General features: G+C 48.5%; 5 protein-coding genes across 6 annotated transcripts; all 5 read left to right on the top strand.

Moving 5' to 3' along the window:
- The first annotated feature begins 10,748 nt into the window (after positions 1 to 10,748).
- Positions 10,749 to 11,547, top strand: LOC135907681 (beta-alanine transporter-like). Its single transcript, XM_065439385.2, has one exon. It carries the CDS (start codon positions 10,834 to 10,836, stop codon positions 11,545 to 11,547), a length of 714 nt encoding a protein of 237 aa, XP_065295457.1. The 5' UTR covers positions 10,749 to 10,833.
- A 95-nt stretch (positions 11,548 to 11,642) lies between these two features.
- Positions 11,643 to 12,587, top strand: LOC135907690 (solute carrier family 22 member 1-like). The gene has a single exon (XM_065439396.1). The coding sequence runs from the start codon at positions 11,643 to 11,645 to the stop codon at positions 12,585 to 12,587; it is 945 nt and encodes a 314-aa protein (XP_065295468.1).
- Positions 12,588 to 42,340: 29,753 nt separating this feature from the next.
- On the top strand, positions 42,341 to 44,746 carry LOC135907700 (solute carrier family 22 member 6-like). Of its 2 annotated transcripts, none has more exons than XM_070537026.1 (2): positions 42,341 to 42,511; positions 42,650 to 44,746. In XM_070537026.1, the coding sequence occupies exons 1-2, from the start codon at positions 42,429 to 42,431 to the stop codon at positions 44,178 to 44,180; spliced, it is 1,614 nt and encodes a 537-aa protein (XP_070393127.1). In that variant the 5' UTR covers positions 42,341 to 42,428; the 3' UTR covers positions 44,181 to 44,746. The 2 variants fall into 2 exon arrangements, with proteins under 2 accessions (XP_070393127.1, XP_070393123.1); XM_070537022.1 differs by having other exon boundaries at positions 42,341 to 42,535.
- A 10,215-nt stretch (positions 44,747 to 54,961) lies between these two features.
- LOC135907705 (solute carrier family 22 member 6-like) lies at positions 54,962 to 56,713 on the top strand. The gene has a single exon (XM_065439418.1). The coding sequence runs from the start codon at positions 54,962 to 54,964 to the stop codon at positions 56,711 to 56,713; it is 1,752 nt and encodes a 583-aa protein (XP_065295490.1).
- Positions 56,714 to 69,352: 12,639 nt separating this feature from the next.
- Positions 69,353 to 71,104, top strand: LOC135907711 (solute carrier family 22 member 6-like). Its single transcript, XM_065439429.2, has one exon. It carries the CDS (start codon positions 69,353 to 69,355, stop codon positions 71,102 to 71,104), a length of 1,752 nt encoding a protein of 583 aa, XP_065295501.1.
- The last annotated feature ends 449 nt before the right edge of the window (positions 71,105 to 71,553 follow it).

The following is a 71,553-nucleotide window of genomic DNA, read 5'->3' as shown; positions in this document are numbered from 1 at the left end:
ACGATGTGACGAATACGTGCATCTAACTCCTCTGACAGCAGGCCTGAGCTCAATGGGGATGGCTGCAGAGCGGGGGCAGTTTCTGGGAGAGCTGTACCACTCACCTTTAAAGGCGTAGGCTGCGTCTGTCGCTGGTTGGGTAGCGCAGGCCAGTTAGGGTCGTCACCAGCAGGCTTGGGTTTCGGTAGTTGCGGCCACGAAGGACGGCGCGGATCGTGTTGATCACTTTGTGATTTAGCTGTCTGGCTCTGTCTGAAGTCCATCTTCTGCTTGTGGGCGGGCTTCGGTTTTTGTTTGGGCCCATTCTGACTGGGCTTGCGGTTGTGACTTTGACTCTGGTTGCGACTGCGGCTACGGCTACGGCTGCAGTCGGTGTCGAGTGCCGAAAACCGGTTGCTGGTTGGCACGCTGGAGTCTTCACGAGTAGGCGGTCGTGGGAGGTGGTGGGCTGCTCGGTGATTTGGATTGATCCGCGCCGGTGGTTTGCGTCGGCGAAGTGCCTTCTCTGCAGCGCGGCGGTGTGGGCAGTTTGCGTCCGTAGCCGGGTGGTCACCCCCGCAGTTGCAGCAGCGCATATCGCACTCGTGAGGAGTAGTTGACGTGTCAGTTCCAGGGGGGGAAATGTTGCCCACAAGATCTACAGCACGAATATGTCGAGGCGTTGGGGCAGACATCAGATCTGTGTTTGAGGCTGTAACAATGCCAGCACTGAAGGCATTTCGGCTTGGGTGGGTAAAGCCGGTAGACCGCTGAAAACAGGATGGCGCTCTTTGGTATTTGAGGCCCCTCTACCGTGATGATGAGAGACGCCGTCTTGCCAAGTCGCCGAAAAGACAGGATTTTTCGGCCCGGAATAAGGAGTTCTTCCTGTACGGCATCTTCCGAAAAGGAGAGTGGTACACCGTGCAGGACGGCGCGGGCGTTCTGTGGGTCCTTGGCGCAGTACGCACTCACAGGGTGCGATTTTCCGCAGACATCCACGGACTTTAAGGCGAGCAGTTTGGTGGTGGCCGATGCACGGTACGAGTCGATGGCGATGAGGTTTTGGGTAGTTCGAATTTTCACAACTGTGTCCTGCCTCTCGAACTTGGCAAGGTGGGCCGCCCGACGAATTTGTAGGCTCAACTCGATTGGTGTTACTGTGGAGAGGTTGAAGCCGTCTGTCAGCTTCACAACTATGGTGGTGGCCTCGTCCTGCCGTGGTGCTGAAGGGGTCACGCAGGTCAATGCTCCCTGCGAAGCGTCACCAAAGGCCATGCCCTGTGGGTTCAGCGTGGTGGATTGCGCAAGCTGCGGTGCAGTCGTAGCTTTTGTGGGCGGGGGATCCGTGCCGAGCACGGCAGCGGCGGCGGCGATGCGCCTGCAGTACCGTGCGGGGTCGGGGGGCCCTGTGTTGGGGCCCGTTTTCAAAGAGAAGACGCGCGCGACCCCGTAAAGTACGCTGTTGCTGCCGGAGTAGAACGCCGCCCCCCCCCCCCTTCCCTTCCACTGCCTCCTCGCTTTCTTCCCTTGCGCGCGCGAGATTAAGCAGCAATCGTCGGTTCCCCTTGCGCGCAAAATACGCTGTTACTGGCGAACGACGCCAGCCCCCTCCTCCCTCTCTTCCCAGGCCCCCACGGCCTCTCGCGCGACGGAAGACGGCGCCTTTCCTCTCAGTTTTCTCCTTTCTTTGCGCGCCAGATTGAGTCGTGATCGTCGGCTCCCCAGGCGCGTTTTCACTCGCACGCACTGCACCCGGCACGCACGCTGTGATGGTGTTATCGCCCTTGGACTTTGTACGGAACGCCACGGTGACGGCGCCTGCAGTATAATTGACATCGCAATAATACATTTTAGAGCGTCGCTGTTGTCCCTCGCGACCGAGCGAACGACTACGGGGACGGATGAAGGCGAACGCGAAGCACAGCTGGGGATAAGACGGAGATAGTGAAACGAGCGTCAGGAGGAAAGCGAAGGAAGATGATGAAAAGCCCAATGTCGTGCAAGACGGGCTTTGCTGAGACACTGCTATGAGATGGCGCTAGAGTAGCGCGCGTCCTTTGTGTGGAAACAAAGCGCTGCATGAGCGGAGGTGTGTCTGCGGCGGCTACTGTGAATCGCACCTACGTGTCACCCACGTGCTGACTCTCGTGATCTCCCGATTAGCGAGGCATGCGGTCGCGCCACACTTCGCTCCTACGTGCCGCACGAGATAGATTTTCCACGAGGTCACGGGATCGAATCCCGGCTATGGCGGCCGCATTTCGATGGGAGCATTTCGATGGGGGCACTCCGGGATAATTTTGACCACCTGGGGCTCTTGAACGTTCAAGCAACGCATGTTACACGGGCGTTCTTGCGTTTCGCCCCCATCTCAATGTGGCCGCCGCCGCCGCGATTCGATCCGGCGACCTCGTGCGTAACAGCGCAACAAGATAGCCGCTAAGCCACCGCGGCGGGTGCTGGGGTTAAAGGGACCCTGATACGCTTTTGACGATTTTCTACAAACGTACTAAGTCATTAGACTAGGTCCTTCTGATAATTCATTGACACATCTAAGTGCTCTGTGTAAAGCGTGTAATTTATTATAACGTTTTAAAAATGCACATCGCTGCCGATCGCAGCGCACTGCTCGGCAGAATTTTAAGCCGCCCCTACCCATATGATGCAAATAACCCATATGACGTCACGTGGGTGAGCTATCTGATTGGCTGACCAGGGCGCATGGTCGATAATTTTTCCAACTGTATGGTAAAAAAATAATCTTCGTAATAGTTGGAATGTTAGTTCATTTGTTTTTATAAAAAGAAAGTAACATTAAGAGAATGCACAAGAACAATTTTTCAGTAAACTTCAGCACTTCCGGCACACAGCAAGTATCGTCTGCTTGTGTTACAACGTACTCCATTTTGACGAGAGCTCCGCGGTCAGAGTTGGTCTCAGCCTTTTCGCGAGCACTATGATTCGACTTTGTTGCCTTGTGGACTGCAAACGTAGCGACTGGCAATTTGTCGAGCTGCGACATCGTGTCCCTCTGCAAGGCAGCGTACGAGCAAACTGGCTGCGGCGCATCGGACTGCCGCTATATCCGATCCGCGCCAGGATTTGCGCACTTGTGGCTGTCACTTTATACCGGAAGATTACTAACGCAATAGCGTTTCGCGAGTCCCGTATTAGGGCAAACAGCAAGCGCAAGTGGACAGGGTCTGGCCGCGTGACTGTGCCGTAACGGGATGAGCCGAGATGAGCAGAAGGGCAAATGTGAATGGTCTGCACGGTGCAGCCACCTGGTGGCATTGAGCTCAACCATACACAGTAGCAGCGACGAAGCGTATTCTTTGCTGTTGGTGTGTATTTTTCGCAGGAGTGTAATCATCAACACGTTGTTTTTATAAATGTTTAAAATGTTTTACGCTTGGTTAGAGCAATATTAGCGCTTTGTTTGGCTGGTTAAGCGCTGCGCCAACAAGTGTCTGGACCGTGCAGACCAATCAGTCCGCTCATGTACGTCTACGCCAAAGTTCCTTCATCAGCGTGAGCTTATGCCTCCAGTCATTTGCCGAAATGACCAGCTTGCCGGTGGTTAACGGGATACCAGACACATTCGGCGCTACGACAGAATGGTCGCAACGCACGCTGCTTCGATAGCTCTCGCTTGGGGTCGACAGCCAAGCGGCTAGCGGAGAGGTGTCGCGCGGGCGGGGACGGGCTCCGAAACTGGAAATGGACGATGTGACATCGCATCGTGACGCAGGACCAGTGAAGGCGGAGCTTAGCCCCGCTCGCTCGGCGAACGAGCTGAGGAGGAAAAGCATGGCTGGGGAGGAGGGTAACTTCTAATCGCTTGTAGCTCCATTAATACGTAACGCTTCACTTAAACTGTGGCGCGAATGTTCTACTTAAGCTGTACCCTACGCGTCTACAAAATTTGTCCGAACCGTTTCAGGGGCCCTTTAAATGCAATGGGCCGCTGCACTCATTTAAGGTTTATTTCCCACTGGTCCCCCTTTGACAAAATCATGTTCTAAAGCTGAGATTTCTCGTTTGAAATAATGATGTAAGAGGTCGTACATTCACATCTCAAGAACCTCAGAAAAATTAAGAAGGTGTGACGAAGGGTAGTAATTCTTCGTATCACAAGTGATTCCCGGCCTAAATATTGGAACTACGGTCGCAACTTTGCACTGCGAAAGAAATAATGCATTCCGCAAGGACAAATAACACAAATACGTTAAAATAGGAACTATGGCGACAGCGCAGTCTTTTATAACAAAATTATGAATAGCATCAAGTCTTGTAGATTGTTTCGACCTATGTTCCCATCCCAACCCCGGATAGCTGGGAAACGCTGCTAGGAAACGGAAACCCGCAGGTTCAGCAGGCACTGATCCGTCAGGCCCGCAACATCACCATGGCCATTGGAGCCCTGGACTAAGGGCCCCACATTTTGAAGCCCAAAATGCCGATAAAATTTATATCTCTCGCTTTCTCTTCGCGACCAGAATTAAGAAGCTCTTCATCGGCTACTGTTACGTATGCTAGATGGTCAGCCTGTTCCGCAATTTTGATAATCGAAAGAACATTGTTCGCTTATATTTAATTTGTTGAATATTTTGTACGAGCTAAAGAAAATTTTAAAAAAATCATGTGATGTGTTTTCCACGGCTTCTATTGAGTTATAGCACATATAGTGTAAGTCTAGAATCCGCCTTCATCTATTTCTCGTGTTTTTACAATATCGTTGGCAGTTGTTTCTCCTTGCTATCACGGCACAGTGAGAAGCTGATACGACCTTGTAGAGGGATGAGTTCTCGTCGATGCATTGTTTAACCAGAGAAAATACGTGTTGGGATGTGTGCAGCTAGTTGACTGCGGGTCGCGCCATCTTTATTGTAGGTGGTGCTTCCGCCAATTTGCTCTGTGGTTCGCTTTATTTCCAACGTAAATTTAGGACAGTTACATATCCGTCCAACAAGTCCAATTCCTGGCAAATAAATGTTCGGTATTGAATGAAAGAAACCGAACAATGCAAGAAAGCAGATGCCCTCTTCTACCGCTGTCTTGCGTAATTGTATGCGTTGCTGTTCCCTATATTGTCACGTGGTGACGACGTTGAAGAACACAGTAGCAATACTGTGAAAGAAAAGACTAACTTTTATTGGGCGAGCCTGTGCCCACAAAAACAGACTACACTTACAGCACAACGATAGCGGCTAACACGGTCGGCGATCGTCGAAAATCTGATCAGCGAGTCAAGTGCGTTGGCTTTTATACATCAGTCGTCGAATGTTCCAGAGTAATCGCTGAAACCCGCGTGCCTTCCCCAAAGTTCTACATCATTCGCGTCGCGCACAAATGTGATCAGATTGCACAAGGTTCGGTCACAGGCAGCGGATGGAAGCATTGATAAAATTCCAGAAACTTCCTATACATGCTGGCGCGTCCTGCGCTGTACGATAACATTTGTTAGGCGGTTAAACGTGTCGCCCGATAAAGACAAACAATTACACCTGTCAATATGTTGCAACCATTGCGAGGAGCTAGTGGACGGATCGAATTCCTAGGCTGATTCAAGCGCGTAGCAATGCGAACCTGTAGGTTCCCACGAGTTGATCACCGATTTCATCCAGGTGAAATATGTAAAGCAACGTGTTGAGGTACTCGCTGGTCGGCGAGATTCCACGGAGTCGAATGTAGAGCACTAACGTCTCGACGCCTGTCAGCCAATCCAGAAGTCCGCCGCGCTGCGGACAATAGCCCAGGTAGCGATGAATCTGCGAGTCGTCGCCAGCCCAGCGGGAATTCGTCAAGGCACACGCCGCTGTAGAATCAAGTGAGGGACCGCGTTCGTCTATGGAGCAGTTTAATTTAGGCACTTAGAGATGACTCATCAAAAGCTGCAACATACCGCTGTCTCAGCCGCAGAGCAATATAGGTTTGGTAATTCCAGTTTGGCCACAATTGGTGTGGAAAGAAAAACGTAGATACGAAACGAAAACGAAAAAGCTGCAGTATAAAGGAAATGTTGGTGTTCTCTGGAAAAGATGCAACGCGCTATTTCTTATCCCAATGCTACTCCTAGAAGTACAGCGGCCGCAAAACCAGTCAGGTCTTGCGGTATCTTTGATACAGATCATGCGGCTTCTTCTAAAAAGGATTCAGCAACGTAACTGTTCAGGTACTCTGTTCCAACACCGGGGCTCTTTTGCAACACAGCTTTCCCTTCCTCTGGCAGTGTAGCTGAAAAACCCCCACAAACACAATAACCTCCATGTCCTCCCTCTTTTTCACTTCACTACCGTTTCTTTCTATAGCTCTCTGCGGACTCGCCATCTGCATCCCATCGCGCTGTCGACTGCCACACACTGAAATCACTATTTAACGTCGTATATGCAGAATATCCCTTAGAACAGTTTGCACAAAGTTCTCTGGAATTGATTCTTTATAACGTCTGTGGAACCGTATGCACCATGCTTGCAAGATGGGCTAATGAACCGGTCGCCTCCTTACCTGAGACAGGTCGCGAAATATGGAGAATCCATCAATGAAAGCGTCGCCGTCATGCGGAAGTATTTCTCCGGTCAGTATCTTAAACGTGGTAGTCTTTCCCGCCCCGTTGACGGCAAGGAGGCCGAAGCACTCGCCAGACGGCACAGTGAAGCTCAGGCCCTACATCGCCATCAGCGATAAATGATATTAGCGTCGTACGCCGTCACCTTGAGCATGCAATTCTGGATGCCCCGCGTATGGCGTAAGGTTGGACAAAAAGCAGACGGATAACACGTAAACAGCGTAGAACTTGCTTTAGAGCAGTTAAAGATGACATGATCTGAAAGTAGTGGAGCCACTGTGCCAGGATGTTGCAAATGAGGACACATTCGAGATCCGGTTCCGGGGTACGTTGTTATGACTCGCGCGCCTCACAGAGGAAAGCTTGTTGACGCCGCCGGAGTGCCAAAGACATGGTAGCTGGCCTACGCTGTACTGGGGCGTCGCACTAAGCTAGGCGAACTCACGCCGTCGTCCGTCTCAATCGCCGAGAGTTCCTTGTTGGTGAGAGCATGAGAGGGAGCTTGAAGGAAACGCATCGGTCTATTTTACATACTTACACCTCCATACTGGCTCCATGCAAATGAGAGCACACGCCCTGTAGGGGCAATTTACATGTCTGATCCCACTAAGTGTCTGGGCAGGCTACACAAAGCATCCACAATCCACTTTTTAAGCCGTCGTCTTTCCTACGTCACTAGACGAGGGAATGCGACTATACTGTTTCCCCGCCAATCAGAAGGGTCGAAGTGTTCGCAGCACTATGCTCACGATGGTGCACTAACTTAATGGACTCCACCCCTGTTGTTGCGCAATCGTCCTCGCAATGAAGCAATGACTAGGCAGTCGAGAATCAGGGATCAACGCTGTTCCCACGCCAGCCGTTGACGTCGGCTCCTTGCATAAATTAGAGGGCTCTTCGCGACAGTCAGTATGCAGCGATTTGAGGAGCCTGGCATTCACAGCTGCTACTGCTTTCAGAGAATGGCGCCGGTTGGTGTCACCCCGAAGGGAGCGTCCTTTCTTTTTAATAGTGAGCGCCGGATCCCGTCGTCGTCTAGGCGGGTGCTGGTGAAGTGCTCGCTTCGTGGGAAGCACACCAAGAATACCCTCGCCGTTTTGAGACGCAACAGTGCATATTCAGCAGCACACACAGACTGGGGTCATTTTCCGGTCCAGCGAGATGTTATGAGCTATGACTTCTATTCTTACGAGAAACAATCATATCCGTCAGAGAAAAAAAAAACCAAAGAAAAGTTCTGCCAATGCGCATTATGCTCTTTCAGATCAATACACTTACAGGTCGAAACTCCTACTTGAACCGCAAAATGCCAACCTAAAGAAATTTCTGGATGTGATAAAAAATTGATGCTACTCTTCGCAAACGCCCCAGGACAGGTTTTCCATTGTTTTCGACAGTGTTCACAAAATGGAATCGATCAGGATTGTGGCTTGGCTCGTTGGTATGTCGTCATGAAGAAGTTCTGTGCAGCGTCCCTACTACATGGACACTGAAAGAACAGGATACTCACAGTGCCACGTTTGCGTTCTGCTCTTACTCCATATGTATCCGGTGTTCGTGTAGCAGTTTGGCTAAACTGAACATCTTCGGAACGAAATGAATGAAAAGTGCGTGGCACGGCATGCTTTTCGTGTCTTTGAAAAGCGTCATTGGGCCGGTAATCACCATGGCGAACACAGCAGTCGAACAGGGTGATACGCGAAAGTGCATGCATCGTCGCGAGTATTTCACGTACTGAAGGCCACACTGGGCCGCGCGTAATGCTGGAACTTTCAAGGTACTTTCGTTTAGTATTATGTTTTAGCAGTCATAGAGTGTCCTTTAAGCGTTCTCTAAACGTTCTTCTATAACTATTCCTTGCTCTGAACACTTTTATCGTTTCTCGTTATTTTTTTGAACATCGACTGCTTGTTTTATAGTTGAGCTGAAAACTGCAGGCGCAAAAAAAAATATCATCATGTTATATATAACACGCTAGCTCTAGCTCTCTTGTACCGCATATTTATACAAGCTATTTATTTGAAGCTTAGCACTGGACGTCAAGTAAGCCGATTCCTTGCAGCTAATTTTCTACCGATGCATTGTTGTCTGTAAAATTAATATTTTTAAGGCCTTAATTCTTTAACAGCACCGACATACAGTAAACGGGTTCCTAAAGTACTATCCATGTCTTGGTAATAACGCGACCGCTGTGCTAAATTCCAGAGTACAACAAGTTACAATGATGAAGAAAACAGGCAATGAAGCCAGGAAAAGCATAAAAGAATATAATTACGTTTAATTGAAATCTAGAACAAGGACAACATATATGAAAGTAAATAAAGAGACAATTTCATAGTTACGCGTGCGGTGCTTTGCGAATGAAGCTGCAACAGAGGGCATCCTCCCCTAAACCTTCTCGCGTATTTCTGTAGTATATGTAAAGCTCAGCCCTAGGAGTGTCAGCCAGCACCCCTCACCTCATTGGCGGTGTGAGGTGCAACACCTGCTGCCATTGCATATGTGTATTTTTGTTTTAATCACCTGACTAACGAAAAAAAATCGAGTCCCTCGAATTTCCTTATCGTTCTCACTGTGTACAGAAAAGTAGCGGGAAGACTTGCCCGCAACACTACGTTGGTGTCCGTATAGCCGTACGCTTTTTGTAGGCGGCAAACCATCAAGGCTGGCTTGACGTCCTGAGGTGGTTGCTGGTGCTGGTAGATTAGACCATTCACCAGCTTGTCCTCGTTTACCGCATGGGTGTCCTCGTACTTAGCAGCCTGCGATCGTCGGAATGTTCTCATATTTTAGTGTGTATTTTCCTCGCCTCGAGTGGTTTTCATTATATGATATTCAGTCGACGAAACATTGTACTTAACTCAGGCAAACAGAGAATGCGAGCTGGCCAGTCGAGTAACAGCACGTGGAAGAAGCGTCAAAAGCGCGATACTATATGTTTTTATTTTGTCAAAAATTTCATTCTTCAATGATTACCTGCATACATGCAGTAGCTTATTTTTGCACGTGTATTTTGATGTATTTAAAGACACTACTGACACGGATCATGTTTTCACAATGATGTGCCATAACTAACAAAGGCGTTTGTTATTACGCACCTGCAGATCTTTTGTTAGAGAGACGACAGAATGATTTTTCACAGCTATGTTGACAAACTGATGTGTTAAAGTTTGTTCCGCACAAGCTACATATGCTCTTCAGTGTTCTCTTGCAGATAATTTCTTATGTTTGTTTGCATAGCATCATCGCCTCGTACGCTTTCAATGGCGCAGCGTATTTTCTTATGCAGCGTGCAACATGGATTTATGTCATGCGCTTGAAGAAGCTGATGTTAGCTCGCAGCGTTTTCACTTGGCTTGCACTCAGGAACGGCCCCTGAGGAAGCTTGGTATTAGCGTTCTTGTCATGTAGCTGTTGACACTGATTTGCTATATGAAGGCTTAGCGAATGCGTAAAAGAACAAATGGCATCAGTGTCAATCAAGCACACGGCGCTGACCAAAGTACAGTATATTGCGTCTAATTGGGTACGAGATCAACTATCGCATGACGCGTACATGATCTCCACCGAAATAAAAAAGGTCTGACGCTTCCACTTGGTAACTTTCATCATTTGTAACTCTGCGCATAGGTTTACTAGAAGTACTGATACCCCCCTCCTGTATATGCGCGATACCTGCAGCACGCGATAACACGTACTTAAACGAGTGTACTTCACCGGTTGCTGTCCCTGTGAACTAGGCTCTTATGCGACAGCCGAAACGTCTTTTATATTAATATACTCTACCTTGTTAGGCGCCGTCTGTTTTATTGACTATGAACTTCCCCGACTACTCGGGTTTCCGTAAGACCTTTCATTTTATAAAATATACCCTTTTCACAGAGAAAGGAGTCCTCAGCTGTGCAAAATGAAAACGCGTCATTTGCGGTGGTCACTTCATCTCCGCCTTTTAGCTTAAGCTCACAGGGACATTACCCCATATATTGCTCAATTTGATGCTTTGATGCTCATTTGGATGCTTTTTTGTCTGTCTCTCTTTAGTTTACGCTTGATGAAGAATATTATCGTGTGGAACGCCGTATAGGGATGTAATTTTTTTGTAGTGTAAATGCAATTATTTTGAAGTAAGTGCGGGACCTTAGCCTACAGTAGCTTTCTCATTTTTTTAATGTGCACGTACCTCGTTCATTTCGGCTGATCCATGGCACGCGCCACACGCCCTTGCTCGTGCATATTAGCTTGCGCGCATGCGGTCACAATAGAAGAAGAAGCAAGCTGCAAGGATGGCCGCACACCACGACCGACGGGCCACGACTCCACTATTTGTGTCCGGCGAATTAGCCCTGGTGAAGCCAGCGCCGAAGCGGTTAGGGAATCAGGTGCCGTATGGCTACGGCGCCTACCAAATGCTACACGTATTCGGCGCAGTCATCGTAGTCTACAGCTACGGGCTGCACTACGAGAGCTTCAGGCTAACAGCTGGCGTAATGGATCACTGGTGCAGGCGGCCCGATTCCATGAAGAACCTCAGCGTGGACGAGTGGAAACAGCTGGCCATACCGGTGGACGAGCGAGGCGAGCACAGCCACTGTACAATGCGCGACCCCCCGGACGGTGGCCATGCGGCTCGCATCGTGCCTTGCGCATCGTGGGAGTTCGACCTCGACCAATACGGCAACAACATCGTCAGCCACTGGAACCTCGTGTGCGACAGGCGCTGGCTCATCGACGTCGCGAGGCTCGTGTACGCGGCTGCCAGCATAGCCACGCTGCCTGCAGTCGGAGCGCTCGCGGACAGCGTCGGCCGCAAGGCGGTACTCTTCTTCACCGTACCTGTAGTCCTCATATCGGGCGCCGCTAGTGCCATGCCGAATGACTTCCAGTTCTTCGTGGGTGTGCGTGCCGTCGTGTCAGCCTCCACGAGTGCCCTCGTGGTACCTGTGTACGGGATGGTTTATGAATTGTCGCCGAGTGAAAAAAATATCGTGATTATATAGCCATGATCACGATATCTGCGTTGATGCTATCACCGATCACGCTGTTTACCGCTCAACTCGTGAAGGCAGGATGGGCGACGCTGCAGCTGATACTGATGGTTCCAACGTGCCTTCTCCTGCTACTTTATTACACCGTCGATGAGTCACCCAGCTGGCTTTTGGAGACCGGCAACGTCAAAGAAGCCGAGCGCATCGCTTTGCGTGCGGCAAGTATAAACAAGGTCTCCCCAGAGCACTGCCGAGATCTCATGGCAGCTCAGGCAGCGGCGATTAAGGCTCGTAGTCGGGAGGCTGGAAATAGCAGCGGTATCTGCAGCCCACAGTTCAGAGCTTGCACCATTACCATGTGCTATATGTGGGCTGCGATAAGCTACGCCTTCGACGCCTTCGTCGTTAACGACGGTGTTCCCGTCGGGGAAACCACAACAGCGTTGAGTTTCATCGTGGCCTTCAGTGTGCCCGTGGTCTCGTCGCCGTTCATTACTACCTTCGGCTACAGGAACACCGTGAGCACCTCCGCACTCGTCTTTGCCGTAACACTGACCATCCTGGCCACTGACCCACGGGAGCAGACTGCGTTGCGTGATTCGCTCGTAATTTTAATGCGCGCAACTGGAACCGCGTGCTTTGCGTTCTATCTCATCATATACGTCGTCGCGTACCAGGTCATGACCCGCTGCCTAAGTCTCTCCGTGGGTCTCGCCTTCAGCCGCTTGGGTGATACCTTGGCCCAGATGAGTCCAGCGCTGCTTGGTGGCCGCCGTACAACGTTGCAGCTTGCCATTGCTGCCGCCTTGATGTCACTTTTTGTGGTGGGCGCCGAACTTGCGCCCTGCCACATTGACGTTAGGCAGCAATACCAATTAGCGCACCGCAAGAGCTCCGGCCTCGTAACAAGCGAGGATAGGAAGCGCGCCATGCAAGAGACACTGGTGCGTATGCCAACGGAGGCCGTGAAGCACCGGGGCACCCCCATCACGAAGGACAGAGCAACATCAAGCGACATACCATTAGGAACAACTCCCGAAAAGACACACTAGAAGTTTCTGCGCGCACATCATATACATATCGCTTGCACACCACGGCATCGTTTCTGTGGCATCTAGGAGTTCAGAATTTTGCCACAGTTTGTCACACGTTCGCGTCACTAGACGTTCAAATAGAGTATTTCTTGTATATTAGCTTTGTAGAACTTTGTCTTGTTACGTTGCTGCAACTGTTTGAACTTGCAGGGACGGCCGGGTCACTTGGAGTGTCTGTTTGAATATCCAAGCCCGTTCCAGTTTTCTACGTTGTACCTCGGCCTGCCTCGCGTTCGCGACGATGCGATTCCATTGATACTGCCAGAAACCTATTTCTCCTATACTTTCTTTTTATTTTGCTTAGATTTAAATGTCCATGTAAGCGAAGCGCCAAGATTTCGCGCCGTGCTGTCACTCGGTCTCTATTCGGAGACAAGAGTGCTATGGCAAACTGAACAAGAAGCTTCGGACTTTGTGACAGCGGTGTACGTGCACTCGTGAACGCTGTTGCCGATTGGAAGAGTGTGCGTAACCTTACCCCAAATATTTATGACGTATTTATAACCCTTAAAATATACATGACTGTCTTGCAATTGTAAGCTTGATTACCCGTAAATTCTCCTTAAATCGCAGGTTTCTTTTCAAGCCCTCTCAGGATTTCTTGGCCGTTATAGGTGCAGCTGCTCCTGCAGTCCGGAAGTATAAAAAAAATGAAATTCTTGGGTATTACGTGCCACCATATTATTTTTGACCACCTCGGTTTCTTTTTGCGGCTCGAGATAGCATTTGGGCCAGGAATACACCAAGACCAGCGACGAATACATCAATCAGCAGGCATGAAGGAAAAAGGGTCTATTTTACAACATTTACGCTGGCTCCACATACGGGAGCCCACTCCATGCAGCAGCATATTAAATGTCCGAATTAACATCAGAACACGTCAGCATCTCTCACTGTACCAAAGGTCTCGTTTTAATACCTTCGTCTTCAATAGGTGACTGGCCTAGGGAATCTGATGACTGCGTCGCGGCCAACCAGAATCGACGAATTGGTAGCAATATCCCGCCCATGATCTCGTACCATTCCGCCGTGCGCTCCGCCTCCGATGTTGTACCATCGCCCCCGCATATTTAGCACCATCGGAATCCGAGGGCAAAGCTGTTCCCATGGTAGCATTCGATGTTGGTCCTTTTCACCAATTAGTTCAGGTTGTCAGGTTCAGATGGAGGGATCGTTTGTTGTCTTGTCAACAGGAGGCGTCAACGCAGCGTGGATTTCTCGATAGGCGCTGATGAATGCGTGGGTCTGCTTCTTGGTAAACGTTGAATTAATACCCATGGCCTTGATGAGACCTAACACTTTAAAACGTGCAATGCACAATACACGAGCGTTATTTTTTTTTGCATATGATTCACACCGAAAAATGGTCGCCGCGGCCAGGAGTCTCGTCCAATATATTTGTGTATAAATATATACAAAACATTGAATGCTTAACATGTATATGTTCAGTTTGGTTCTGCGACATAAAATAAAAGCTCCCTACATAAAACCTGGACATGTTGTGTTGGGTCACGGGCATATCTAAAACACACGGATCTGGAGATAGAATGGCTCATTATATTTCAACAATTCGGCAATTCACTTTTTCATGTGGTCATTCGGCATGTGCCACTGGGGGTGTGCCCATTCTTAGCGAAAGCTTCAGAACTGTCCCACCACAGCACAAGAGGTAAAACAGAATTCGTTAAAATGTTGCTTGCTACGTGTCGTACTTTTTTGTGCAAACACCTGTCATCACTAAATATATACTTTACTTAAGCTTCCCTTATCATTGATTCCAGCATGAGCGTTGGAAGTGCATTTATTTTTTACTCTTGCTGCACCAAGGACGTTAACAGTAGAAAACTGGGGCGCTATAACGTAAAACTATTCCAAAGTTTTCTATTCCATTTCTGCTATTAGCCCTCCGCGATTGGTCCAAAACGTTTTTGGCCCACCCCCACTTCAGCTGTCACGCGACGTCACCAAAATTGCGATACCTCTCCATCTAATATGATGTGTACACATTGATTATGCATGAGTTTACCGAAAAAAGAAAAGCAGGTATTTCTGATTCGACACCCTTTCGCCATTAGCCCCCGGCTGTTGGTCAAAATTGTTCGGACTGCTCCCACTTCAGGTGCCTGTCACGCGACGTCACAAAACCGCGTAAACTCACCACGTCAAAGTGACGTGTACGCATTAAAGATGCATTAATATGCCGAACAAAACTGAATTTTCTTCTGAATAGCCGCAGGCTGCCCCGTTCCGAAAGGAATAAACGATGGCCGCCATCGATCGCTCAGGCGCTGGCTACTCGCGCCTGCCGGAGTGCATGGGTTTATTTTCGTATAATAAAACTTCTTGCGTGGCCGTGTAACGTTTTCGAGCACTCTCGGCACGTTTGCGACCTCATTCTGCCAACACTTCTTTGCTGAGGATCAATTTTAGCGTCATTCTTTATCTTCAGTTGTATGCCACCGCGATTTTCGACCAGCTACCGTAATCTAAGAAAGCGAAAACGGACCAAACGCACACGCCGGCAGCACCCTCTTCATCCGGTTATCAATTTTCCTTGAGCGCTCCACTTGAGCGTTCTCTTCGTCTCTTGTCAGCCAATTAGGCATGAGAAGCCGCTCAGTGTAGGCAATGTTATTCGTTTTTCAAGCAAACAAAAGTGACCTCCTATGAAGGACGAGAGCGTTTGATTGGTCTGTACAGACAACCCTGCGCATGACCGCCTGGTGCTTGCGTCGGTGCTTACGCAAATTTGACGTCAGGAGATTGGAATAAAAACATAGTGGAATACTTTTACGTTATAGGGCCCCTGGTCATCGCCATTTACAGTGCACCAATCATGTTCCAAGTGGAAAAGAAGACGCCTTTTTCATGAGTGGGCGAGTCCGCCACCCTTGGATGTGTTCGGGTGCAATGGAACTGTTGTGATGGTGCGGCGGCGAAGAAACCACGCTGGAATTTTATTTAACTAATCTGGTTTGTACATAGCTCTTTTGAACGTCTGAACTGTAAAAAACAAAGGACTAAGGAAGACAGGCAAGGACTCTCGACAGTGACGTCCTTGTCTGTCTTCCTTAGTCCTTAGTTTTTTGTTTGCAGATATGACGTTCTAAACTCAGCTTGGCCGAGCTGGCTGCGAGCGCTAGCACTTAGGTCACCGTGGCGCATGGCCTTATATGTTGTTAGGAGCTTTATATTAGGTGGTGCTGTTATGTAATGTCGAATGAAGCAACACTCCTTTCTGTGGCTCAAATGGTTTATCTAAGTATCGGGTGGCCATAGACGTCCCTATTCTTGATTTTGCTTTCCGTCTTTTTGTCAATGTGAGTGTTTCAGCCTGAGGGTGTTATCTAAAACTACACGGGCAAGGCTTTTTTGCTAAATCTTTGGACAGCATTTATTCCCTCTCACAACCTACCTTTGCAGCTTTTGGGAAACAATGGAAAGCTGTCGCAGGGATGAGGGCTCTGCAGTTCTAAGGATTTCATTATTTGAAGGCAGTTCTGTTGAATTGTTATTACACGGTCACTTTCAAGTCATTTGATTTGACCCTTTCATTACCAAATTTTTCCTGCTTTTTCTTTATCGAAACTAAATGCATTTTTTTCTATTATCACTCGAATCTTGGTCGATCCCACATTGTGGGTAGCGCCATCAGCAAACGGAAAATAAATACTGCTGCACCTGTCTTTTGAAGGCCACTTAGACAGCGGTGATGCGCCTGCGTAATTTGCTTGGGCCCGAAGCTGCTGAAGCTGACGTGAATTCTATGCCCTCATACATGCCTGATACACAGACTGCGATTAGGCGTCGCCTTCACGCGCAAATATTTGCACATTATTGGAAGGACAGACTCTCCGGACTTTTCAGTGTGTGGCGCTGTAGAGACTATAGAACATGTGCTCGTGGTGTGCCCTGAGTATGCGCGAGAAAGACTGACATTGGCAGATACATTGAGACATTTACACAACGGACCACTGTCGGAGGACCTCTTGCTAGGCGCGTGGCCACAGAGTTGGCATACGACAGAGACAATGCGTGCACTTTCACGTTTCCTAGGTGACATGGGCCTGGATTCACGCCTGTGATACCAGTTGTGTAATGTGCCATTCACCTCGTTCTTCACATCATCCAGGCACGTACCCAGGGGGGGGGGGGGGGCCCGGGTCCCCCCCGAAATCAAGTGGCATACCCCCCCCCCCTCCCCACCCACGCCACCACTCCTCACACATTCCGAAAGCGCCGCCAGATTAATGTTGAGACTTGGCAGCTGTTCATCGGTCAGCCTTATGCTGCCCTTTCACTCCTTTTAGATGGCGGTAGTTATCGGCACCTCTTGTAAGGTGAAGGACAGTTTTCTCATAGATTCCGCACCCGCGCGATCAACTCGAGATGCGTTCAGTTGTCACCATCTATTCAACCGTCACGCGCATAGCTGTTGCTTTTGTTAGTTCAACCTTCTTTGTTTAAGCTGATCCTGGGACCAGGAGAGGGATGCGGCTGTTACACAGCTGGTCTGTACTCTCATGGAACAAGTTGCGGCCGGAGAAAACGCCAATTGCGTTTAACTTTTCCCTTTGCTTCATTATTTCCTTGAGTTATGGCTCGCCGCGACGCTGGCAGATGCCCGGAACCATATACACGTGATATGGGTTAGATAGGGTGGGAAATAAAATGATGTGAAAGAGCGTCCATCATGAAACCCTGCAAAAAATCTTAAACCCATAAGCAAGATGACTGTCGCCCGTTACCTCGTCTGTTTTTCCTTAATTGTATAGCACTTTTCCTGCAAAATTCGAAACTGGAAACAAAAATCGCAAGGAGTTGAGAAATTAAGCGATCTACTAAGGGAGAGAGCCAACGCAACAAACAAACTGCAAGCAAAAGTGAATAATAAAAATGTTAACCGTTGTTTATGCGAATATTTATGGATCAACATCTTTTTATTTAAAAAGGAAGTAGAGAAAACGCCGCCGGAAGTGGAGAATAATTACTAAATGCTTCTACAGTTATCGGTCGAACCGCCTCACGTAGCCACTTCTCTGCTGTGCTTATGTGGGTGTTTTTCTAACCTTTCTCTGTGAGCGCAGTAGGTCTAGAATCGCAGAGTCCTGGGCTCTACGTGGTTGTATGGGACTGGCGGCCGCACAGCGTTACGCAATTCGCGGAACTGTCAAAACTGATCCACAAGGCGAAAATAACTGATATTTGAAACTATAACATGAGAAAGACTGAAGAAGCCGTATAAAAATGAACGCAGCCAAAAATCAGTAAAAAAAAAACCTGGCGTAGGACAAACCATGATGTATGCACTAAAATATAAGAGGGATAATATCATAAGCAATCTCGAAGATACAGTAAAAGCAGCGCAAAAATTCTAAGCTGACCTGTATACAGTACCCAGAGGAGTCTCGATACCTCACTTTGAAACAGTAATGAACAGGATACAGAAACTCCTATAACTAGCGATGAGGTCAGAAGGGCCCTACAAGACATGAAACGATGAAGAGCGGGAGGAGAAGGTGGAATAACAGTCCATTTAATCGAAGATGGAGGAGACATAATGCTTGGAAAATTGGCGGCTCTTTATACGAAGTGTATATCGACTGCAAGGGTCACTGAAAATTGGAAGAATGCAGACATTATACTAATCCACAAAAAAGGAGACGTTAAAGAATTGAAAAATTATAGGACCATTAGCTTGCTCCCAGTATTATATAAGATATTTGCCAAAATAATCGCCAATAGAATAAGGGCAACGCTGGATTTTGTCAACCAAGGGAACAGGCTGGCTTCAGGAAGAGATACCTTACAATGGATCACATCCATGTCATCAATCAGGTTATCGCGAAATCTGCAGAGTACAATAAGCCTCTCTATGTGGCTTATATAGTTTACGAAAATGCATTTGATTCAGTAGAGATACCAGCAGTCTAGAGGCACTATGTAATCAAGGACTACAGAACGCTCACGTAAAAGGCTTGGAAAATATTGCTACATGCGTGTGGTATTTCTTTGAACGAGGTGCGTGGGCGCCATCACTCCAGAAAAGAGGGGGAAGAACGAACTGGGCTCGCGTTGTGAATCTGACCGGTCAGCGCTGCAACCGTTGTTGTAAATATAATCTGTAAATAGTTTCTCGTCCTACTGGCTCGTCCTTCGCGTAAGAATATATAGAGAGGTTCTACAGCTACCTTAATTCTACACAAGAAAACCAGGGAGATACCTATAGCGAAATGGGCCAGACAGGGAAACACAATTTCTCCAAAGCTATTCACTGCGTGCTTAGAAGAATTCAAGCTATTAAACTGGGAAGGCTTAGAAGTAAAGATCGACGACAAATATCTCAGCAACCTTCGGTTTGCCGATGACATTGTTCTAATGAACAACAATGCAAACGAGTTACAACAAATGATTGGCGACCTTAACAGAGAGAGTGTAAGAGTAGGGTTGAATATTAATATGCAGAAGATGACTATAATGATAAATAGCGGGGCAAAGGAACAAGAGATCAGGATTGCCAGTCGGCCACTAGAGACTGTGAAGGAGTACGTTTACCTAGGTCAATTATTCACAGGGAACCCTGATCATGAGAAGGAAATTCACAGAAGAATAGAAATAGGTTGGATCGCATAGGGCAGACATTGCCAGCTCCTGACTGGAAGCTTACCATTATTATTGAAAAGTAAGGTGTGCAATCAGTGCATTTTGCCAGTGCTGGCATATGGGGCAGAGTCTTGAGAATGAGTTAAGAACCGCGCAAAGAGCGATCGAACGAAGATTGCTAGGCATAACGTAAGAGAGAGAAAGAGAGCGGTCTGGATCAGAGAGCGGTCGGGATCGGAGAGCGAACGGGTATAGACGATATTCTAATTGACATCAAGAGGACAAAATGTAACTGGTCAGGTCATGTAATGCGCCGGTTAGATAACCGTAGCACCATTACGGTTACAGAATGGGTACCAAGAGAAGGAAAACGCAATCGAGGACGACAAAACACTAAGTGCAGCAATGAAATTAGGAAATTCGCGGGCGCTAGTTGGAATCGATTTGCGCAGGACAGGGGTAAATGGAGATCGCAGGGAGAGGCCTTCGTCCTGCAGTGGATAAAAAACAGGATGATGATAATAATGATGATGCTGATGATGGTGGTGGTGGTGGTGAAGGTGGTGCCCCCCCCCCCCCCCCCGAAAAAAAATCCTGGGTACGTGCCTGCCATTATCATCCTCCATTGTGACCCTTTTTCTTCCCCTCTTGCCCTTCCCTTACGTAGAGTAGCAGGCCAGATGCTCCATTATCCGGCCGACCTCTCTACATTTTCCAAACATTAAAATACTTCTTCTTCTGACATGGCTTCTTCACGTCGCCTCATCAACACCCGTCGCGGTGGCTTAGCGGCTATGGTAACGCGCCGCAAAGCACGCAGTCGCGGGATCAAATCCCGGCTACGGCGGCCGCATTTCGACGGGGGCGAAATGCGATAACGCCCGCGTCCCATGCATGGGGGCACGTTACTGATTCCCTGGCGGTCAAAATTCACCCGGAGTCCTCCACTACGGCGCGCCTCGTAATCAACTCGTGGTTTCTGAACCCGAAACTCCAGAATTCAATTCAGCTTATCAACACTGGCGACACCGGCGCGTTTCAGGCTGCTGCCAAAGATTTGTTTACAGCTGAGCGATCAAAAGGGTACCGCAGAAACCGCAAGAGTCCGAGAACTCAGTAAAGAACGCTGATGAACCCGCACACCGGCGTTCGTACTGAAATGATGCTAACACATATTGAACTCGTACGCGGTTTACTACACAGATCTCAAGTCAAATTCCAAGCGTAGAGGCGATCTTCGACTTGTGGTGCGCCTTTGCCTTGACCGCCTTAGCTGCTGCCTCGATGGCCTCTTTCCGCGTCACGCTGAGGAAGATTTGCTCCAGCGACGTGTCCGTGATGAAGAAGTCGTGCAGCTTGAAGCGCTTCTTCAACCGAGCCATGTTCGTGAACATTTCGCTCCACAGCATTTGCACGCGAGACATTCGAAACTCGAGCAGGCCCTGCACGAGTGACCAGTGTGTAGCACCGCAACAGCGGTGCCGTTATTACACAACAAAGACAGGCAGGTCAACCGCGGTTGACACCGAAATAAGACAGGGATCTATGAGCCGCATTAGTGGACCATGTTCTGTGCTGTCCCATGTTTTTCCATGTCAGCTGTAAGAGTGGGAAGAGAGGTTATACCGCCAGAATATTTTTCTTCTTTGATGTCAACCGCTGTTGAGACACCTCGACGTCACTGCTGTCACCTTAACGAGTTTTATTACGATATCAGTCTTGCATAAAGGGCTTTACTTAACGTTTACATTACTTTCTTCATATTTATAACACCGACATTGGCCAACAGTTGTTGTTGAGTAACGCTACCCTTTAAAAAGCTCGTTGGTGCTTCATTCCGAAATTCTTTCGCTAATTACGCCTTAATTATTGTGACTCGGTAGATAACATTACCATAATTTGGGGCGTATTATTAGGTACAAGCTTCATTTTGAAATTTTTGGCGATTTATCTTTATGTCTGGACTTTGGCCTCTGATTGTGAAGTCACCGCGCATTCAGCGCCGTAATTGCTTACGAATTTCTCGGAACGCAAACGCTTTGGAAGGGTCATAAAGTTCAGCTGCCCTCAAATTCTATTCTCTTCAATTAAGTACATACAAGTACATTAACTACCTATAAATTAACCCTAAATATATTAAGTAATATAAACTATATATACATAACGCAATGGCGAAATTTAAAATGGTAATTAAAAATATTTTGTCAATGCAGTACTTGCGTAGTTAGCATAGCGCTTTTGGCCTATGAAATGAAAATCCTGCAGGTGTGTGTGAACGCTGAGGAACGCGCCATGCGGTAACCGGACTCCTCTCTCACGCTTCTTTCTGGGCACACTGCGCGATCTAGTGGCACTGCCGAGATGTCTGTGCGTGGCCCCGAGATGCGAAGCATGGCGCGCCGGTGACTGCGAACGCTGAGGATTGTTCTTTCGCTTGTCGCACAGCCAGTGACACACTCTGAGCGACCCACGTTGGCGAGAGGTTCGTTGTACAAATATGTACACATTGCTGTATGCTTCTTACTCAGTGACCCAATTTGGTGCGATAGACAGTCTTGAACTTTGTTCCCTCAACACATGAACCCGATGCGCTACCGATTCCACCACGGTGACCGTGCAGGCAGGAAAAGGAATTCGATACGTATATACATAGATGTCGATAGTTGGGCTCCCGAAAATGCGTGAAGCCCCCTGAGAATGGTAATGGATCAAAATATTGGGGTATTCCAGGTTGATCTTTGTTGTTGAAAGCTATGGAATAAGGACGAGATTTTTCGTATTTTGTGTGTATGTGGTGTTTGAAGAAAACGCGTGCTTGTTTATTGAGTTGGGAAGATCGCATTTCAGCCTGGGGGCTATACATCAAGAATGTAGCTAAGACGTTGGCATGCAGTGACAGGAACACCGTCGCGAGTACGCTTTCAACCAGCAGCTATGGAAGGTCATATCCAGCTTTAGTGGAAACGTAGTGTTCCTGTATATGCTCCCGCAGGGAGCAGAGTTGCGCATAGGTCCGCCGTCGTGCTCCAGCTCTGCAGCGAAGCCCCTCCTCGCGCTCGCAGGCGCCAAATGCCGCGCGGTGTTCCGCCTTTTTGTCTAGTGGTCGCGAGCTACAAGCGCCAATTGTTCGCAGGCGCTTAGCAAAGGGCACTTCTTAATGCAGGCTACGCTCGAACGAGTCATTCGTGCAGTCGGAGGGGGTGGGCTTCCAACCAACCGAAACTTTGTATGTACCTATGTAAACACGCATATACAAACACACACACGAACGTACAAATAGGGGGTAGGACCGCCTTCGATTCCCCAAAATAATATACTCCCATGGCTCGAACAGCTCCAAAGTTCGCTCGCTCGTAAACACGCAGTACGTTGCCACAAAAGGCGGTGCAATGATTTTAAGCATGCATATAAAGTTGTCTTATTACTGTCAGAAAGCAAGAAATGTTTTAAAGAGTTTAAAACTTCACACACGTAAGGTGGACATTTAGTGCATTTTTGGCTGCCGAAACCAGCCGATTAATGACCGTCGCGAAGAGAGCTATCGTGCCTGCAGTTATGTCAGTGACCGTTAACAGAGCGTCATTTATCACTAACCATCGATCACTACAGCTGCACGTTTTTGATGCATGCGGTGCATGCACAGATAAATGCGCATTTCAAATGTTCACATGCGCACATATTAAGCAAAGCTTACTTTTACAATTCATTCATACCGCAGACTAATCAGCTATATAGTAGCAGCAAATCTGCAAGTAGAAAAAGATTCAAGATGCAAGAGCTTGTAGATCAAATTTATTTCATACAAGGGAATGCATGAACGGCTGTTGGCAGCAGGCCACGTGTGCTGGTTCTTGGAACCTTGGGGGCAGAATTCAAAGAAACTGGAACGGCAACAAGCTATTAAGAGTAACAACAGGTTATTTTTATTGCACTAATCACATCAAGATGGCAAACTTGCAGAGTAATTATTCACACAGTGCAGACTGCAATCTGACAACACATTTTTCTTGATCTCTTACCACTCAGAGAAAAGCCAGTAGTTGAAGACACTGTATCAAATCAATGAAATCATCAGTGATTTCAGGTTTTGAGCAGGTTTTGGCCAAAAAGCCAGGTTACAAAGCTTTGTGACCTATCGCATCAGAGGCAAGGAAATTTTACGTCATTGAACAGTGCATTCACTCCACTCCCGCCCACAGGAAACAGCATTCACCAAAGCACAACGTAGATTTCTAGCGTGTTTAAATGAATGACAAGTTTTTGTGCCACTGGCTGATACATTATGCTCACAAGCTAGCACAGATACAATTGCGGCTTAGCTTCGATGGCAGCAATTAGTTAACAAAATAAATAAGCCTGTGCACTTCAAGACAAGAAATTGACGAATCAATTTTACTGTTCTCAAAACTTCACACGGAGAAGGAATATATTACAATTATCACAGCTCGAGAGCTAAATATGCATATGCCAACTTAGCACCCGTTTTGTCCTTGTTCCCTTGTGTGCTTTCTGCAAAGATGCGCTAGCTCTTCAGAAATTGCGGTTGACGAGAGAGGTACATATTATTCATTCAATTTTAAACTCTGAAGGGTGCATTCAAAGTCAAGAGCCCAGACTTGTTAGCAACAACACTCTCACTATAGTATCAGTGTGCCTCCAGCTAGTTTGCTTGGCTGAAGCATTTACTCCTATGGCTGAATTCCGTGCGGTTTGTGCAGTGTGGTGCGCTGCACCCCGTCATACTGGAATACAAGTGCCAGTACGATGTGTTTCGTATCACTTCACCGAGGTCCTTGACTTCACATCGTCGAATACCGTACCTGAAACCCGCAGCTGCTCCTCTCAACGCACGATCGACGGTCCGCTGATTGCAATGGCGATGTCACTGACGGAAGCGACGAGTTCGCATGAGTCGACGATGCGCCTGTAAAGTTGGCTTCGTAGCGGCGCGGATCATTTGACGTCATTTTTCGCGCTCGGCCAATAGCGGTGCGAGCGGCGCCGGAAAAGGTATGCGCAACTCTGCTCCCTGCGGGAGCATATACAGGAACACTATGGAAACGTACCAACTAGCGCCCCAAGCGGCCCCGGCACGAAGCTAGCGCGTTTTCAATGGAACGAGCGGGTTTTTCGCGAATAACAGCGAATAAAAGTTTCCTCACTCACTCACTCACTTACTCACTCATAAAAGCGGCAGGTCGATTATCGAAAAAAGCGGGTGACAGACGTGTTCCGGAAGACAATCCCCACGAGCGAAATGCAATCATTACTCTATGGCGGGTAAGAATTTTCTTCCCACGGCGGTTAAAGATTTAGTAATGGAAGCCTATGGAAACGACGAAAATTTGTACTCGATTTTCGAGGCGAGAACGGTGCCTCTGATTACACTACTGCCTCTATCGTAATACCCCGTGCAGCGTATGTAGTCCGAAGACTCAGCTTTCGATTGATGCCTATCTCGACTCTCCACACTTGGTGTAACACTGTTCCCAAAAGCGTTTTTTTGTGACACTGTCATGAAAATTCACGTGGTATCTATAAATAAATGAGCGTACCACCGGGCGAAGCCTCGGCAGCCACGGCCGTGTGGTAGGATCGCAGCGCACCTTTAGTCTCGCTTCGCGGTGGCCGCGGTTCGATTCCTGCTTCGCACTTTCTTTTTTTAAGCCGCATAGGACCTAGTTTTGTAGTCTTTCGCTAGATAGCAGAAACACAAAACCCAACATTTGCTTTCGGTGCTGGTTTTTCAGCGGCTCAGTTTTTTTTAAAGCCGCATAGGACTTGGTTTTATAGTCTCCCACCAGGTGGCAGAAACACAAAACTCATGATTTGCTTTCGGTTCTGGTTTTACAGTGGTTCTCTCGAAATGTTATGTTTTATATTTTTCCTTCCTAAAACATAGCAGTGTCGTGTTCATTTGTTAAGTCATCGCATTTATGAAGATTTTATTAACTGGACATCATAACTAGAAGCATGCGCATAGCTTTGCGTTATGCCAAAAAAAAATAGCTTTCGTGCTTTGTAGCGTGGAACCTGGGAGAACAAAATGGGTATTCCTATTGCGTTCTTCTGGGAGGTCCGTTTTCTTCGACTTTCGCCTGTCCTTAATGGCACATGTACTCCGAGCGAATCAGGTCCACCTGGGCCACAATGCCACCCGATGGCCAGTGCCATTCCTATGCAACATTCGTGCAGAACAAAGGGTTTGCTAAGCTGAGTCGCTACCCCAACGTTAATTATTTCTAAAGATTCACCCAAATAAGAAATGCACCAACTAGGAGAGGATGTGCAGTGTGTGGATAAATAGCTACTGTTAATGTGTTCCCTACAACCAAGTGGTATGAATCCGTAGGTGTGGCCGTAAGAAAACCATTTGAATAAATTTCCCGTGCTGTGTCTCCCCATTCGCTCTACAGAGAAGCTAGCTTGGTTAGCCGTCAGTATTTAGGATCAACATATGGCGTCGTTCGTTCGGTGCAGTTGCTTTTAATGCGCAGCGTTCTTTGGCGAGTACCCAGCAATTTGGTAGCAAAATCGTGCATAGTCGTGTCTGTAACGCCAAAAAACTTGACACATTTCCCACATGAATACATAGGTCTTTATAAAAAGGGTTGGGATGGCCGGCATGAATTCGGAAGTGGCATCAGCATAAATCTGGGCATGATGCAGGGAGGGGCCATGTTGAATTTGTTAGTGATATGGGAGTGGCCCAAACTAAATTTGGGGTAAAATGGTAATGAGCCAAGCTGAATTTTGGGCTGATATGGGGGTGGCCCAACCTAAATTTGAGGTGATGTAGGAGTGGGTAAGCCTAAGTTTGGAGGGAATATGAGGGGGGGGGCAGCCTGGATTTGGAGATGATAGGGGGGTGGGATAACCTAAGTTTGGGGGGATATGGGGGGTGGGCCATCCTAACCACGGGGGGATATGGGGCTGGGCAAAGCTGAATCAGGGGTGATATGGGGATGAGCTAATCTAAATGTAGGAGTGATTTGCTGTGGGCCATCCTAAATTTGAAGTGATAGAGGGATGGGCCAGGCTAAGTTTGGGACTGATATGGGGATGGGCCAACCTGGATTTGGGGATGATATCAGGGTGGGCCAACCTAAATTTGGGGGTGACATGGGGACGGGCTAACCTAACCATGGGGGGGATGTGCGGCTGGGACAAGCTGAATTGGGGGGTGATATAGGGGTGGACTAAACCTAATTGGTGGGTGATTTGCGGTGGGCGTTCCCAAATTTGAGGTGATCGAGGTGTGGGCCAGCGTTAGCTTGGGGCGGATATGGGGATGGGCCAAGCTCGATTTGCAGGTGGTACTGGAGTGGGCCAACCTAAACTTAGTGGTGTGGTGGAGGCGGGCCAATCTGTATTTGGGAATGATATGGAGTTGGTGCTACCTAAATCTGGGGGCAATCTCGGGGTCGGCCACTCTGAATTTGGGGGCTATATGGGGGTGGGCCAACTTAAATTTTGGGGTGCCTCAACTCGAAATTTGGAGGACGATTTATGGAACTTCGTGCGTGGACCAACTTGAAAATTAGGGGTGGGCCAATTGAAACTTGGGATTGGGCCGACTTGAAGTTTAAGGCTGGGCGAAAAGAAAATCGGGCGTGACCGACTCTAAGTTTGAGGGTGGGCCAATTTAAATTTGAAGGTGTGCCAACTTGAAATTTGGGGGTGGGCCTACTTAATGTTTGGGGTGGGCCAATTGAAATTTGGGGGCCTGTTTCCGAATAGTTAGACAACACTTGTGCTGTTTCTGCATATTTTCCATCATCGCAAAGTACGTATATTAATGATTGTTACCCAATACGCCTCAAGGTGAGCTACCACTCGAGCCTTCCCAGCCCACTGAACTAATGTCACAGGAGCGCTCTCATCGTGACGACTGCGACGTTCAATGTGGAGATCAACAAGAACAAATCGCAGACCAAGCTGAACGCTTTCACAGCAATGTCAATGCTAACACTACTCGCTCATGCTAGACGCAACACAAGCTTACAACGATCATAATTCAACTTTCAATCGCAGGGTAGTCGACACGTTCTCAGTGCACAATTTCGTCAATCATATAAATAGGAACGTTGCTGGATGTTTTACTGTTATCTTGCGTCATTTTTCACGAAAGCCTTCTCCCGCAAAGAGAATAAATTTTTAAGATTGACGAGGCAAGCTAGTATACAACTCATACCAAGTTAATGTATAAAGGGTTACAGTGATTTATCAAAAAATATGTTTAAGTAAATAAGATTTCAGATGGTATTGTTTCGACCAGGCATGACAACGATTTCTTCCCGCCTGTCACAGTGCTTTGACCGAAAACCTAATAATTTTGCGCAAACGTGTTGCCCCAATACTACTGTGTAGTATTGTAGCACTACTACTGTTGCCCCAGTACTGTGTACTGTTGTTGATAATGTAGTAATGTGGAGTTTTCCTCTTCATAAGAGCACAAAAAGAAAAAAAAATATTGCAGATAGTAGCTAAGCGCAAAGTACATGGGAAGATCTGAAACCAGCAATTATTTTTAAGTTGCGGGTTGGTCTTCTCCGCTGATAGATCGCTGTCCGATCACTTCAACTAATTTTGTTTGTGTTCAACTGTAGCAAAAACAAAGATACTACCATTTGATTGCCAGGACCTTTATGCCCTCCACACACACAAGAAGGACACCAGATAATTGACACTATCAGTTTATAAACTGATACTGTTTTGCTAATTTCCTGAGTGCAGCTCGGTGTCTGCGAACGGAGTATTTTCTTATTATCAGTCCAGTGTTATCAGTGAGAAGCACTTCGGTCTAACATCCCCATGGGGGCATGCTAGCCATTGTAGCGCTTTACTCTAGGACAAGTGCTAAAAACTTGGTGTTTTTCTTGGTCGTCGCTCCGCGTTGCTTCCTCAAGCTGCGGCGGTATACGTCTAGGCCTGAGGCCTGAATGTTTGTAGCAATCCCATAGCATGTGCTTGAATGTGGCCGTCTCCCTGCAGCACGCTCTGCACTTGTCATGGGGGTGCGATTCTGGGTACATCCTATGCAATAGCGCGGGGCTTTGAAGAGTTCTCGTTTGTAGTTGTCTGAATAGCACGGCCTGCGACCTGCTCAGCTCTTTGCAGGGCGGCGGGAGAAGTCTTCGGGCCAGCCGAAAGCCTTGGTCAGTTCGTTATAGCTGGTCATCTGGTCTTTGGCTCTGGACCATAGCGGGCAGCCGTTGCCTTGGGTGCGGTCGGTTTGTCTTCGCGCTCGAGCGTGTGTCGTTTCCTTGCGATTGGCATGCTTCTCCGACGCTTGTCCTGCGTGCGCCGAGAACCACTTGATTCGAGTCCTCTTGTCGCGGTCTGCGTGTCGGAGCAGGACGCGTGCCGTCGTTGGGGCAATTCTTCTTTTGGCGTAGTTCCTCACCGCCTGCCTGGAGTCACTGAGGATCATGTGGCATTCTCGGTCTACGATAGCCAGGGCGATGGATATTTCTTCAGCTTCCTCCACTTGCATGCTCGATGTGCTGGCGGTCGCCCGCGCGTTGTCTCCGGAGTCGACCACCGCGATCGCAAAGCCGTTGCGGCCGGCATATACGGCCACTTCCACGTTTTTGGCGCCAGTGCCTTCTGCATGCAGGTCCACCAGTGTCTTGGCTCTAGCGCGTCTTCTGCCTTTGTTGAATTCCGGGTGCATGTTCCTCGGCAATCCGCATGCTCCACCGTACATGGTCGGGGACGGAGCATTTTGGTCCCTGCTGTTCGTGATAACCGATGCCTAGGCTACATAGGATCTTTCTGCCAGCCTTTGTTGATGACAGTCTTTCCAACTGAGTGGCTCTTTGCGCTTCGGCAATCTCGTCCAGCATGTTGTGTGTGCCCAACTGGAGGAGACGTTTCCTGTTGGTAGTTTCGGGTAGAGCGAGGGGTGTCTTGTAAGCCCTCCGGATTAGAATGTCTAGCTTGTTCTTTTCGCTTTTCACCAACTTGTGGAAGGCTGCCACGTACACTGTGTGGTAGAATACGAAGGAGTGTATAACTCTGACGAAGTTCTACTCCTTCATGACTCCCTTCTTGGTGGTAACGCGCTTGAGAAGTCTGGGGGCGTTGGCCGCCTTAGCCATGATGCGGGTGACGGTGTCTCCTTTCCTGCTGAGCGCTTCGATCGTCAGGGCTCGGATCTTGCTGACCATCGGTATTGTGTTACCATCCCTGGTGCGGATATCGATCTTTTCGTGTTTCCTTTGTTTCTTGATTCTGTGCGTTTTGATTGGTTGGTGAAGCAGGAGCTCCGACTTAGTTGGAGAGCAACGCAGTCCCGTATCTTCCACGCTTTCTTCGATCGTGTCGACGGCCGTCTGTAGTGTGAATTTTATGCGGGCATCATTGCCCCCGTCCAACCACAGCGTAATGTCGTCCGCGTATATCGTGTGCCTCAGTGCTTCAAGCTGGCATAGTATTTTGGCAACTTGAATCATACCAAGGTTAAATAGCATGGGTGAGATGACGGAGCCTTGGGGAGTGCCCTGGCAGCCTAATGTCTTCTCGTTCGTCTTCAGGTCTCCGGCTCTGAGCTCCACCGTTCTGCCGGTGAGGAAGCCTTAAATGTTCCTGCGACCTCTCGCCTAGGTTTGGATGGGATCCCTGCGCAGGATGGCAGAGTGCGTCACTTTGTCGAAGGCGCTTTCTAGGTCGAGCCCGAGGACGGCTTTGGTTACCCTGGTTTCACCGTCCATGACCTGATGTCTGATAAGTAAAAAATCTCAGTTTGCTGGTCATCTTTTTTCACAGAGTGGGAGGCACTCTGTGAAGAAAGATGACCAGCAAAGCTGTGTATGTGGGCCCCTTTATGGCGAACTGCACCTCCGCCGTATGTCGGCCCCGCATTTCACTGTCTTGGGGATCGGCCCACATATGGGGAGTGCTTAATGCCTGCCTCATCTACGCCGCAGGTTGGCCTGGCATGGCGTTACATTCGGGATCAGCCCACGTATGGCGATGCTTCACCTCCGCTGCGGGTCAGGCCGGTATTACGCTATCTTCGGGATTTTGCTCTACACGTGGACGCGATAGTGGGGAAAATAGCCCTCAAGAGGAACCTTTAGCTCTGGTGGTCCTATCTAAATACATCTAAAAGGAGAATTTTCTTTTCTCCACAACCAATGCATGAAAGTTTACAAGGTTTGTTGCACATTAAAGAAAAACTTAAAATCTAGTGACTGTTGGTTTAGAATTTTTGATTTAGGTCATCATTTGTTTATTCGAAATTGGCAAAATTGCAAATTTTCCGAAAGCTAAACAATCAACTTCAGAACTCTGTCTTTGGGCAATGAAAACTATCACAATTCTGTACATCGCATCTAACAGCACATCTAAAGCGGTCAAAATTGGTATATTATGCATGAATCTAAAGAAATGAGTAATGTGGAAATACAGCTTTTCCACAACCCTTGTTCACCACGTAACGACTTCACGTAAGATATAAATCGGCATATTGCATTTGTACGCTTTGAATTGTCTAAAGGATGCTGTTTACAGAACCGCAATATCAGTTCTTAATGCAGAGTTATTAATTTATAATATTCGTGGTTCTGTATCCTTCGCTCGTGCGAATTTTTGAAAATCTTTTACCAAAATCCAAGCCTTAAATAGAAATTCCGCTTCCAATTGTCACTAGAATTTACCTTTCTCTCCCGAATCCAGCAAATTTCATTAAAATCGGCCGAGGGGTTATCTCAGAAAAGAGTTTTGGCGTTTTACATCTATTTGAATAGGCCGCGTCGGAGTTGGGCCCGAGTTAAAGCTTACTCTTAGCGACTTCGGTGTAAAAAAAAGGAATAAAGGAAAAAAACTGGCTGTGGCTTAGCTAAGGTTAAGCCCAGGATGCGAAGCATACTAGCCTTTATTTTAACGCGACAGCGTTAAGGAGCTCGTGTCGCAGAAAAGCCGGTGTCGTCGGCGTCGGCTCAGGCGTGCGGCGCTTGCTCAGGCGCACATTTCGTTGTCGCGCCGAACGCTGCGTTGCTCGCCGCTCACCGCGTCCGATGCGAGGCGCGTAGTCGCTGCGCCTGACGGACGCCGCAATGCAGCTTCGACACCTGGCACGCAGTCTCACACTGACCGAGTGGAACTCGCCAAACTTGCGACTTACACGACTGCATCGACTAAACCCCTCCCTGCAACTCCGACCTCCACTCGGACTTCCTCGACGTGAAGCTACGCTTCTCTGTCGCCTTTGGTTAGGAGTTGCCTTCACAAAGGCATACTCTACATTAATTGGAATGACTGCCAGCGCAGCATGCGAGGTCTGCGGCACCGAAGAAAACATCGACCACCTGCTGTGCCACTGTCCACGATACACCCCTGAGAAACAAGAACTTGCCAAAGATTTTCAAAAACTGGACAATCGGCCGCTTTCTGTGCAGGTGCTGTTGGAACACCGCCCCCATCGCCCGTCGGCCCATAAAGCGGTGAAGGCACTTTTGTGCTACTTAAGGACGACGGGCTTGTGCGACCATCTGTGACTATTAATGCAATTTCTGTAAGGCCACACACGTCAGCGAACTCACCGCAATTTCCTTCTTTCCTTCCCTCCTCTCTTTCCTTGTTATCTTTCTTTTCCCCTTTCCCATTACCCCGGTGTAGGGTAGCAAACCGGACGTTATTCTGGTTAACCTCCCTGCCTTCTCCTTATCTCTTTCCCTCCCTCCTCCCTCCTAGAGGAAAGCATTTGGCACACTTTCAGTACTTTGTAACATATGGATCAGCACGGATATGTACAGTGCGGACATAATATTATGGACCACGAAATCTAAGCAAAAGCTGAATATCTCCGCAACATCACAACGCAATCTGGTTTTTGCATTTTGGACCTCGACTAGAATATGCTAACAACATTGTCGTGGGCAGTTTTACTGGTTACTGATACAGGCTGCTCGGGAATTGAACGTGTTCGGAGATCCCGTGGCCCATTTTATTCTGTCCGCGACTGTACGTCAGAACGAAAAGTACTGAAATATTAAGGTGAGGGTTTCGCTGGATGTATTTTAGCTGTCTAATAATAAGATCTAAAAAAAATACTGTGATTTTGAGACAATTAATGCTGACATGAAATATGAGCTCCGACACAGTACCCGTGGCGGAACTGGCCCCTGGACTACAGGGCTACATTGAACCATGATATGCTCGTTTGATAAATACCAGTAATTGAAAAGCGGTTCGCCCTTGAATTTTCTGTATGTCGGCGCCGCTGTGCAGTGTTGGGGGCCCTATTTAAACCATAAGCACTATGTTTCAGCTAATATTGAAAGCAAATGTATTCCTTTTTTTAGGGGGGCTTTTTTTAGCGTCTAACCACAGTTCCGAAGTTATTAGTTAGCTCAAGATGCACCTGCATGTGTTTCTAATATCCAGTATGTTGTCACGGATTCGATAGCTAAAGATCGCTATCTTATCAGATATCACGCGTGAAGCGAATACTGACGTACATTCTCCATCTCATTTGACGACCCGAAATTGCGCTGCAATGTACGAGCATTCCAATCTAACAAACCGACGCCTTGATCCGTAGATCGGAATCAGAGGAAGCACTTTGCGCGCAGCGATCGTTATGTTTGATTGTTATTTTCTTTTCCAGCGCAAGCTCATCTTATAATGAGTAACATTCGTGACTGACTCTTTTGGAAGTGTTTTGCTCTTGACATTACTACAACCTAAGAGTATAGAGGTGCTCCATCTTCATCAAATGAGTACTGGGAAACGGACTAGGCCTTTTCTTGCGTCTGCGTTTACACATTTACCACATCAAATTATTTTTCATAAACTACTTTTTAATTTAAGGCGCTCTAAAGCACAGCAACCTTTTATTAACAGGGTGTTTTAATAACACAGAGAATTTAAATGCTTATTAGTCGGATTTCACCTCATGGGAATTTCAACAAAGAAATAATTATGATAATTAAAAGCCTATCCGTTTACAACATCTCATCTGAGTTCTCCTTTGAAAGGTGACACAGACTTGCAGTTGGTTAGTATCGGGGACCCCCGACATATGTCCAACCGCCAAACAAAGGGTTATTCTTAATGTTTCATTTCAGGAAGGCGTATTACCCTCCTGTCTTTTATTCCCGTTCACAAACACGCATATAGTGCTGCGTGAAGAGCGTCGTTAGTCCAAGCCAACGAGCTACCGTAACTCTCCTTGCTTATATCGCTGTCATTTAGGCTTAGATAAGAAATATATATATATATATATTTTTAAATCGACGCATCACGAATCCAAAAAGAGCTGCCCGCGACCAGCCTAGCTAGGTTTCTTTCATTTCGTGCTTCGTCGTAGCGGCTAATAGTAGCTCACGAAGCAGAGCACTGAGTGTGGATATGGCAGAGAAGGTTTTCTATATACTGTCTCGTCACCCACCGAAAATTGCCCGCCTTGTTACTGGCCATTCCTACAAAATTGTTTATGTGACGCCCAGCCATTTGCAACACACAGCAACTTTGTTTTGCGATGGGAGAGCCCAGGTTAGGGACAGGGTGATTATGGAGATAAAGACACGTTATTTTCTGCAGTAACTTAGGAATGCATGAATGAATGCTTTCATTTATTGAGAAAAAGGAGGAGCAAGCATCAGTGGATTCACGTCTCAGTAAATTGGGAAAGAAGCGGGGCACAAAGAGGAAAAGCTGTGGCCCGGGCTGCAGGCGAAGTCGCAGCATAGGGGCGAGAGAATATAAGCAAGAGTTGGCGAAACCAGTTGAATTCCCGTGTAGATGTGTGATGTGCCGAGTAAATGATTGGAGACACCGCCCAGCATCCATCCTTTGCGGCAGTATAAGCTCCCACCGTTCTTGGTAACAAACCTTTACTGAAAACCAATCTTCGCAATTACTTATTCACCAGCCATGCCTTGCCACGTATTCCTTAGTGGCAGGGTCTGTGGATTACAACTACGCTGTCCCGACAAGTTACGACCATAACGTGACGCTTGCGGTTACGAATGCCATACTCGTGGCTCTTACTATACTACTACTATACTGCGCGAATACTATAAACATGGGTTTACTGCACAAGTTGGTGAACAGACATTTTAAAACCGCGTTTTTTGCCATACATACGCTCAACGCAAGCACCATTGCAGCATGTTACGATGCGCGTCCCTTCAAGACAGAGACGCGAACGCAAACATAAGAACGCGCTGGAAAACAGGGTCTTGGGCCTCGTGCCAAACATATCCAAGCCAACAATATGTTAAAAATCATGCCGTCATTTCTATGCAAAGAGGTTGTGTATTTAACCTTCTGGAGTGACAGTTCAATCCGCCACCTACGGGAGCGCGTGAAGCCTCCGGGGGCCACATTGTTTGAGGAAAAGGAGCGCGGCCACCGTACGTGGCTGCGATATACGCACGACGCAACCTGTGCTTGCAGTTCTGCGATAAAAAAAATAAAATGAAATCATTTTAGGAAGTATATCAGTCTGCCACTTTGTGTCACTGTTGTCAAAAATAATATGTTGCGGCAGTGGGTGCCTTGTGTTCTATGCACAATATGTTGCGAGAACTGAAAAGCACTCGTTTCCTGTTTTCTACATTTAGTAACCTGCCGTGTGCATCGGCACTGTGATGCCCTTTCGTCGATATGTGGTGCCGGCCCGTATTGACAAAACGACGTGTCCTCGAAATATAGTATCCTTATGCCATTTCTTTTAAAAATCCCTATATGTATAATGAGCGTTTTTGGTTTAAACCTGGAAAACAAGAAAAAAATATTCAACGGTAGGTCTCATTTTTGTCCGGCATTTCAGTTCTAGCTCAAAAGAGTCGGTGAAAGCAAATTTACAATAAAGCTAAGGCGACCCACAATCAGCACGCAGCCGCAGGCCTACATGCGCTCCAATGAGAATAACCTGCCAAAGTTAAGGTGATGTGTAAGCTGGCGGCTCAAGCAATCCTTACTTTTTTTTTCGTTTCTGCATCCGTTCTGCCTGCGTCTGCGGCAAAAAACATGATGTGGGAAGGAAGATAAACAAAAATTGGTGGAGGAAGGTGGTAGCGTAATAGTTAGCGTGCCCATCTACCAAATGCAAGATGGTGCATTTGGGAGATGGGCTCGAATCCCGGTGGTGTGTTTGTAAAGACAGCTTTCTGTGCTCTCTGGTGACTGCGAAGCTCATAATGAGGCGGCATCCTGACGACAATGGTCGCTGTCAACTTAACAGAATAAGCGGTTGTGCAAGGTCCCCCCTAAAGCCGAAAGCACATTCAGCGGAAATACACTATGCTCTTGTAAAAAAAAAATGTGATGAGTAACGAGTGGTGTTGTTGAGCGATGCTGTAGACGGATAATGACACAGGACGGACAGACACAAGACGGACAGGACCACGGTCCAGTCCCGGTGCTCAGCGGAAGTATACATCGACAGCGTGTCAACTAGCGTGTAATTGATACTTCATTAAGGCCGTTGCGTGTTTGTGTTGTGTCTAGCAGGAGCGTGTAGTGTAAGAGACGACACTGGAGAGAAAGCGGTGGAAGGATAGCCATATTGAACGTCGACGCCATGTTGAATAAAGCCTGCGACTTCAGTTGCTCAGCCGCCAGAAAGGCTTGAGTGGTAGCATACCGCTGGGCGTATTTGGTAACCACAGCGATAAACACACACTTTGCGGAAGTAAACAGAGGAAAGGGACGTAGTCAGTTGGCCGCCCTTTTCGTGCTCTGGCACAGTTTGAAAAATGAATGTGGCGATGTATGACGGACAAAATAGTATATGTCATCCCTATTGAATCAGAGTGGTCATACTTGAGCGACACGCCATAGTGGCCTGCCACCAGGACATCGTGAAGTTGCAGCGATGAAAGTTTTCATTGGGTACTTGGGAATAAAAACGAGCACATCAGAGACGCCCGAGGGACATTTCTAGGGTTCAAGAATACATCCCCCCCCCCTAAAAAATCACGAATATAAGCTTACGAATAGGGACATCATAAGATCGAGCACAACGGCGCTTGTTGATCTTGTTTAGGATGACGTCCGCATTTCATTCAGCGTTTAGTTTTGAGAAAATGAGTGGAAGTTCCGTTTGTTTGCATCACAATGGCAGGCGTAATCCGGCATATATCGACAGCATTTCATTAGAGAGTGCCTGTCTACTCTGTGGAGATTGCGTGTGACAATGACAACACAGAAAGTTTTGCTTACATCGATTCGCACATACATGGGACCCGCGTAATTTTTTGCTGTCAATTTAAATGCTTAAGAATGGCGCTCATTAACGCAACATTTACATTCATAGTGAGCAAAAGCGGCTGTCGTATCCACAGTAAAATTAATTTGAATGGCTTTAATACCATAAACATTATATCGTTGCCAATTTCCGTGGGATTGGAGTAGTCAAAACGGTATACAGTTGACAGGGAAATCAGGAGGTTGATGAACGGCAAAAAGGCGGAAGCTTGCACAAGACCTCAGGGATATAAAATGACTTTTTGAGCAGCTTGGTCAGGGGGCCACGTAATGGTTTCCACGTCTATTAAAAATCCTCCAAAATATAAACAGAGGCCGAAAAAATGCGGGCATTTCGGGAAAGGCGAAACCGCTAGAAAATTCAGGACAGCATAACCCTAATTATAAAAGATTACTTAAAAATGAGAAACCATAACATTGACAGGGTGGCCAAATTCTGGCACAAATAAATCGGTTGTTGAAGCAGTTCAGCTGAAACGCAAGGGTGCGAAATAAGGCGGGAATGTCGGTAAGTGTTGAATAAAGGTCACGTAGATCCTGTGGCTGATGCCAGCGCTCGGCAGCTGTCAAGCGACTGCACGTATTAGCGAGATGTCTGGTCGTCAGTAGTTACAGTATGATTCGGGTTAGAAATATTGGACGCGGACTGCATCACACTGAATACAGTGCATTCTACGGTGTCATTCTTGGACTGATGGTACCAATTCTCGCGCAATGAGGATGGGAACAAATTGTCTCACGTGCCGGTTGTCACCTTCCTCCTACTGCCAACATTCCTTCCCCTCCGTAGTTGCTTAGCTTTTATTGGGTTCGGCTGCTAATCACGAGCTCTCGGGATCGAATCCCAACCGCGGCAGCCGTATTTCAACGGGTGTGAAATGGGAAAACCCGCGTACTTAGGGTTAGGTGCACGTTAAAAATCCCGTGGTCTAAAATATTCCCGAATCCTTCACTACGGCGTGCCTCATAATAAAATCGTGGTTTTGGAAAGTAAAGCCTCGTAATGTATTATGTAACATTCGTTAAGGATCTCCTCGGCAGTCGCACAACTGTTGAATAAAATTAAGTGTCAGGAATTGAGCCCTTTGAACATGTCATCATCATCATAATCATCAGCATCATCATCAGCAGCAGCCTGGTTACGCCCACTGCAGTGCAAAGGCTTCTCCCATACTTCACCAACAACCCCAGTCATCTACTAATTGTGGTCATGTCATCCCTGCGAAGTTCTTAATCTCATCCGCTCACCTAACTTTCTGCCACCCCCTCCTACGCTTCCCTTCCCTTGGAATCCAGTCCGTGTATAATGGCTCTGTCTTACCAGTACTCACCTACGGGGCAGAAACTTGGAGGTTTACGAAAATGATTCTACTTAAATTGAGGACGACGCAACGAGCTATTGAAAGGAGAATGATGGGTGTAATGTTAAGGGATAAGAAAAGATCAGATTCTATGAGGGAACAAACGCGAGTTAATGACATCTTAGTTGAAATCAAGAAAACGAAATGGGCACGGGCAGGACATGTAATGAGGCGGGAAGATAACCGATGGTCATTAAGGGTTGAATATGTGGATAGCCTTTATGACGTTGGATAGCTGCTAGTCTACATTGCGGCTATATAATAAAGGCGGAACGGCAGCATGGTACAGAATTTGGAGAACATACAAATCCCGCATATATTACTGCACAATAATTTTAAATAGCGTTCTTCCTTCATGCACATGGATAACTGCCACAGGAAACTACTTTGAAAACTAGCTGCGAGTACGGTCTATGTCACACCCAAGGGTGTACCTGGCCTGGTGCCCAGTAAATGTGACCTAATATTGCGAGCAGCTTCGGCCATAGCACGCTAACGGATGACACAAGCTGAAGTGACTAGCGCAAGAGTGGACAGGGGACACTAAACACGCTACAAGGACAAGCGCCAAGTTGGATGTTTGCGCTTATCCTTGTCGCCTCTTTAGCGTCCCGTGTCCACTCTTGCGCCAGTCACTTTAGCATGGAATACCAACTAGCCCGGTCTCACATCCTGCGACGACAGAGGGACGGTTTGCTCAACACTTGTTTCGTGACTTTTGTGTAAAGGTGAAAAACCAACATATCCATGTATATGTCTTAATACTTAAGCACATCTAGATTTGCAGCTGCGGCGGTAGCCCATGAGTTAACATTGCAAAGTCGCTACTGACATAAGTGTGTGCACCTTAACGAATTCGATAGGGGAAAATCAAAATCCGTCCACGACGGCGTCCCTAGTAGGCGCTGTGCGATGTTCGGACGGTAACAATGTGTGCCGACTGATGAAAGGCTGCCCCGAAGTGCTTCTGACGGTTAGGCTAGCTTCCTTACTCCGTAAAATCAAAAAAGAGGAAAGGGAAAGAGAAGAAGAAAAAAAAGAACCGCATCAAAAGCTCAGAACAACAAATTGATCGTCGCGAGTAAACGCTGGATGACGAGTAATTTCCAGGTGACGCTTGATCGAGAACACTGATAACGCCAGCGGGACAAGCATTGTGGCGAAGTTCAATGCGCAGGAATAGCTTTTACTTTTTTTATTGTTGTTCGGTTGACGTCATCACGCGTCACCGCGGGAGGTTTAAAAAGCTTAAGGTGAGTACGCCACGTGGTGGCATTCACGCGAACTAAACCCTTGTGTCCAGAAAAGCTGAATACGTTTGTACCAGCACTCTGTCGAATGATCACTACAGACGAGGAGAGTGGAAATCCACGAGGCACCTACTAGAACACAAGTTTGCGTAGACATGTAGAATAAGTTGTGACTCCGATTTCTGAGTGAATAATAACCATGTTCTGTCCCGGCACGTTGCTGAAGCGAACTAAAACTGGCGTTTACATACTTTGGTGGCTCAGTGGCTATTTTTTCATACTATGCACGAGGTCGCGGCCTTGATTTCGCTATGGACGCAATTTGCTGGAGGCGAAATGCGAAAGCGATCATGTACTTACACTTAGGTGCAAGATAAAGACCCCCAGGCGGTCAAAATTATTCAGGAGTCCTCCACTACGACTTCTCTCACAGACCTGGGACGTTAACGCCCATGAGTCAGTCAATTTGAGTTGTAGTTTACATTAATAAGGTGGTAAACCTTAAAGGGTCCCTGAAACGGTATGGAAAAATTTTGTGGATGCGTAGGGGTACAGCTACAGCAAAACTTTGGAGCCACAATTTAGGCGAAACAACTCATATTAAAACAGCTACGGACGATTACATGTTACCCTCCTTTCTAGCCATGCTTTTTCTCATCAACTCATTTGTCGAGTGATCGGGGCTAAGCTCCGCCTTCACTGGTTCTGCGTCATGATGTGACGTCGTGTCGGCTGCTTCCGGTCCTCTTGGAGCCAACGCGCGAAGCCTGAAACCTCTCCACTAGCCGCCTAGCTGGCCGTCGATTCCCCGCGACAGCTATCCAAGCAGTGTGCGTTGTGACATTCTGTCGGACGGTTCACTTGGTTACTGCTATATTAACTGTGTGTTTGTCTGGTTGAGCTATGTGCCCCCAAGGAGCTACACCTAGGAGGCTACCTCAAGGAGGCCGTTCACATTTGCGTCTCCGCTCACCGGGTCATAATGAATAAAATAAATCCGGACAGCGTGGTTTCAGTCTATAGTAGTAAGTTTGGGGTTCGCTCGATTTAGAAGACATGCTTTGGCGCTGCTTGGCGTTGGCCGGTGATGGTTCTCGACGTGAATAGTGGTGGAAGCGCATACTGCACAATGAAGTGCTGACGGACCAACTCAGGGCTGTCCAGAGGGCCCGTGTGATGGCACAGGGGCTCGGCCTCTCTGCACCGACGTGGGAACGGCCCGCATCAGTCCCAGACTGATCCCTCAAGACCTAAATACAGTTCTTCATACCATACTATACCATACGATACCATACCATACCATACCATAGCCGGTAAAAAGCCCAGACCGCTTGAGGTAACGTTTACCCGAATACCGGACACGCTAAAACTCTCTATTGGGGTAGTAATCCGCCGGCGTGAAGTGGCGGCCGCGAACGCGTAGGTGATGGCGCCGATCGTATACCGACAGAACGATGCACTGCAGCCACTCCGCTCGTCTGCAGCCTTGCAGAGGGACACGATGTGGCAGCTTGGCATATCGCCGATCGCTACGTTTGAAGCCCCTAACCTAACAAGGGCGAACCATGGTGCTCGAGTAAAGAAAGCTCGAGACCAACACTGATTGCACGGCTCGCGTCAACAGGCCACACGTTGTAACACGAGCAGACGACACTTGCTGTGTGCCGGAAGTGCTTGAGTGCAGTGATAAATTGTCGTTGGGTACTCTCTTTCTGTTACTTTCTTTACAGAAACAAATTACCCAGCATTCCAGCTATTGCGAACAACACTTGTTCACCATGGAGTTGGAAAAATTATCGATGACGCGACCTGGCTAGCCAATCGGAAAGCTCGTCCAATTGACGTCAGTCGGATCTTACGCATGAATTGGGATGGGACGGATGAAAACTCAGGGGAGCGGCGCCGCTGCGATCGCCAGCGGTGCACATGTTGAAAACCTTGTAATAAATTACACGTTTTATGAGTAGCGCTTAAATGTGTCACGTAATGATAAGAAAGCCGTACTCAAATGACCATGTATATCTGTATAACATAATCAAAATCCTTTCAGGGTCCCTTTAGCTATTTTAATGTTTCTTGTTAACCTTGACGTCAGGCTGAGAAATATGTATCCAGGATGAATACGAACTTTTGGGGCTCTCTGTACATGGCTCTGCTGTACAACTTGTTTATATTCCAACTTTTTTTATATCCTTGTCACATTCGCCTGCAAGAGTCATTTGAGTCCTGCAAGGAATACTGGAAAGGAATACTCTAAAGGAAAGAAGAAGGAAAAATCGTCTGCCCTAATTGTTAGAGTGTCGGTCTGTTCGGCTGTGAAACGTCAGTTAGATCCCGTTCGGAAAATTTTGTTGACATTTTGAAGAGGTCCTAAACAAGGCGAGAAAAGAACCTACCATTTATATCTTTGTTTGCCTGGCACCAGGCTTCGCATTAAAAACGTATTGGACATTACCTGGTCCGTACTATCTTATCACCGACATGTCAATGCCAAGAGGGCTAGCCTTTTTCGGTGGCTTCACACCAGCACAAAGGGGAAATTTACTCCTAGACGGTTATGGAGTTATTGCTCCCGGCTAGAAGTACCTTGTGCGTGTGATAGATTAAGTACCTCGAAACACTGTTATGTTTTGCTCTATCAACACAAAACAGACCTAGAAGAATGAAGTCTAAGATTGTATTATTTAAGGTAAACTGTGTAAGCCACTGAAACACAAGGTAAGCTGCGGGCCGCTATTTTGTAACGATGCCTTATGCCTTATTCTATGCTATTCTCATCATCCACCACACACGGCCGCCTGATCGCGTTGATAATGTGGGAAGACCGTCGCTCTGACCAGTGGCCAAGCATGAAAAGCCTGAAAAAGCATAGAATCGGGAAAGGCATCGCAACAAAATACCGACCCTGAAGAGAGTGAAACATTCTGCTTTTGAGGCAAAAAATTTTCACCTTTCAGGGATTTTCCCTTAAGAGCAGCAATATCTCGTGAGTGCATTTACTTTCTTCAACGCTACGTGCCTAGTACTTTTTGATGAAGAATGCAACAGGCATGTTATCGTGACGTAGCGTTCTTGATAGAAAAGTAGCGCGCCGATAGGTTAAATGAAGGAAGCTAGCACTTGATGAAGAATATTATCGACTGAAACGCCGTGAGCGCCTAGTGACGTATTTTTTTTCATAGTTTAAATACAATACTTTTAGACTAAGAGCGGCAACTTACCCCACGGTAGCTATTTCATTTTTTTAACTCGCAGGTACCTCGTTCATTTTGGCTGATCTATGCCTCGTGCCACATGCCCTTGCCCGTGCATATTAGCTTGAGCGCACGCGGTCACAATCGAAGAAGAAGCAAGCTTCAAGGATGGCTGTACACCACGACCAACGGGCCACGACTCCACTATCTGTGCCCGGCGAATCAGCCCCGACGAAGCCAGCGCCGAAGCGGTTAGGGAATCAGGTGCCGTATGGGTACGGCGCCTACCAAATGCTACACGTATTCGGCGCAGTCATCGTAGTCTACAGCTACGGGCTGCACTACGAGAGCTTCAGGCTAACAGCTGGCGTAATGGATCACTGGTGCAGGCGGCCCAATTCCATGAAGAACCTCAGCGTGGACGAGTGGAAACAGCTGGCCATACCGGTGGACGAGAAAGGCGAGCACAGCCACTGTACAGTGCGCGATCCTCCGGACGGTGGCCATACGGCTCGCATCGTGCCTTGCGCATCGTGGGAGTTCGACCTCGGCGAGTACGGGAACAACATCGTCAGCCACTGGAACCTCGTGTGCGACAGGCGCTGGCTCATCGACGTCGCGAGGCTCGTGTACGCGGCTGCCAGCATAGCCACGCTGCCTGCAGTCGGAGCGCTCGCGGACAGCGTCGGCCGCCAGGCGGTACTCTTTTTCACCGTACCTGTAGTCCTCATATCGGGCACCGCTAGTGCCATGCCGAATGACTTCCACTTTTTCGTGGGTGTGCGTGCCGTCGTGTCAGCCTCCACGAGTGCCCTCGTGGTACCTGTGTACGGGCTGCTTTATGAATTGTCCCCGATTGAAAAATATCGTGATTATGTAGTCATGGTCGCGGTAACTGCGTTGATGCTATCACCGATCACGCTGTTTACCGCTCAACTCGTGAAGGCAGGATGGGCGACGCTGCAGCTGATACTGATGGTTCCAACGTGCCTTCTCCTGCTACTTTATTACGTCATCGATGAGTCACCCAGCTGGCTTTTGGAGACAGGCAACGTCAAAGAAGCCGAGCGCATCGCTTTGCGTGCGGCAAGTATAAACAAGGTCTCCCCAGAGCACTGCCGATATCTCATGGCAGCTCAGGCAGCAGAGATTAAGGCTCGTAGTCGGGAGGCTGGAAATAGCAGCGGTATCTGCAGCCCACAGTTCAGAGCATGCACCATTACCATGTGCTATATGTGGGCTGCGATAAGCTACGCCTTCGACGCCTTCGTCATTAACGACGGTTTTCCCATCGGGGAAACCACAACAGCGTTGAGTTTCATCGTGGCCTTCAGTGTGCCCGTGGTCTCGTCGCCGTTCATTACTACCTTCGGCTACAGGAACACCGTGAGCACCTCCGCACTCGTCTTTGCCGTAACACTGACCATACTGGCCACTGACCTACGGGAGCAGACTGCGTTGCGTGATTCGCTCGTAATTATAATGCGCGCAGCTGGAACCGCCTGCTTTACGTTCTATCTCATCATATACGTCGTCGCGTACCCGGTCATGACCCGCTGCCTTAGTCTCTCCGTGGGTCTCGCCTTCAGCCGCTTGGGTGATACCTTGGCCCAGATGAGTCCAGCGCTGCTTGGTGGCCGCCGTACAACATTGCAGCTTGCCATTGCTGCCGCCTTTATGTCACTTTTCGTGGTGGGCGCCGAACTTGTGCCCTGTCACATTGACGTTAGGCAGCAATACCAATTAGCGCCGCGCAAGAGCTCCGGCCTCGCGACAAGCGAGGATAGGAAGCGCGCCATGCAAGAGACACTGGTGCGTATGCCAACGGAGGCCGTGAAGCACCGGGGCACCCCCATCACGAAGGACAGAGCAACATCAAGCGACATACCATTAGGAACAACTCCCGAAAAGACACACTAGAACTTTCTGCGCGCAAATCATATACATATCGCTTGTACACCACGGCATCGTTTCTGTGGCATCTAGGAGTTCAGAATTTTGCCACAGTTTGTCACACGTTCGCGTTACTAGATGTTCAGTTAGAGTATTTCTTGTATATTAGCTTTGTAGAACTTTGTCTTGTTACGTTGCTGCAACGGTTTGAACTTGCAGGGACGGCCGGGTCACTTGGAGTGTCTGTTCGAATATCCAAGCCCGTTCCAGTTTTCTACGTTGTACCTCGGCCTGCCTCGCGTTCGCGACGATGCGATTCCATTGATACTGCCAGAAACCTCTTTCTCCTATACTTTTTTATTTTTCTTAGATCTAAATGTCCACGTAAGCGAAGCGCCAGGATTTCGCGCCGTGCTGTCACTCGGTCTCTATTCGGAGAAAAGAGTGCAATGGGAAACTGAACAACAAGCTTCGGACTTTGTGACACCTGTGTACGTGCACTCGTGAACGGTGTTGCCGATTGGAAGAGTATGCGGAACCTTGCTCAAAAATATTTATGACGTATTTATAACCCATAAATATACATGACTGTCTTGCAATTGTAAGCGTGATTACCCCTAAATTGTTCTTAAATCGCAGGTTTCTTTTCAAGCCCTCTCAGGATTTCTTGGCCGTTATAGGTGCGGCTGCTGCTGCAGTCCGGAAGTATTAAAAAAATAAAATTCTTGGGTATTACGTGCCACCATATTATTTTTGACCACCTCGGTTTCTTTTTGCGGCTCGAGGAAGCGTTTGGACCAGGAATACACCAAGACCAGCGACGAATACGTCAATCAGCAGGCATGAAGCAAAAAGGGTCTATTTTACAACATTTACGCTGGCTCCATATACGGGAGCCCGCTCCATGCAGGAGCATATTAAATGTCCGAGTTAACATCAGAAATCGTCAGCACCTCTCACTGTACCAAAGGTCTCGTTTTAATACCTTCGTCTTCCCTAGGTGACTGGAGTAAAGAATCTGATGACTGCGACGCGGCCAACCACAATCGTCGAATCGGTAGCAATATCCCGCCCATGATCTCGCACCATTCCGCCGTGCTCCGCCTCCGATGTTGTACCTTCACCCCGGGATATTTAGTAACATAGGAATCTGAGGGCAGAGCTGTTCCCATGGTAGCATTCGAAGTTGGTCCTTTTCACTAATTAGTTCAGGTTGTCAGGTTCAGATGGTGGGATCGTTTGTTGACCTGTCAACAGGCGCCGTCAACGCTGCGTGGATTTCTCGATAGGAATTGATGAATGCGCGGGTTTGCTTTGTGGTAAACGTTGAATTTATACCCATGGCCATGATGAGACGTCACACTTTATACCGTGCAATGCACGATACATGAGCGTTTTTTTGCATATTATTCACACACACACACACATATATATATATATATATATATATATATATATATATATATATATATATATATATATATATATATATATATATATATATATATATATATATAGTTTCAAATGCAAAACATTATACTCTTAACATGTATGTCCAGTTCTGTTCTGTGTAATAACATAAAAGCTCCCCGCATAAAACCGGGATATATAATATTGGCTTACGGGCATATCTAAAACACACAGATCTGGTGATAGAATGGCTCATTATATTTCAAGAATTCGTCAAATTACTTTCTTTTATGCGGTCATTCGGTATGTGCCACTGAGGGTGTGCCCATTCTTATCCAATGCTTCAGAACTGTCCCACTCCAGCACAAGAGGTAAAACAGAATCCGTTAAAATGTTGTTTGCTACGTGTCGTACTTTTTTGTGCACCCGCCTGTCATCACTAATTTGTGCTTTACTTAATTAAGCTTCCCTTATCATTGATTCCAGCATGAGCCTTGGAAGTGCATTTATTTTTTACTCTTGCTGCACCAAGTACGTTAACAGTAGGAAACTGGTCATCGTCATTTACAGTGCACCAATCATGTTGCAAGTGGAAAAGAAATCGCCCTTTTTCATGACTGGGCGAGTCGCTACCTTTGGATGTGTTCGGATGCAATGGCACTGCTGTGATGGCGCGCCAGCGAAGAAACCATGCTGGAATAGTATTTAACTAATCTGGTTTGTACATAGCTCTTTTGAACGTCTGAACTTTTAAAAACAAAGGACTAAGGAAGACAGACAAGGACTCTCAACAGCGACGTAATTGTATGTCTTCCTTAATCCTTTGTTTTTTGTTTGCAGATATGCGGTTCTAAACTCAGCTTGGCCGAGCTGGCTGCGAGCGCTAGCACTTAGGTCACCGTGACGCATGTCCTTACATGTTGTTAGGAGCTTTATATTTGATGGTGCTCTTATGTAATGTCGAATGAAGCAACGCTCCTTTCCCTTATCTCAAGTGGTTTTTCTAAGTATCGGGCGGCCATAGACGTTCCAATTCTTGATTTTGGTTTCCGTGTTTTTGTCAATGTGAGTGTTTCAGCCTGAGGGTGATATTAAAAGATACACGGGCAGGGTTTTTTGCTAAATCTTTGGACAGCATCTATTCCATGTCACAACCTACCTTTGCAACTTTTCGGAAACAATGGAAAGCTGTCGCAGGGATGAGGGCTCAGCAGGTCTAAGGATTTCATTATTTGAAGGCACTTCTGTTGAATTGTTATTACATTGTTACTTTCGAGTCATTTGACTTGCCCCATTCATTACCAAATTTTTTCTGCTCTTTCTTTGTCAAAACGAAGTGCATTTTTTTCTATTATCACCCGAATCTTGGTGGATCCCGCATTGTGGATATGCGCCATCAGCAAATAGAAAATAAATACTGCCGCTCCTGTCTTTTCAACGCCACTTACACAGCGGTGATGCGCCTGCGTAAGTTGCTTGGGGCCGAAGCTGCTGAAGCTGACGTGGCTTCTTCACGTCGCTTTATCAACACCCGTCGCGGTGGCTTAGCGGCTATGGTTTTGCGCTGCTAAGCACGCAGTCGCGGGATCAAATCCCGGCTACGGCGGCCGCATTTAGACGGGGGCGAAATGCGATAACGCCCGCGTCCCATGCATGGGAGCACGTTACTAATCCCCTGGCGGTAAAAATTAACCCGGAGTCCTCCACTACGGCGTTGCCTCGTAATCAACTCGTGGTTTTTGCACGCGAAACTGCAGAATTCGATTCAGGTTATCAACACTGGCGACACCGGCGCGCTTCACGCTGCTGCCAGAGAACTGTTTACAGCTGAGCGATCAAAAGGGTCCCGCAGAATTCGCAAGAGTCCGAGAACTCAGTAAAGAACGCTGATGAACACGCACACCGGCGCTCGTACTGAAATGATGCTAACACGTATTGAACTCGCACGCGGTTTACTACACAGATCTGAAGTCGAATTCCAAGCGTAGAGGCGATCTTCGACTTGTGGTGCGCCTTTGCCTTGACCGCCTTAGCTGCTGCCTCGCTGGCCTCCTTCCGCTTCACGCTCAGGATTATGTGCTCCAGCGACGTATCCGTGATGAAGAAGTCGTGCAGCTTGAAGCGCTTCTTCACCCGAGCCATGTTCGTGAACATTTCGCTCCACAGCATTTGCGCGCGAGACATTCGAAACTCGAGCAGGCCTTGTACGAGCACCAGTGTGTAGCACCTCAACAGCGGTGCTGTTATTACGCATGAAAGAAAGACGAGTCAACTCCGGTTGACATCGAAGGAAGACATGGTCCTCTGAGCCGCATTAGGTCTGTTGTCCCATGTTTTTTCATGTTAGCTATAAGAGAAGGAAGAGAGGCTATACCCCCTTTGTATTTTTCTTCTTTGATGTCAACCGCTGTTGAGACACCTTGACGTCTCTTCTGTCACCTTAACGAGTTTTACTACCATATCACTCTTGCATAAAGGGCTTTACTTAACGTTTACATTAATTTCTTCATTTTTATAACACCGGCATTGGCCTACAGTTGTCGTTGAGTAACGCTACTCTTTAAAAAGCTCGTCGGTGCTTCATTCCGAAATTTTTTCGCTAATTACGCCTTAATTGTTACGACTCGGTAGATAACACTACCTTAATTTGGGGCATAATATTAGGTCCAAGCTTCATTTTGACATTTTTGGCGATGTTTATCTTTATGTCGGGACTCTGGCCTCTGTATGTGAAGCCACCGCGCATTCAGTGCCATAATTGCTTACGAATTTCTCGGAACGCAAACGCTTTGGAAGGGTCATAAAGTTCAGCTGCCCTCAAGTTCTATTGTCTTCAATTAAGTACATACAAGTACATTACCTACCTATAAATTAACCCTAAATATATTAAGTAATATAAACTATAAATATATAACGCAATGGCGAAATTTAAAATGGTAATTAAAAATATTTTGTCAATGCAGTACTTGCGTAGTTAGCATAGCGCTTTTGGCCTATGAAATGAAAATCCTGCAGGTGTGTGTGAACGCTGAGGAACGCGCCATGCGGTAACCGGACTCCTCTCTCACGCTTCTTTCTGGGCACACTGCGCGATCTAGTGGCACTGCCGAGATGTCTGTGCGTGGCCCCGAGATGCGAAGCATGGCGCGCCGGTGACTGCGAACGCTGAGGATTGTTCTTTCGCTTGTCGCACAGCCAGTGACACACTCTGAGCGACCCACGTTGGCGAGAGGTTCGTTGTACAAATATGTACACATTGCCGTATATATACTCAGTGACCCAATTTGGTGCGATAGACAGTCTTGAACTTTGTTCCCTCAACACATGAACCCGATGCGCTACCGATTCCACCACGGTGACCGTGCAGGCAGGAAAAGGAATTCGATACGTATATACATAGATGTCGATAGTTCGCCTCCCGAAAGTGCGTGAAGCCCCCTGAGAATGGTAATGCATCAAAATATTGGGGTATTCCAGGTTGATCTTTGTTGTTGAAAGCTATGGAATAAGGACGAGAATTTTCGTATTTTGTGTGTATGTGGTGTTTGAAGAAAATGCGTGCTTTTTTATTCAGTTGGGAAGATAGCATTTCAGCCTGGGGGTTATACATCAAGAATGTAGCTAAGGCGTTGGCATGCAGTGACAGGAACACCGTAGCGAGTACGCTTTCAACCAGTAGCTATGGAAGATTTTGTACCAGCACTCTGTCGAATGATCACTACAGACGAGGAAAGTGAAAAAACCCGAGGCAACAACTAGAACACAAGTTTGTGTAGACACCTAGAATAAGTTGTGACTCCGATTGCTGAGTGCATGATAACCACGTTCGGTCCCGGCATGTTACTGAAGCTAACTAAAACTGGTATTCGCCTACCGTGGTGGTTCAGTGGCAATTTCTCGTACTTTGCACGAGGTCACGGGCTTGATTTCCCGATGGACGCAATTTGCTGGAGGCGAAATGCGAAAGGGATCGTGTACTTACACTTAGGTGCAAGATAAAGACCCCCAGGCGGTCAAAATTATTCAGGAGTCCCCCAATACGACGTCTCTTACAGACCTGGATTGTTAACACCCGTGAATCGGTCAATTAGAGTTGTATTTTACATTAGTAAGGTGGTTTACCCTTAAAGGGTCCCTGAAACGGTATGGACATTTTTTGTGGATGCTTAGGGCACATGTACAGTAAAACTTTAGAGCCACAATTTAGGCAAAACATCTTATATTAAAAGAGCTACGGACGATTACATGTTACCCTCCTTCGTTGCCATGCTTTTTCTCCTCAACCCGTTCGTCGAATAACCGGGGCTAAGCTCCGCCTTCACCGGTTCTGCGTCATGACGTGACGTCGTATCGGCTGCTTCCGGTCGTCTTGGAGCCAACGCGCGAAGCCTGTCAACCTCTCCACTAGCTGCCTCGCTGGCCGTCAATCCCCCGTGACCGCTATCCAAGCAGTGTGCGCTGTGGCGTTCTGTCGGAACGTTCACTTGGTTACTGCTATATTAGCTGTGTGTTTTTCTCGTTGAGCTATGTGCCACCAGGTGGCTACACCGTGGAGGCCGTTCACGTTTACGCCTACACTCATCCAGTAAGAAGCCCGGTCCGCTTAAGCTAACGTTTACCCAAATACTGGACACGCGAAAACTCTCTATTTGGGTAGTAATCCTCTCGAGTGAAGTGACAGCTGCGAACGCGTAGATGATGGCGCCGATCGTATACCGACAGAGCGATGCGCTGCAGCCAGTCCGCTGATCTGCTGCCTTGCAGAGGGACACGATGTGGCAGCTTGGCATATCGCCGATCGCTACGTTTTCAACCGCTAACGTAACAAGGGCGAACCGTGGTACTCAAGTAAAGAAAGCTCGAGACCAAGACTGATCGCAGAGCTCGCGTCAACAGGCAGCACGCTTTAACACGAGCAGACGACACATGCTGTGTGCCGGAAGTGCTTGAGAGTAGGGATAGATTGTCGTTGTGTACTCTCTTTCTGCTACTTTCTTTATAGAAACAAATTAGCCAGCATTCTAACTATTGCGAACAACACTTTTTCATCATGAATTTGGAAAAATTATCAATGACGCGACCTGGCTAGCCAAGCGGAAAGCTCGTCCAATTGACGTCAATCGGACCGAACGCGCCGCTTGGGGTGCGACGGCTGAAAACACAGGGGAGCGGCACCGCTGCAATCGGTAGCAATGCACATGCCTAAAACCTTGTAATAAATTACACGCTTTACGCGGAGCACCTTCATGTATCACTTAATGATACGAAAGTGCTACCCCAACGACCATGTGCGTCTGTAAGCAATTATCTAAATCATTTCAGGGTCCCTTTAGATATATCTAAAGGGAAGCTGAAACGGTTTTCAATTTCCATGAATTGCTTGGGTTGGGAAGAACAGACCTGTTAATTTACGGTTCTGAAAATTTTGTTGTATTGTCAATATAAGGGGCAGAAATCGCTTTCTATATGCGGCCCCCCCCCCCGGGACACGCCCCCATCGCTTCCCGGAGCGCCGGGTGAGAAGGCAGCCGGATGAGAGAACTGGCGAGAGTGACGTCATCCCCTGGGACCGTACTGCCGGACCGGTGGGCTGACATGTGCTGGCATGTTTCTTTCCATCCAGCGCTTTACTAAACGACTCTACGAGAGATCTGCCGCCGCTCACGTTTGTTTTCATTTGCGATTTTCGTGAACTGTGCTTCCTTTCTGTGCTGCGTGAGTGCCTACAGCCAAGGGCGCCCAACGTGCCCTTGTTCTGTGCAGCATTCAGCTGTGCGAACACAGGCGGGCGAGACGATGTGGTGTTTCACATGTTCCCGAAGGACAAGAAACTTGCAGCGCAGTGGGTCCGTGCGGTGTGGAGAGATGATTTCTTGCCGACGAAATCAACTGTGCTGTGTTCGGACCATTACCGCGACAGCGATTATCATCGGAACTTGACAACGATGCGGGCAATGGGTATTCCAATTAAATCGGCGCGACTGGAGGCCGGCGTCGTTCTGTCTATATTTTACAAGAGAAACACCTCGCCACTTCCAAGAGCAGCCTTCGCCAAGAGGAGAAAGGGTGAGGTAAGGGTTTTAACGTGCACACGGGCAATTTCTTAAACGGATGATCACCTGAGTGTTGAACAAACGGCCTTACAGCGGCCTATGACGAAGCGAGGTGGAGGCACAGCCGGGAATATGCACATGCGTGCAAAGTGCTTGCTGTTTTCAGCCTGTTTGTCCGCTCCGCTTTCTCACGGAACACTGTACTACGGCTGTTTATTCGGCGCTGTTTGGTACGGTGAAATAACTGGCCAAGGGTACGCTTGCGCATTGAGTGATATTTGCTATTCGTCCAACCACGCGGTGCCCGCAGGTGTAGCTGTTCAGCATTCGTGTTCAAATCGCACGACATAAGGCATTACGGTAATATTTTCATGCTCGCGTTAGAGTAGTTGAACTCGTCGTGTAAAAACTTCGTTCATAGATTTCACACTCACAGCTTGCTACCAGCAGCGAAATGGCGCAATAACGAGCGTCGGCACAGCCGCGCCCGTGGCAAGGCGAACGGTCTCAAATAATGAAGTAACGTTGTGAGGTATTGAACTTCTCAGTGTTCGACGTGGTCAAGCCCAATACAAGCATCGCTGCTGGACAAAAAAAGTTTTCTTGCGTTTAACAATTCATGCCCTCCCCCCACCCATATGCCTCCACCACGCCTCACGACACTACCAACCTTCTGGCGCCGTACCCAGCTTACTGGTGCATATTTAACGCAATTAATACAGTACTTTAGCCATGAAATTACAGACACCAAATATTTCACATTACTTAATCACTAGACAACTAATCCATCATATAAATTACTGACAAAGTATTTCAATTACTGTAAGTAATCCAACTGTTGTCATGTTGGCTGATATGCATGATATGCTGAAGTTCATGACATCCATGCCTCTCACTCTTTCAGGTTAAAAGCAGAGCACCTTGAGAACCGAGCTCCTGATGAACCTGTTCCACTACCATCACCAATCGAAGAGTTTGAAGCAGCCAGTGTGATACAGGCAGATAATGTTGAAGAGTTTGAAGTAGACAAACGCGGCACTTATGTTCGCGATCGTGTGTCAACACGCAAAAACCACGGAACTTTAGACAAGCAGCGGCAAGGTGCATGACATCGCGGAACTGCACCCGTGTTTACAATCTAATCAGATGTTAGTGCTTCGGCATGCTTCCAGCAGCATGTTCCCAGCGACACTTAAGCGCGTTTTTTCTCCCGTCTTTGGAACGTGCAGCTACACGAAAAGACATATGTACCAGCTAAGATTTCCAACACGCGAGAAGGTGCACACATCGCTCTCGCTGTTGGCACACCCAACATCGTTGTTGAGCCCGTTGCCGCCATCGTTTTCTGTATCGGCTGTCGGTTCGAATATGCACGACGAAAATACAAGCTCTCTAAGACAGCGAGAACGTTCCATAATGCTTACAACTCAGCTGTGAAGCCAGAACAGAACAGCATGCTACGCTCTGAAACGGCGGCGCCATCCGGCGATCCCCGTGAGTGACGTCAAAGCGGTCCCGACCAATCACGGGCAACAGCGGCGTTCGCGCGATGCCCTGAGGCGCTGGTGCGCGTTTCCTTGCAAAAAACAGCCGCTTGCGTTTGTTTTCGCCCTTTTTAAACGAGATATTCGTATTCAGTGGACTCAAAATTGTAGAATGCCGCAGGGAACTCATTTTTTTCGAAAAGTGTTTCAGCTTTCCTGTTAACCTTGACGTCAGCCTGAGAAAGATGTATCAAGGATGAATACGAACTTTTGCGGCTCACTCTGCATGGCTCTGTTGCTGTGCAGGTTGATTGTGCTCAACTTTTTCTGTCTGCCTGTACTCGCCTGCAAGAGTCATGAGTTCTGCAAGGAATACTATAAACGAGGGAAGAAAAAATCGTCTGCCCTGATTGTTAGAGTGTCGGGCTGTTGGGCTGCGAAACATCAGTTAGATCCCATTCGGACAATTTTTTGTCATTTTGCAGAGGCCCTAAACGAGGCAAGACGGGAGCCTACCATTTATATCTTAGTTTGCCTGGCACCAGGCTTCAAAACGCATTGGGCATTACCCGGTCCGTATACTCTCCTTTGACCGACAAGCCAATGCCAAGAGGGCTAACACTTTTTCGGTGGCTTCCCTGCAGCACAAAATGAAATTTAATCCTTAAAAGGACACTAAAGTGAAAAATGATTTCCTCTGCATAAGTAAATTACCGTTCTACAACAACAAAAACAACACTTACTATGTTAACACGTTTGGTAAGCCAGAAAAAGCGCAACAACGAAATACGGGTGGCGACGCCTACTTTAGTTCCCGCACCTGGGGGCATTGACGTCACGGATTTTGATGGCATCTTCTAGGGCCTACAAATTATCTATGGCGGTACAGATTGACTACATTGTGTTCTAAAGGTACAAAATATTAAACATGGCAAGTTTCGGGAACCTTTATTTAGCCAATGCGGCCCAAATGCGAAAACATACTTTTGTATCCCTGACGTCACACTGACATACCGGCGCTGGGTTTCCGGCGCGAAATTCAAATACTGATTCCTGGACCTTCATTTTCTCATCTAATAACCAAACTACACTTTTTAAATGACTGCCTGCAGGGTTCTCAAATATAGCTTCATTAGTCTAAACTGATTTATTGTATCGTTTTACTGTCCCTTTAAGCTCGCGGATTATGGAGTTGTCGCACTCGATTAGAAGTATCTTGTGCATATGATGAATTAGGAACCTAGAAAAACTGTGATGTTTTACTTCATCAACACAAAACAGTTCTAGAAGAACACAGTGTAAGACTGTATTATTTAAAATACATTGTCTAAGCCCAATAGGGTGTGAAATTCGTTGCCACTGAAACACAAGGTAAGCTCTGAAGAGTGTGAAACTTTCTGCCTTTGAGACAAAAAATTGTTCACCTTTCAGAATTTTTTTCTTACGCGTAGCAATACGTCTTGAATGCGTTTACATTCGTCAACGCTACTTGCCTAGTGCTTTTTGATCAAGAATGCGACGCGCCGACCGTCACATATCGCTATCGTGACATATCGCTATCGTGACATAGCGTTATTGATAGAAAAGTGGCGCGCCGATAGGTTAAATAAATGAACTTTACGCGTGATGAAGATTATTATCGAGTGGAACGCCGTATAGCGATGTAAGTTTTTTGTAGTGTAAATTCAATCATATTGAAGTAAGAGCGGCAATTGACTTAGCCCACAGTAGCTTTCTCATTTCTTAAAGTGCAAGTACCTCGTTCATTTCGGCTGATCCATGGCACGCGCAACACGCCCTTGCTCGTGCATATTAGCTTGCGCGCATGCGGTCACAATAGAAGAAGAAGCAAGCTTCAAGGATGGCCGCACACCACGACCGACGGGCCACGACTCCACTATTTGTGTCCGGCGAATTAGCCCTGGTGAAGCCAGTGCCGAAGCGGTTAGGGTATCAGGTGCCGTATGGCTACGGCGCCTACCAAATGCTACACATATTCGGCGCAGTCATCGCACTCTACAACTACGGGCTGCACTACGACAGTTTCAAGCTAACAGCTGGCGTAATGGATCACTGGTGCAGGCGGCCCGATTCCATGAGGAACCTCAGCGTGGACGAGTGGAAACAGCTGGCCATACCGGTGGACGAGAAAGGCGAGCACAGCCACTGTACAATGCGCGATCCCCCGGACGGTGGCCATGCGGCTCGCATCGTGCCTTGCGCATCGTGGGCGTTCGACCTCGACCAGTACGGCAACAACATCGTCAGCCACTGGAACCTCGTGTGCGACAGGCGCTGGCTCATCGACGTCGCGAGGCTCGTGTACGCGGCTGCCAGCATAGCCACGCTGCCTGCAGTCGGACCGCTCGCGGACAGCGTCGGCAGCAAGGCGGTACTCTTCTTCACCGTACCTGTAGTCCTCATATCGGGCAACGCTAGTGCCATGCCGAATGACTTCCACTTTTTCGTTGGTGTGCGTGCCGTCGTGTCAGCCTCCACGATTGCCCTCGTGGTACCTGTTTACGGGCTGGTTTATGAATTGTCGCCGATTGAAAAATATCCTGATTACATAATCATGATCGCACTATCTGCGTTGATGCTACCACCGATCACGCTTTTTACCGCTCAACTCATGGCGGCAGGATGGGCGACGCTACAGCTGATACTGATGGTTCCAACGTGCCTTCTCCTGCTACTTTATTACATCGTCGATGAGTCACCCAGCTGGCTTTTGGAGACCGGCAACGTCAAAGAAGCCGAGCGCATCGCTTTGCGTGCGGCAAGTATAAACAAGGTCTCCCCAGAGCACTGCCGAGATCTCATGGCAGCTCAGGCAGCGGAGATTAAGGCTCGTAGTCGGGAGGCTGGAAATAGCAGCGGTATCTGCAGCCGACGGTTCAGAGCTTGCACCATTACCATGTGCTATATGTGGGCTGCGATAAGCTACGCCTTCGACGCCTTCGTCATTAACGACGGTTTTCCCATCGGGGAAACCACAACAGCGTTGAGTTTCATCGTGGCCTTCAGTGTGCCCGTGGTCTCGTCGCCGTTCATTACAACCTTCGGCTACAGGAACACCGTGAGCACCTCCGCACTCGTCTTTGCCGTAACACTGACCATCCTGGCCACTGACCCACGGGAGCAGACTGCGTTGCGTGATTCACTCATAATTATGATGTGCGCAACTGGAACCGCCTGCTTTGCGTTCTATCTCATCATATACGTCGTCGCGTACCCGGTCATGACCCGCTGCCTTAGTCTCTCTGTGGGTCTCGCCTTCAGCCGCTTGGGTGATACCTTGGCCCAGATGAGTCCAGCGCTGCTTGGTGGCCGCCGTACAACGTTGCAGCTTGCCATTGCTGCCGCCTTCATGTCACTTTTCGTGGTGGGCGCCGAACTTGTGCCCTGTCACATTGACGTTGGGCAGCAATGCCAATTAGCGCCCAGCAAGAGCTCCGGCCTCGCGACAAGCGAGGATAGGAAGCGCGCCATGCAAGAGACACTGGTGCGTATGCCAAGGGAGCCCGTGAAGCACCGGGGCACCCCCATCACGAAGGACAGAGCAACATCAAGCGACTTGCCAATACGAACAGCTCCCGAAAAGACACACTAGAACTTTCTGCGCGCACATGAGATACATATCACTTGTACACCACGGCACCGTTTCTGTGGCATCTAGGAGTTCACAATTTTGCCACAGTTTGTCACGCACTTTCGCGTTACTAGACGTTCAAATGGAGTATTTCTTGTATATTAGCTTTGTAGAACTTTGTCTTGTTACGTTGCTGCAACGGTTTGAACTTGCAGAGACGCCCTGGTCACTTGGAATGTCTGTTTGAATATCCAAGCCCGTTCCAGTTTTCTACGTTGTACCTCGGCCTGCCTCGCGTTCGCGACGATGCCATTCCATTGATACTGCCAGAAACCATTTTCTCCTATACTTTTTTTATTTTGCTTAGATTTAAATGTCCATGTAAGCGAAGCGCCAAGATTTCGCGCCGTGCTGTCATTCGGTCTCTATTCTGAGACAAGAGTGCAATGGCAAACTGAACAAGACGCTTCGTATTGTGCAACTTCGTGGCACCTGTGTACGTGCACTCGTCAACGGTGTTGCCGATTGGAAGAGTATGCGTAACCTCACTCAAAAATATTTATGACGTATTTATAACACGTAGAATATACATGACTGCCTTCCAACTGCAAGCGTGATTACCAATAAATTCTTTTTAAAGCGCAGCTTTCTTTTCAAGCCCTCTCAGGATTTCTTGGCCGTTATAGGTGCTTCTGCTGCTGCAGTCCGGAAGTATTAAAAAAATTCTTGGGTATTACGTGCCACCTTATTTTCTTGGCCGGGTTGTTGTTGCGGATCGAGGTGGCGTTTGGACCAGGAATACACCAAGCCCAGCGACGAATACGTCCATCAGCAGGCATGAAGGAAAAAGGTTTTATTTTAGGTCATTTACGCTGGCTCCAGATACGGGAGCCCACTCCATGCAGGAGCATATTGAGCGTCTGATTTCGCATCAGAACACATCAGCATCTCTCACTGTACCAAAGGTCTTCGTTTCAATACCTTCGTCTTCCCTAGGTGACTGGAGTAGGGAATCTGATGACTGCGTCACGGTCGACCAGAATCGTCGAATCGGTAGCAATATCCCGCCCATGATATCGCACCATTCCGCTGAGCTCCACCTCCGAGGTTTTTCCATCGCCCCCCGCATATTTAGCAACATCGGAATCCGAGGGCGAAGCTGATCCCACGGTAGCCTTCGATGTTGGTCCTTTTCACCAATTAGTTCAGGTTGTCAGGGTCCGATGGTGGGATCGTTTGTGGACCTGTCAACAGGCGGCGTCAACGCTGCGTGGATTTCTTGATAGGCGCTGATGAATGCGTGGGTTTGCTTCGCGGTAAAAGTTGAATTAATATCCATGGCCATGATGAGACGTAACACGTTATAACGTGCAATGCACGACACACGAGCGTTATTTGTTTGTTTTGCATATCGTTCACATCGAAAAATGGTCGTCGCGGCCAGTAGTCTCGTCCGACATATATATATATATAGCCCGCCGTGGTTGCTTAGTGAGTGAGTGAGTGAAGAAACATTTATTGTAGGTCCGGCGAGGACGCGAACTCGTCGCGCACCCGGCTAGTCCCACGTCGGGACCGGCAGGTCTAGCCCACCGGCCCGGTCGCGGGCACGCCGGACAGCCAGGATTTGCTGTTCCAGAGCGGGGCTACGCAGAAGCGAGTCCCACTCCTCCTTGATGAACTTAGGGTATGTCGACCCGCATTCCCACAGCATGTGCGCTAGAGTAGAGGTCTGCCCGCAGGAGGGGCAGGCGTCGTCGCGATACACGTCCGGGTAAGCCTCGTGGAGAACGGACAGACACGGATACGTACTAGTCTGCAGAAGCCTAAGAGAAACGGCTTGCGCCCTATTCAACTTGGGGTGAGGGGGTGGAAAGACGCTTCTAGATATGTAGAAGAATTTAATAATCTCGTTATGAGTAGCGGGAGCATCCCTTTGACCGTAGGGAGGAGGGGAGTCGGTGCTTCTTGCAGAGGAAACGCGGTCGGTGAGGTCACGCGCAGCCTCGTGAGCAGACTCATTCAGGTTCTGGGGAGCACCCTCGACCGACCCTACGTGAGCTGGAAACCAGTGGACTGAATGATGCGTGAGAGCATATCGATTCGAGTTGCTAAGAAGACGAGCAGCTTGCTTGGCGATGCAACCCTTCTGAAAAGCCCTAACTGCCGTTTTGGAATCGCTATATATCTCGGACCCACGACCGTCCAGCAGGGCGAGGACGGTGGCGGCTTGCTCGGCGACTCCGGGGTCTGAAGTGCGAATGGAGGCGCAATTAGAAATCTTGCCGCTGGAGTCGACCACAACGATGGCAAAGGTCTTCCCATCACTGTACTCCGCGGCGTCGACGAAGCTTGCTCTAATGTCTCGTTGCTTTATCTGTTTGAGGATGGCTGCTGCTCTGGCCTTGCGTCTGCCCTCGTTATGGACGGGATGGACGTTTCGGGGCACAGGGGCCACTTCGAACTTGTCTCGAATGCACCTAGGGATCGGGGTACTGACCATCGGGAATCCCGCAGGGTGGTAACCCAACTCTTCGAGGATGTGTTTACCTGCCGCTGTGGTGCTCAGGCGAGTGAGTTGCGCACGTTCTTGGGCCTCGGCAATCTCCTCGGCAGTGTTATGCACCCCCAGCTTGAGGAGATCCTCGGTATGGGTCCTGATGGGTAGCCCGAGAGCCCTCTTGACCACTTTGCGGATGAGAGCGTTGAGCTTGTCTCGCTCCGCTCTGAGCCAGTTGTGCATAGAAATTGTGTACGTAAAGTGACATAGCACGAAGGCATTGATAAGCCTGAGGAGATTGTTTTCCTTCATTCCTCGGTGCCGGTTTGCTATTCTGCGAACGAGGCGGAAAGCGTTGTCCGTCTTTGCGATGATCTTGCGGAGAGCCGTTCCGTTCCCGCCGTTGAATTCGACAAACATGCCGAGGACCCGAATAACGTCGACCCTGGGTATCACCCCCCCGTCACAAGTACGAAGACTGATGCTGCTTTCGAAAACTGGCTTCCAATCTTTGGGTCTGCCTCCCTTCTCTTTTCTGTAAAGCAGAAGCTCCGACTTGGCGGGGGAGCATCGAAGTCCGGTGGGGCGGAGATACTCCTCGATCACATCGATCGCCTCCTGCATGGATTCTTCGACTCTGCCCTCGCAGCCGCCGGGGCACCATAAGGTGATGTCGTCGGCGTATATGGTGTGCTTGACGCCCTCTACGCGTGCCAACCTCTCGGAAAGACCAATCATACAGATGTTGAACAGGGTGGGTGAGATGACGGCGCCCTGAGGAGTGCCCCGCCCTCCGAGGGGCACATCGTTGGAGCGGAAGTCCCCAATGCGAAGCTTGGCCTTCCTGTCCGTTAGGAAAGAGCTGACGTAGCTATGGAATCTGTAACCGAGACCCAGGTCTGAAATGGTCTTTACGATGAAGCTGTGTAGCACGTTGTCGACAGCTTTCTCGAGGTCCAGACCGAGCAAAGCCTTGACGTCTCTGGAACGGCCATCCACAATCTGATGCTTTATTAGCTTCATTGCATCCTGCGTCGAGAGTCCGGCGCGGAAGCCGATCATGTTGTAGGTGTAAACCTCGTTGTCTTCGAGGTACCCGTTGACCCTGTTGAGGACGACGCGCTCCATGACCTTGCCGACGCAGGAGGTTAGAGAAATCGGCCTGAGGTTCTCGATGTTCGGGGCCTTGCCGGGCTTGGGAATGAGCACCGTACAGGCCATCTTCCACTCTGCAGGAACAACGCCGCTATTCCAGCACTCGTTGATTTTGTCGGTCAGGAAGACGATCGACGTGTCCTCGAGGTTTCTCAACATTCTGTTGGTGACTCCGTCTGGACCAGGCGCAGACTTGCGGTTGAGTGCGAAGATGGCCTGTCTGACCTCGGCAACGGAGAAGTCTTCGTGGAGCTCGGGGCGTGGAGGGCCTCGGTAGTCCGGGAGTTGGGTCACTGGATCTCCATCGTGACAGACGGGCAAGTACTTCTGTACGAGTTTTGAGACGAGCTCATCAACCGTGTGAGACTTGGTGGCTTCGTGAAGGGCCCGGGCCAACGTATGCCGCTGATTTGACTTTGAACCACTTTCGTCGAGAAGATGCTTCAGCATACCCCAGGATTTGCCGTTGCGCATCTGTCCGTCGACGGATTCGCAGAGCTCGTCCCACTGCTGCTGGCATAACGCCTTGCAGTGTTCATCGATGACCTTGTTGAGCTCTGAGATCTTTTTTCGGAGTCTGCGATTGAGCCTTTGGCCCTTCCATCGGCGGAGCAGGGCGTTTTTGGCCTCGATCAGGTGGGCAAGTCTGCTGTCCATCCGCTCGACGTCGAGATCGGTTTCTACTTTCTTGGTAGCCGCGGAAGCGTCGTTCCGGACGCCTTCGCACCATTCTTCAAGGGTGGCGGGCGCCCTGTCTTTGCCGGGTTCTTCGCGAATCTTGCGAAAGCGGTCCCAATCGATGAACGTGAATTCCTTGATCCTACTCCGAGACACCTTGAAGTTGGTCTCGAGAATGTAGTGGTCGCTGCCGAACTCCATGGCGGTGTTCTCCCAGCCCACGTCCTCAACGTTCCTGACGAACGCGAGGTCGGGTGTCGAGTGTCGGGTGACGGAGTTGCCGATGCGCGTAGGAAAATTCTTGTCAGTGACCAGAGTGAGGTCCATCTCGTTGGCGTCTTGCCACAGGTTGCGCCCCTCGGTAGTGTCGTAGACGTAACCCCAGATGCCGTACGGTGCGTTGAAGTCACCGACGACGACTAAGGGTCGAGGGCCGGCCAAGTCGGTCGCTTTCTTGAGGATGGTCTTGAACTGCTGGCGCAAGTCCCTCGGGCTGCTGTAGATATTGAGGACGAACACGCTGTTTCTGCGCTGATTCTGCTGTGGTACGTTGAGCAGGATCTCAACCATGACGTATTCAATTCTACCACTTGCCAGCTTGAGGTCGTGGGTGAGATGAGTCAGCCTTTTATCAATCAAGGTGCAAATCCCTCGCCCCCCGGGCAGGCCCGACACGGCCCTGTAGCCCTGGAGCGAGGCGGCGAAGACTAATGTTTCCTGGAGAGCAATGATTTGAGGTTTGACAGCGAAAGACGTGAAGAACTGCTGCAGAGGGGCATTTTTGTTAGAATACCCCCTGCAGTTCCATTGCCAAATGCGAAAACTCTCTTTGGACCTATCCATTATGGCGGACCGGATGGACTTGAGGTTTGACAGCGAAAGAATTGAAGAACTGCTGCAGAGGGGCTGTTTTGTTAGAATACCCCCTGCAGTTCCATTGCCAAATGCGAAAACTCTCTTTGGACCTATCCATTATGGCGGACCGGATGGACTACCACCTAATGGGGCAGTTAGGGCTGTGCAATGACTGGGGCCTCCTGTCGCCGCCCTGCTTGGATATTGAAGTCTAGCTTCCTTTAGTATGGCGGGAACGGTGAGCGGTTGGACGACGGAGGCGGATGAAGCCATTCGCGCCTCAATGGCATCTATGCGATCAGTGAGAGCTCCGAGGCCCCTGTTGGGGTCTCCGAGTGCAACCTGAATTTGACGAACGTTATCGGTGAGACAACTGACGCTAGCAGTGACCTGTCTGAGGCCATCTGCCAGCCCAATGAGAGTTTGCTTAATCTCGCTGACTTCTGCGGACAACGCTCCCGGTTCACCTGTTTGTTTTACTACTGCTCTGCGTTTGGTGGACGTCGCAGTACCGTCTACTGGGGCTGGGATTGGAGTCTCTGTGGCCCTGCCTGGCGCACCGTTATCCGACACATTTGAAACGAGTTTCCGAATCTCTGCCATTTCATTAACTAGCCTCTTGATCGTGCTCTTGAGATCGTCGTTCTCTTTGCGTAAGCGAGTGACTTCCGCGTCCCTAGCTCGCTCTGGGTGTTGGTCGTTACGAGGTGCCTGAACAGCTTCTACATTGGCACCGGGCTTGGGACGTGGTTGCTCAGTGGCTATGGTGTTGGGCTGCTGAGCACGAGGTCGCGGGATTGAATCCCGATCACGGCGGCCGAATTTCGATGGGGGCGAAATGCGAAAACACCCGTGTGCTTAGATTTAGGTGCACGTTAAAGAACCCCAGGTGGTCAAAATTTCCGAAGTCCTCCACTACGGCGTGCCTCATCATCAGAAAGTGGTTTTGGCACGTAAAACCCCAAATATTATATATATATATATATATATATATATATATATATATATATATATATATATATATATATATATATATATATATATATATATATATTGAAATGGGGTTTATGTAGCTCGTTTGAGGGATCGCAGGTAGCTCTAGAGCACGAGTCCTAGCGCTTCGCATCAACAACCCGCGCTCGTGTCTCGCGCCGCAGCGGTGGCAGTCCGCACAGTGCCACATGCATATTACCCACTACAACTATACAGTGCCACATGCATATTACCCGCTACAATATATATATATATATATATATATATATATATATATATATATATATATATATATATATATATATATATATATATATATATACAGTAAAACCTCGTTAATTCGAACCGCAAGGGGAAGCCGCTTCAGTTCGAATTAACGAAAGTTCGAACTAACGAAAGTGAAGGAGAGCAACAGTACACTGTGATTTGGAAGCAGTAGGGCATGTCAGAAATTTGGCGTGTCAGAAAGTGATGGCCTGTGCCGCGGGCACACGCCATCTTCAAGTCGAATCTCTGGGTCCGAGTGTGCCACACCACCGATGTCCACCGAAATGAACGTTAACCGAGGCTTAACACCATCACAATGAATCGCGACGGCCGATACCTCCTAAGTTGAAAACAAAGGTGCACAACCGATGAAAACTGCCGAGACAAAGACGCTGAACATGTGAAGGTGGCGAAGGTCCTGATTCTTTGGTTCTTGATTGCAAGCGCAGCTGCGACGTACTTGATTCGCTGTGTTTTGGCGCCTCCTGTGCCATCTCGTTCCATGATGTCGATGAGTCAATCGACGACAACGATCTGCCTATTTTGGTCAAACCCGCCACAGCAGATGTACCTATTATTGAAATCCGTCGCCTAGGACATTCACGCTGTGTAAGGATAACTTTGAAGGGAGATAGCCTGCCGTCCCACGTGAAAGTTGGATTTTTCCGTCATCCAGTGCGACCGTTTGTTCCAAGACCACTTCAGTGTCGTAATTGTTTGAAGATCGGGCATGTCAGCGGCACATGCAAAAATTCGACCGTGTGCTCAAGATGCTCTGAGCAGCACAGCGCAGATGCTTGCCGTGCGACTCACTTCAAATGTGCCAATTGCTCCGGACCCCATGAAGCATCGTCGAAAGACTGCCCGAGACACAAAACAGAGCGGAAAGTCCTAAAACAAATGGTGAGAGACAACTCAACTCACAGAGAGGCCGCCGCCAAAGTACGACGGCGTAGTGTCCGCCGTCACGGTAGACGATCCTCGTCTACTAGAAATACTGATACCATCGCAAGACAGACGATACTTTCTGAGGCTGGTGCTCCCAAGGCGCTGACCCACACTAACACGGTGTCTGATGACGCAATGAATGCCTCTACTGCAAACGACTGGCCTGCACTTCCGACATTAAGTCCTCCAGCCCATCAAATGTCGACGGTGGACTACCGACGAACCAATGAGGGCACAGATCACGTGCGAGGTCAAGACAACCAAGTAATCGCCATAATAAAATCTCTAATGAAAGTCATTCGCGTGTTGATAAACGACATGCAGACGCCATATGCTCGAGGTGCACTACAAGTGCTGGACGGCCTGGATCCGCTTCTTGCGAGCCTCGAGTAGCAAGCACAATGGCTCTACCGCGTCAGCCGTTCTTCAGACAAGTCAAGGAAGCATCTATTATGCAATGGAATGCCCGTGGCCTGAAATCCCGCAGTGATTTTCGCCATTACGTTTTCACCAATCGATTCCCCATTGTGGTCGTCTGTGAACCGAAATTAAAGAAACCCGTCCGGATCTCAGGCTATGAACCTCATGTGTCATCCACTTGTGCTGACATTAGCAAAGTGACCATCTACATACGGTGTGAACTGACTTATGTTGTTCATCCAGTGCGGCCACATGACACTAATCAGTATGTGTGTTTGACCGTGAAAAAACAAGAACTTGCGTTTACTTTAGTGGGCGCTTACCTTTCTCCATCGAGTCGTTTCGATAGGCAGAGACTGAGTGACATTATAGATGCGACACCTGGCCCATGGATTGTTGTTGGGGACTTCAACGCGCATCATTCCCTTTGGAGAAGCAACAAGATTATTTCCAAAGGAAGAAACCTCGTGTCCTTTGCTTGCGACCATGAACTTTGTTGTCTAAATGATGGCAGTCCCACGTTTCTGCGCGGCCGGACGTACAGCAGTTGTTTAGACTTAGCTTTTGTTTCGCGATGCCTCACTCACAGCGTCCATTGGTTCGCAGATATAGAAACCCACGGAAGCGACCACATTCTTACCTACCTGAAGATAAAAGGCCTCACCAAATCCGTTCCATCAAATGTTAAACAAACAATAGATTGGCCCGTGTTTAAATCACTTATGGAAGACGCATGCCACGAAGGCATTTCGTCCACACTAGAATTTGAGATCGCCGAGGCTATGCAGGATGCTATGCGCTCATATCGGCCATCAGAGAAATACACAGACTTTGATTCGGAAATACAGAGCCTCCGTGCAATCCGCCGGCGAGCGGAGCGACGGTACAGACGAAATAAATCATTATACGACCTTAGAGAGGCCAGACGCATTCAAAAGAAAATTCAGCGTCGCCTTGCTGCACTGCAAAATCAACGCTGGAAATCGTTTTGTGAGTCTCTCGACCCGCGTAAACCTCTGTCGGTTGTTTGGAAAACAATCCGTGGACTTCGATCAGCTCCTCAACAGCGTCGTCCATTTAAGTCTCTAGCCCTACATCAAGGACGCCGAGAAATCGAGGTAGCCGAAGATTACTGCGCAAGGATCGCGCGTCCGGCGCTCACGTATTCACCTTGCGCACCTATTCCCATTGTGCCACCTTGCTGCCGAGATCCTCGTATGGACGCTGCTTTCTCCTTCGAAGAACTGGAGGCCGCACTTGCTGGGTGCAGGCGATCTTCGTCACCAGGACACGATGGCATCACATACTCTGCGCTTGCAAACCTTGGTCAAGAAGCCAGAGATGCCCTTCTTGGCCTATACAACGCATCATGGCGTGACGGCCTGGTCCCTACAACGTGGAAATCCAGTCTGCTTGTTCCACTCCTCAAGGCTGGCAAATCCCCGTTGGAATTATCATCTTACCGTCCCATAGCACTGGCCAGCTGTGTCGGCAAGGTAATGGAGAGAATGATCCTCGCACGGTTACAATGGTACTTGGAATTTTACAACGTCTATCCAGAGGTAATGGCTGGTTTTCGACCTGGCCGCTCGTCAATAGATAGCGTTATCGACCTGGTCACATACGTACACCAGAAACATCTGAAACGAATCACTGCGGCCCTATTCCTTGACGTTAAAGGTGCGTACGACAATGTAGGTCATCATGCAATACTGGACGCCTTAGAAGCTGTAGGGATTGGTGGACACACCTTTCGCTGGATATGCAAGTATTTGAATGGGAGATCTCTTTTTATTTTGACTGAAGACGGACCAACGCAGCCTAGCTATACCAGCCGTGGTGTACCGCAGGGCGGAGTACTCAGCCCTACCCTTTTCAACGTGGTGCTCGTTGGTCTCGCTGATTCGTTACCGCAAACCGTTCAACTCTCCGTATATGAAGACGACATTTGCATATGGGCTTCAGGCATGACACGTGTACAAGTCCGCGCACGACTTCAGAAAGCCTCAACGGCTGTGTCAAGATACCTAAGAAAACAAGGCCTGGAGCTTTCTGCTGAGAAATGTGCACTCGTTGCTTTTACTCGCAAATCAATGGCCCCTTATGCTTTGCGGATTAACGACCAAATTATACGATATAGCCGAACGCAACGATTTCTTGGCGTCATCACTGATAGAGACTTGTCTTGGAGCCCTCACATCTCGTACATGACAAAGCGTTTGGCCGCCATTGTGGACCTTCTTGCGTTTCTCGGCGGGAAGTCCTGGGGCGCAACGGTACCGTCAATGTTGCAGCTATATAAAGCACTGTTTTTGGGCTTCCTGCGGTACAGCTTACCTGTAATAGGAAATACTTGCACTACGAATATTCGCAAACTCCAGAGCGTGCAAGCCCAAGCACTCAGGACTTGTCTCGGTCTTCCCAAAACAACGTCATCGATTGCGAGAGTGGACATAGCCAGAGACGCTCCTTTGACAGTATACATTGATACAGATGTCCTGAGAGCGCACATCCGACACCTGACTCGGATCCCCTCACACCATCTTGCCTGCTTGCCAGCAAAAAGGCCACTTTCAACTTTTGCTAAAACTATTGCAAGACATCAATCGCACTTGCCATCAGAATTTACGCCCGCTACACGATCCATTGTGGTGTCTGCACCAGCCCCAAGTTCAACTGACAATTCCAGGAATCAGAAAGAAAGCTGGAGCGCCATTGCAAGTTTTGAAACAAGCAACATTGGAGCACATTCACAACGTGCACAGATTCCGGCAACATGTATACACAGATGGTTCAGTAAAACTCAACAGCTCTGCTGCTGCAGTCATCATCCCGGCACAATCTGAGGAAATCAAATTAAGAACTTCATGTGTGACCACATCGACGGGTGCAGAACTAGCGGCGCTGCGTGCTGCACTTGATTTCATTAAGCAGAAGCCTCCGCAACAATGGACAGTCTTTAGTGACTCCAAGGCAGCCCTTCAGTGCATACAAAGCCCAATGCACCACGGACCAAATGAACAACTGGCCTCAGAAATTCGGCACATATATCATCAAAGCTATGACACGGAACACGACATAATCTTTCAGTGGCTTCCAGGACATAGTAACATCAGCGGGAATGACCACGCCGACGAAGCCGCCCGATCTGCACATGAAAGTGGTCAACGAGTCGTCATTCCGCTTTCGCGAACAGACGCTGCGGCTGAGTTGCGATTGAGGTCCCGTGAGTGTACTTTCCCCCTGTGGGACTCAAATGTTTTCACCATGTGTCGGTTACGTTCATTGTCTCCGGACATACGGATGCACCTCCCGCCTGGATTACCACGACGTGAACAGACCATGCTCTACCGTCTGTGGCTAGGCGTTGCCTTTACAAACGCTTATGCTTTCCTCATAGGAATGGCCAACAGACCCACGTGCGACACATGTAACATCGACGAGATGCTCGCACACATCATCTGTGTCTGCCCGCGATACAGTGCTGAGAGACAAGTGATGTGCAGTGTACTGGACCAATTGGAAAATCGTCCACTTTCAGAACTAAAAGCTTTAGGCCAATGCTCCGAAAAGACATCCGCGTTGAAGGCCTTACATGCGCTAGTAAGGTTCTTGCGGTCTACGGGGCTTCACGACAGACTCTAAGAATGCCGCCCCCTACCGCTATGTAGTGTACTCGCTTTGTTCGTGCTTGTCTCCCTTTCTATCTCCCCCTTCTACTCTGTTTCTCTTTTTATCCCTCTTAACCCTTCCCCCTGCGCAGGGTAGCCAACCGGAACTACCTCTGGTTAACCTCCCTGCCTTTATCTGCATTATTTTCTCTCTCTCTCTCTCTCTTATGCAGCGTGCAACTGGGATTTATGTCATGCACTTGAAGAAGCTGACGTTAGCTCGCAGCGTTTTCACTTGGCTTGCACTCAGGAACGGCCCCTGAGGAAGCTTGGTATTAGCGTTCTTTTCATGTAGCTGTTGACATTGATTTGCTATATGAAGGCTTAGCGAATGCGTAAAAGAACGAATGACATCAGTCTTAATGAAGCACACGGCGCTGACCAAAGTACAGTATATTGCGTCTAATTGGGCACGAGATCAACTATAGCATGACGCGTACATGATCTCCACCGAAAAAAAGAAAAGGTCTGACACTTGCACTTGCTAACTTTAATCATTTGTAACTCTTCGCATAGGTTTAATAAAAGTACTGATACCCCCGCCCTCCCGTATATGCGCGATATCTGCAGCACGTGATAACACGTACTTAAGCGAGTGTACTTCGCCGGTTGCTGTCCTTGTGAACTCGGCTCCTATGCGACAGCTGAAACGTCTTTTATATTAATATGCTCTACCTTGGTAGGTGCCGTCTGTTTTATTGACAATGATCTTCCCCTACTAGTCGGGTTTCCGTAAGACCCTTGATTTTATAAAATATACCCTTTCCACCGAGAAAGGAGTCCTCAGCTCTGCAAAATCAAAACGCGTCATTTGCGGTGGTCACTTCATCTCCGCCTTTTAGCTTAAGCTCAGAGGCACATTACCCAATTTAATGCTCAATTTGATGCTTTGATGCTCATTTGGATGCTCTTTTGTCTGTCTCTCTTTAGTTTACGCTTGATGAAGAATATTATCGTGTGGAACACCGTATAGCGATGTAATTTTTTTTGTAGTGTAAATGCAATTATTTTGAAGTAAGTGCGGGAGCTTAGCCTACAGTAGCATTCTCGTTTTTTTTAAGTGCACGTAACTCGTTCATTTAGGCTGATCCATGGCCCGCGCAACACGCCCTTGCTCGTGCCTATTAGCTTGCGCGCATGCGGTCACAATAGAAGAAGAAGCAAGCTTCAAGGATGGCCGCACACCACGACCGACGGGCCACGACTCCACCGTCTGTGCCCGGCGAATCCGCCCTGGTGAAGCCAGCGCCGAAGCGGTTAGCGAATCAGGTGCCGTATGGGTGCAGCGCCTACCAAATGCTACACGTATTCGGCGCAGTCATCGTAGTCTACAGCTACGGGCTGCACTACGAGAGCTTCAGGCTGACAGCTGGCGTAATGGATCACTGGTGCAGGCGGCCCGATTCCATGAAGAACCTCAGCGTGGACGAGTGGAAACAGCTGGCCATACCGGTGGACGAGAAAGGCGAGCACAGCCACTGTACAGTGCGCGATCCTCCGGACGGTGGCCATGCGGCTCGCATCGTGCCTTGCGCATCGTGGGAGTTCGACCTCGGCGAGTACGGGAACAACATCGTCAGCCACTGGAACCTAGTGTGCGACAGGCGCTGGCTCATCGACGTCGCGAGGCTCGTGTACGCGGCTGCCAGCATAGCCACGCTGCCTGCAGTCGGAGCGCTCGCGGACAGCGTCGGCCGCAAGGCGGTACTCTTCTTCACCGTACCTGTAGTCCTCATATCGCGCACCGCTAGTGCCATGCCGAATGACTTCCAGTTCTTCGTGGGTGTGCGTGCCGTCGTGTCAGCCTCCACGAGTGCCCTCGTGGTACCTGTGTACGGGATGGTTTATGAATTGTCGCCGAGTGAAAAATATCGCGATTATATAATCATGATCGCGATATCTACGTTCATGCTATCACCGATCACACTGTTTACCGCTCAACTCGTGAAGGCAGGATGGGCGACGCTTCAGCTGATACTGATGGTTCCAACATGCCTTCTCCTGCTACTTTATTACATCATCGATGAGTCACCCAGCTGGCTTTTGGAGACCGGCAACATCAAACAAGCCGAGCGCATCGCTTTGCGTGCGGCAAGTATAAACAAGGTCTCCCCAGAGCACTGCCGAGATCTCGTGGCAGCTCAGGCAGCGGAGATTAAGGCTCGTAGTCGGGAGGCTGGAAATAGCAGCGGTATCTGCAGCCCACAGTTCAGAGCTTGCACCATTACCATGTGCTATATGTGGGCTGCGATAAGCTACGCCTTCGACGCCTTCGTCATTAACGACGGTTTTCCCATCGGGGAAACCACAACAGCGTTGAGTTTCATCGTGGCCTTCAGTGTGCCCGTGGTCTCGTCGCCGTTCAATACTACCTTCGGCTACAGGAACACCGTGAGCACCTCCGCACTCGTCTTTGCCGTAACACTGACCATCCTGGCCACTGACCCACGGGAGCAGACTGCGTTGCGTGATTCGCTCGTAATTATAATGCGCGCAACTGGAACCGCCTGCTTTACGTTCTATCTCATCATATACGTCGTCGCGTACCCGGTCTTAACCCGCTGCGTTGGTATCTCTGTGGGTCTCGCCTTCAGCCGCTTGGGTGACACCTTGGCCCAGATGAGTCCAGCGCTGCTTGGTGGCCGCCGTACAACGTTGCAGCTTGCCATTGCTGCCGCCTTCATGTCACTTTTCGTGGTGGGCGCCGAACTTGTGCCCTGTCACATTGACGTTAGGCAGCAATACATATTAGCGCCCAGCAAGGGCTCCGGCCTCGTGACAAGCGAGGATAGGAAGCGCGCCATGCAAGAGACACTGGTGCGTATGCCAAGGGAGCCCGTGAAGCACCGGGGCACCCCCATCACGAAGGACAGAGCAACATCAAGTGACTTACCAATAGGGACAACTCCTGAAAAGACATACTAGAACTTTCTGCGCGGACATGAGATACATATCACTTGTACACCACGGCATTGTTTGTGACATCTAGGAGTTCAGAATTTTGCCACAGTTTGTCACACGTTCGCGTTACTAGATGTTCAGTTAGAGTATTTCTTGTGTGTTAGCATTGTAGAACTTTGTCTTGTTACGTTGCTGCAACGGTTTGAACTTGCAGGGACGGCTGGGTCACTTGGAGTGTCTGTTTGAATATCCAAGCCCGTTCCAGTTTTCTACGTTGTACCTCGGCGTGCCTCGCGTTTGCGACGACGCGATTCCATTGATACTGCTAGAAACCTATTTCTCCTATACTTTTTAAAATTTTTCTTAGACCTAAGTGTCCACGTAAGCGAAGCGCCAGGATTTCGCGCCTTGCTGTCACTCGGAACTCTATTCGGAGAAAAGAGTGCAATGGCAAACTAAACAAGACGGTTCGT

Source organism: Dermacentor albipictus, chromosome 1 (assembly GCF_038994185.2).
Source record: "Dermacentor albipictus isolate Rhodes 1998 colony chromosome 1, USDA_Dalb.pri_finalv2, whole genome shotgun sequence".
NCBI classification, from domain to species: domain Eukaryota; kingdom Metazoa; phylum Arthropoda; class Arachnida; order Ixodida; family Ixodidae; genus Dermacentor; species Dermacentor albipictus.
Note: the sequence above shows the minus strand (reverse complement) of the source record. Positions and strands in the feature narration are given on the sequence as shown.

What these genes read in the sequence shown, in the direction of transcription:
- LOC135907690 (XM_065439396.1), top strand. Translation starts at nt 11,643, where the DNA reads ATGGTTCCAACGTGCCTTCTCCTGCTACTTTATTACACCGTCGATGAG.
- LOC135907705 (XM_065439418.1), top strand. Translation starts at nt 54,962, where the DNA reads ATGGCCGCACACCACGACCGACGGGCCACGACTCCACTATTTGTGTCC.
- LOC135907700 (XM_070537022.1), top strand. Translation starts at nt 42,429, where the DNA reads ATGGCTGTACACCACGACCAACGGGCCACGACTCCACTATCTGTGCCC. An exon ending in GGGAATCAGGTGCCGTATGG is followed by an intron (nt 42,536 to 42,649) that starts GTACGGCGCCTA and finishes TCACTGGTGCAG; the next exon opens with GCGGCCCAATTCCATGAAGA.
- LOC135907681 (XM_065439385.2), top strand. Translation starts at nt 10,834, where the DNA reads ATGGCCGCACACCACGACCGACGGGCCACGACTCCACTATTTGTGTCC.
- LOC135907711 (XM_065439429.2), top strand. Translation starts at nt 69,353, where the DNA reads ATGGCCGCACACCACGACCGACGGGCCACGACTCCACCGTCTGTGCCC.